A 72089-nucleotide genomic window follows, 5' to 3' on the forward strand; every position below is an offset into this window, starting at 1 on the left:
GCGTTCGGGCCTATGTAAGGGCTGGGTAAGACGCTCTGGCCTCTCCCCCTTACACTCTGAGGAACCATGTGTGGTGGCACGCGCTAGCGCGTTCGGGCCTGTGTAAGAGGCTGGGTAAGACGCTGTGGCCTCTCCCCCTTGCACTCTCTCTCAGCAATCATGTGACAGCATCGGAGAACGAGATTCTGTAGACGCGCGATGAACCAACGCTTTGTATCCTAGTCAGAACGCGTGGCACGCGCTAGCGCGTTCGGGCCTGTGTAAGGGGCTGGGTAAGACGCTGTGCCTCTACCCCTTACACTCTCTAAGCAATCACGTGATGGCGTCGGGGAACGATATTCTGCAGACGCGCGATGAACGCACGTGCTTCCGCGTGGCGTGGCGATGAACCCGTGTGCCGTGCTCCAGCAAGAGTTCGGGACGAGTATTAGCAACAGCAACTACAGTGAATTCATGGTGTGCTCCACTTGCAAGGACGCGTTAACATCGGGCAAGGTGCCCGTGATGAACGGAACTTTAAGTCGACCCATGCGCTGCTTCGCATCCCCACGTGTTCCCTTGAGTGGGAGATGGTGTAATTTTTTTCTTCTGATGAGTTCTATTTATCTCTCTCTCTCTCTCTCTCTCTCTCTCTCTATATATATATATATATATATATATATATATATATATATATATATATATATATACTGGACATGACGAGACAGCAAGAACCCGCCGCGAGTGTCCACATAATTGGCATCGCATAATATATCATACGTGTGAGTGTTTGTTTGGAAAAAATGGTGAACATTTTGGAGTACTATATGTATGCACTACTATGGAGGAGCAGTAAGCCGTCCCGGTAACAAAAAAGATAATAATAAAAAATTGAGTCAAATATATGTCTGCGTTTAGTTTAGAAGAAATGGTCCACGATTTCGAGTACTATGTACTCCACTATGGGAGAGTGGTAGCTCTCCTCCCTTGGTGAATGTACCGAAGAACTCCTGAAGGTAGGGTGTCCATCCCAAACCCGGAGAAAAAAGGAGTGATACTGGCAGTGAGATCGGGGTCTGGAGCGAAACTAGACATAATTATGTTACAGAAAACTTGCAGTTACTCTGGTTTCCTACGTACATTAGTACTAAAAAATTCGCCCACACTTGAAATAACACCAGTGCGCATGCAAAGACCACAAATAACTTGTTTACCGCCCATTTCTGTAAACTAAGTAATCCTGATAGTCCCCACGGGCTGCGGAGAATCGATATTATGCAAAGCAATCTGCGGGGAGCTGCCATTGTCGCATCGTTGGTATCTGAGTTAAGCGTCAACGACGAGGTGGACCGAAGTTTTCGTGTAAATTGAGCATGGTCTGCTGCAACGTAAGAATAAATGTAATCTAATAATAATATTTGCTGGGCTTTAACATTCCAAACCCACGATCGAGGCAGAGGAGGAATGCATTTGTTGTTTCTGTTGTTCCCGCTCGCTCGGTATATATTTATCGGTATGAGCGAAAATAAAATCAGTTGAAAGTAGCGCTTGTCCTTGTCTGTTTTCGTTCTTCGTCCCTGTCTAGTGCGCTTACCACTCTTCATGAAACCCACGATATGATTATGAGGAACGTCCTAGTGGAGGACTCCGGAAATTTCGGTAAAATGCGGCCGCCGCGGCCGGGATTCGATCCCGCGGCCTTCGGGTCAGCAGTCGAGCACCGTACCCACTAGACCAGCGTGGCGAGTTAGATGTACGCTCGGCCCACAGCCGTCGCTCTCCCAACCAGAGAAGATTTGCATAGATGCACTATCTAATTGCATTTGCTCATTTCTGGGACGTCGCTAATTACAGAAGAGATGTTATGCTCGAAGTTTGCCGTGTCCCGTGGATAGAAAATTACCATGATCCCGAACCGGGACGCGCTCAATCGCCTGTATAGTTGGTTGACAAGAGAAGCGGAAACGGGCGGCCCCTAATAGCTGGTGTATAGTATAGTATAGTATAGTATAGTATAGTATAGTATAGTATAGTATAGTATAGTATAGTAAGGCGATGTTAAGAGGAAGTGAGGGTGAGGATGTGGGAAAGCAGGAGGGGAGAATGCGTAAGAGAGCGAGCGAGAAAGAAAGAAAGAAAGAAAGAAAGAAAGAAGGAAAGAAAGAAGGAAAGAAAGAAAGAAAGAAAGAAAGAAAGAAAGAAAGAAAGAAAGAAATGAAGAAAGAAAGAATTGAAAGAAATGCAGAAGAGAAAGAAAAAAAAAGATAAAAGGCGAAAGAACGACTGCAGAGAGAGAGAGTAGAAAGACAGAAAAAAGAGAGCACGCCTAGCATGTATACGTATAGTATAGTATAGTATAGTATAGTATATAGTATATAGATATAGTATAGTATAGTATAGTATAGTATAGGTATATCGTAAGTATAGCATAGTATATAGTATAGTATATAGTATAGGATAGTATGGTATGGTAGTAAGAAGAGGGAAACATACAGGTGAGAGTGTAGAAGCAATAGCCAAGCCAGCTAGGTGCCCACGAGCTCTGCTGTGACCCAGTTTGCGTCATTTCGTGCAAGTTGCAATAGGTTTCGGGCAGATAATTTTCGACTTGGTCAAATGTTCGCGTCGCTGGCTTATGGTCGAAAAAACTTGAACTTCCTGGTAATTTCGGCATCATACCGACAGCACTGTCGGGGAAACCCTAATATCTTATGTATAGGGACGATGAACTTCGGTTACTAGTATCCGTAGTATTTACATTGTCAGTGAAAAAAGTACTTATGGTTACAAAGGACACCACCTAGCACGATTCTCTCGCGCACATGAATGACAGGCATGCCACAATTCTGGGGATGGAGCATGTATTCGTTGTTGCTTGTAACCGACTATAGTTGTGTGCGCCGCGCTAGAGTACCAAACACGCAGACGTCATAGTGAGGCCCACAGTCGAGTATATATATATTATATAATATATATATCTATATATATATATATATTATATATATATATTATATATATATATATATTATATATTATATATATAGATATATATATATATAGATATATATATATATATATATATATATATATATATATATATATATGTGGTGTGTGTGTGTGTGGGTGTGTGTGTGTGTGTGGTGTGTGTGTGTGTGTGTGTTGTGTGTGTGTGTGTGTTAATGAGAACTAACACTGCAGATAATCGATAGAACGCAAAGCAATCTGCGGGGGAGCTGCGATCGGCGGCTGACTAACACTCCTAGGTATGAATGCACATACATACCTCATAAGTTAACTAGAGGATGACCGCCGCCGTAGCTCAGTGGTAGAGCATCGGACGCGTTAGTCGAAGTCGCAGGTTCGGTCCCTGCCACGACAAGTTACCTTTTCGTCCACTTACTTCTTCACATTTATATTCTAATTATTACAAATAACGCCCCCCTATACTTCCCTTGGCATTATTGTCTGTTAGTTCTCCTTATTTTTGTCTCTAACAAACAAAAACGAGCCCCTCAAAAGTAATCTACTTTCCTATATATATAGCGGCGGACTATATGGACATGTGCATTTCGGTGAAGCGCATTCAGATACTCGAGTAAGCGGCGAGCCCTGACGTCATCGCGCTCTTGACCACGTCGACGCACCGAACCCGCTCAGTACAATCCCACAGTACGAAGAAACGAAATTGGACGAAATGCACACTAACAGAACACTTAAACGAATTTGACAAGTTTGTCCTTGCGTATGAACGTGCCCAGGTTTTGACAACGATACAGGGAATGCGTACCGAACCTTCACAGGTGCGTTAGGCAGGCGGCCGCATTAAACGTTATTCAAAGGCTAACGCGATCATATGATCGGGGTTCATGCACGGCCTCCGAGATTTGCGCGGCCAAAATCTCATCCCTGGAGGCTGCGTTCGTTGCGTTCTGGCGGTCTAAATCATTATTTATAGTTACCACAAATTACATATCATTTTGATAGGGTGTTTTTCAACGAATGTCTCAAAGCCTCGAAGCACTGACCCTTCACGTGGCTCTGACTGTTGTCGTGAAAATGCGGTACTTCTACAAGTCCTGTTTTTTCAGAGACATCCGTGACCACTAGCTCTGCCCTCTACGCAAGGCAAATATTTTACCAAGGCTCCTTACTACCAGTCCTCAAATTCGGTGCGCTTTTCTTTTTTTTTCCTTTTTGAATCCGGCTTGTTTTGCATCGTTTGCACAATTTTTTTATGAAGTCCACAAATAAGCCTCAGATATAGCCCAATCACTTCAGGCGCACACCGAGGTAGCATTCAGGCTCCCGTCTTCGTTTAAATGCCCACTAACTACTTGTCAGATAATCTTGTGGCACATTATGTAGCATTATATATTATCGCATTATGTAACAAGTATTTGTTAATTTTTGTTGCGTTATTGTCTAATATGAGAAAGCATACTTGTCACAAATTACGATACTTTGACATCCAGCGGCCTGCGTGCCAAATTAACTAGAACCGCAGGCCTCTTGTCATTCTTTATAACCTTTAGCCTCTGTTCCCGCCTCTGTAAGAATTCAGGACAAATAAACTTGAATTGAGTTCAATTCCATATAAATGGAAAAGTAAAACTGTTTGCAGATAAGTGAATTCAACATCGTGAAACTAACTCTCAGGCAAACCGCATCACTCTAAGCGATGCCTTGGAAGTCATTGGCAAGTGCGGTACTAAGTAGCAAATGAACCTCAACGTTACTGAAAGCACTCTTCTTCAAGAATGAGGGACAAAAGTAACAAGTCGGCATATCAAAGTAAGGCACTGCCATCAGTTGCCATCAGTTATACACCATAAGTACCAGCGCCAAAATGGGAATCTGGCGACTTGCGATCCCAACTACGTGAAGTGCGTTATGATATAATCACAACTCCACCCAATACTCAGTTATAAAGTTTTATCATACAAACAAATATTTTATTAATATCTGACCTAAATACCATGGCAAATTATATTATTATCAAAGGAGGTTCCGCAGAACTGTCATGGCCACCTCCTGTTAGTACATGTATACATATATAGAACAAATGATTATTTCATTATTTCATTAATTAATTAATTCATTATTTCATTCATTCAGTCAGTCAGTCAATCATAGAATAACGCGGACACGTGGTCCAAGCAGGGAGGTCAAAAAGCGGTACACACAGTGAATATGCTTGGCAAAGAAAAAAAAACAATAATTCAAGATTAGGAAGTTGATTCAATTATACCATTGCATTCGGTTATAGGTACGAGGAAAAAAAAGAGTACTTAAATGTATTCGTTCTTGCACAGTAAGGTGTTAGCGCATCATGTCAACGGTCGCATGTATACTTGTGGTTAACAGGAACTAAGGTAAAAAATCCAGGAGCTCTTCCCTTACGGGGAAAGGGGGGTAAGCGAAGCTTCTGGTGAGGGGAGTGTCGGTGGCTTTTACGGGGACCCGTAGACCACCTCTCACGATATAACTTCGCAATACAGACTAGGCAGGAAATCCTTCCCGGATCCGCACAGAGAACTAACTAGGAGGCAACAGATCGCTCTCCGACTCCTCCATCCTGACTACATCCTTGAAATAGCGCTAAAAGACGTAGACTAAGAAGGCACAAACACACAGGACGAGCGCTGTTTTCGCAACTCTTGCGAACTCTTGCGCAACTCTTGCAAAAACAGCGCTCGTCCTGTGTGTTTGCACCTTCTTAGTCTATGTCTTTTAGCGCTGCTTCAAGGATGCCTTTGTACCAACTAGCCCAACTTTCTATCTTGTTCCTCCAGACTAGATCCTTCCCGTCGCCGGCCACCGTGGCCGTGTGTCCGGACATTACACCTAACTGCTCGACATGCGATCAAATCGCAACCTTTACTCATTTGATGTGACGGTGACCACGCTTACGCGTCTCCAAAAACAATCGTCACGTCAACGAGACGGTCTTTTTCAAGTGCACCGCAAGCCCAAACCTTGCACAACTCCGAGCGGTCCAGGGAGCCTTTGAAGAGATCGGGAACCGTTGGTTCCCGACCCCGTCGTGGGCGACGCCCTCGGCGGTTTCCTAGGAACCATCTTCCCAGGACGCAAATAAAGTTCATTCGTCTGTCTGTGTATAAAGCTTGGCAGGGGCGTTCCTGACGTACTGCTTTTCTTTCTTTCTTTCTTTCTTTCTTTCTTTCTTTCTTTCTTTCTTTCTTTCTTTCTTTCTTTCTTTCTTTCTTTCTTTCTTTCTTTCTTTCTTTCTTTCTTTCTTTCTTTCTTTCTTTCTTTTCTTTCGTTCCTTCCTTCCTTCCTCCTTTCTTTCTTTCCTTCCTTCCTTCCTTCCTTCCTCCTTTCTTTCTTTCCTTTTTCTTTCCTTTCCCCCTTTCTTCCTCTCTTTCTTCGTTCTTTCTTTCGTTTTCTTTTTTTTCTTTTTTCTTCTTTCTTCCTTTCTTTCCTTTTTTGTCTTTTTCTTTCTTCTTTTCTTTCTTCTTTTCTCTTTCTTTCTCTCTTCTTCCTTTTCTTTCTTCCTTTCTTTCCCTTTCTTTTATACAGGGTGCTCCAGCTAACTTGCGCAAGTATACTTTTTAGTTTCGCGCACTTTAAGAAAAGCGGAAAAAAAGTAACTTAATAGGGCAGTTATCTTAGCATAGATGAAGCAATTCGAAGTTGCTTAACAAACGTTACAACTTTCCTAGTTAATATTTTTCGTTATATTTACTATTTTAAGAGTTAGTCAAGCAGTCTTTGTTAATTACCCAGCTTATCGGATTGGCAGTTATACTAGCATGGATAAAATATTCTGATGTTTCAGAACAAGTGCCACAACTTTTGTATTGGAGATGTTTCTCTAGAGTCAATATTTAAAAAGTTCATTCAGCAATCTTTGTTAACTGCTGAGCTTAGTGGATTGGAAAAAATAATCTGACGTACTGTGTACGGCTCAGAACAATACTACAATTATTGGAGACGCGTAGCGCCCATGCTTAATTTTTTAATACTTGGTGCTTTTTAGCTGAAACACCCTGTAGGTGGCGGCTGTCCCCGGAAGGCTGTTTTCGGGCGGAATCGGATTGGCTCTCATGTTCTTTCCAGCGTGCGTAAGCGTCAGCCCCTAGAACGGGCTCATGGAAAGGACCATTACGCTATCATGGAAACACGAGTTAGGTAGCAATTGTGCGTTTATGAAAACATGTTTGCCGATTCAGAGTACTGGGTACTCTACTATGGAAGACCAATCATTTCTGAACGCAATGTTTGTACATACGCACGGAGTTGTAAAGCACGGCAGCTGGATGAATAAAGAAGTCCCGGCCTACTACTAGCTCCAGGAACAGCTGAAGATGCCTCGCTCGATTGCCGCAGCGGCACTACCGGTGGAGTACAATACTAAGTGAAGTTTAATAGTTTCGCGGAGAATACCTAGCCCTTATCTCGTAATTACCCTAACTTTATATGAAAAGAGGAGAATCGCTTAATCTGTGACAGCAGTCCTCTTTAGCACAACTATACCCTTGTTGTTGAGGGTCGCAATGCAAGTTTGTTGGTATTCCATCCCACTTTGTGGTGGCGCGTTCTAAATGGCGGAGACTACAGAAGAGGCGCACTCGACGCTTTGTTGCGTCGATAGTGCTGTGTTGTGACGAGCCTACGTCTTCTGTTGCTCCTACCATTTAGCTTGAGCTACCATCAAATATGGTGTCCTTGTTGCGACTATCTAAACCAACGCCTCCTTTAAAAGGGAAGTGTCCCTAAACTAGTTACGCGATATAACGAAGACATGTTCCCTTTAACCGCAGCGGTGCGCAATTGGTTAGAACATCCGCTCCAATGCGTGGATGCGCTGGGCTGGATTTTCAAATAACGTGCCTCGATGCGTGCGCCCCTCTTAGGGTGTTGCCATTCTTTGAAGGGGGTGATGCCGCAGCGCCGCCATTTTTTTAGCCAGCGTCCCGCGCCTTTCAGCGGCGCCGCCGTAGACCGGTGAGCCGTTACGAGCATAAATATGGCAGCCGCGCCACAGACACCGCAGATGACCTCACCCTGAAGCACCCTATTCAAGGCACCCTACTCCTAGAGCTGCCGGGCACCCAGCGTCGGCGTTGAAGGTCGGCCTGTAGGTGTCGCCGTTGTAGGTGTGGGGGTTGCAATTTGGGTTTCTTGGTGTAGCTAGATTTACTGTATATGCTACCTTTAGGTAGCAGAGTTGCGCATCTGTCTTCCAAACGCCGCGAGCAACCATGCGTTGCGGAGAAGCTGACGCTCGAGCTAACTTTTGCATTTTTTGACGCCGCCACCACAGTGAACTGGACTGACACTAGTCATCGACAGTCAAGTTAATCACCGGTCTTCGACCCGCCAAGCATGTCGATCGGCGACGCGGTAGGCATATCGCCTGTAAAAAGAGAGTGCAGCTTCGCCGCATAGCTGTGGTTGCTAGCCAGACCTATGCGCAACTCTGCTACCTAAAGGTAGCATATACAGTGACTCTAGGTATAGCATGATAAGAACGCTGTGTCGTATCGAATGTGTCTGTCTTTTGCCCTTGTCCTTAGCCTGCGCTACCATTAATTATCGTGTTGTAGGTGTGACCGCAAAGAAACACGGCTCCCACGAGCGCAGAAGTGCGGCCTTCGGAGGTGAGCCGGTCACATGCCTATTTCTATGCGCCGTTTTCCAGTAATTGATGCTCCCGCATCATGGGCTTGTCGGCGATCCGCCGTTGCTGATATGGCATTCTTATGTTCTGTGCAGGTGACTTTGCATTTCGCGTTGTCACATTTCATTGCTGCCGGGATATGAGCGCATGACCGCCGTTGTTGCCTGTAGCAAGTGAAGTGTTGCACTGCTATAGGCACATCTATGAAGGTCCCGTTCTCGGGATGGAGGAAGGAAAATGGTAAGAGGAAGCATTGCGCAATGCGATAGAAAGAAAGAAAGAAAGAAAGAAAGAAAGAAAGAAAGAAAGAGAAGAAAAAGAAGAAAGAAAGAAAAAAAAAGAAAGACGAAAGAAAGAAAGAAAGAAAGAAAGAAAGAAAGAAAGAAAGAAAGAAAGAGATACATTTAAGGCGGAAAGAAAGAGATCGGGCACGACAAGCTTCGCTTGCTCTCATTTTCCCTATTAGGGAAGGGCTACTGAGCATTTATGCGGTGCCCGGCACTCGCATAAAGACCAATAACTCCGGCCAGTGTTATACTGCGTTTTTATAGACCATAACCAGAAGGTCTATGCACGTTATTTGCTAAATGATGAGAATAAGAACCGAGGGGGACATCCTGAACGGGAACGCAGGCATTAGGTTTCACGTTGACGACATGAGAATACTAGCTCATAGATTTCCATGGAGACAGCAAGGAGTCAAGAACTGCAACCTAATATTGCCGCTATCTGAACATATAATTCGTTAAGCGGCAACGTGACAGGGGTAATGTGAATCACGGACTTTACGTCAGAGGAAAGCAAAAGTGGCAAATGATAGCTATCAGGTTAACTTCGCGGACGAGCGAATATTCCCACGTAGTATTATCCCGCCGACTCTAGGAAAGCCTTCCTTTTCAAGTGATGCTAGTTATAACTCGCACTTTTCGGTGGCAGCGTCGTACTCGTAAAACCCGTCGCAAGCCAGCGTAAAATGCGACCCTTGCCCCCATTTTCGCTATAGAGGAAAGGCTCCTAATTTTCCATCTCTTCAGCGGTCGCCAGCCGGCATATCGCTGTCACCGTTGTCAACAGCTATGGAGTCGCCGACGGGAGAGAACAACGTTCATTTCGAGGCATGCGTTCGGGCCAGGTGGCCGCCACAATATTGACGCAATGCAGATTGATCGGCGGAACATTTCATTCCGTATTAATGAAGGCTGACGCCGTGCACGGGGCGTGGCCCGCAGCGGGAGAGTCGTATAACCCCGCGAGTGACCGGTCGACACGTGCGCAATAGGCGTGCAAAACAAACAGTTCGAAGGTCGGCTTTCTCTTGATTCTTTTATTTTGCTAAGTTTTTTTTTTCTTCTTTGTTTCACCTAGCTCATGTCATGCCTGTAACGATCGAAAACTTTGCGGGGGACTCCACGTGCGGGTCGTGCGGCTTCAGAACACTTTTCCGGTTCTCGCGATGTGTGAGGTTAAACACCCTGACTCGATCCGTTGATGAAAGAATTACACTGTTTGTGTTCGCATCAATTCACTGTGATCGCTTCTACAACTATTTTTTTTGTGTAGCGTTAGCTACACTTGCCTAGCCGGAGCCGATTTCACGTGGATCCTCATGAGCCGTGCTGCGCATGCGCGAGGATCAGTGATGTCACGCAGCTGGCTCACCGGAGCCGGCATCTCACGCGCTCTCCGCCACCGCCGCGCGCGACTCGCCGCTGCTGGTCTGCGCTTTCGGAAGGAGTGGCGTCGCAGCCGCGGCAGACACACTGGCCCCGGCGCGCGCGCAGACTCCGCCACTGCCGCGCGTGACTCGCCGCTGCTGGTCTGCGCATTCGAGAAGAGTGACGTCGCAGCCATGGCAGACACACTGGCGCCGGCGCGCGCGCAGCTATTCGCCTTCGCTGCGCAGTCGCCGTCTGACACTGCGCTGGAGCCGCTTGATTGCGCCTCTGACTGGCGTTTGCAGGTGGGTAACGCCATGGAGAAGGAGAGCGCAAATGCTGCTCGACGGCGCAGAAGAGCAGAGAAGCTTATCTCATCGGATCCCAAAGTAGTTGCCTGGCAATTAGCGGTTCAGCGTACGAAGAATGAACAGAAGAAGGGTAATAATCGTAGACAATCTGGAAAGCTAAGAATAATCAGCTGAACCTTTGCTAGCGCTACGTATATCCTGGCATAGCCGAGCTAAGCCACTGCAAATTTTTTCTTTAATGTGGGAGCACGATAGGCGGAGCTGACTCACAAGGCGTGAATCCGTCTGGAGGGGAAAAATCAGTTTCACCGCAAGGGCGAAGCAATGAATGCGATAGCAACCAATTGGAATATTATAGTACGAAGTAAGGCTAGCAGCTAACACTTTTTGGTCCGATCTCGTCTAACTGTACAAAACGCTTGTGTAAGCGGTTTCCTAGGAGCGAAGTGGTTTTCGTGCTGTCCGTTGCTCAACGCGAAGCAAGCGGTGCGAGCCCGGCACGTACAATGGTATACGAGCCGATGCGTCTACCGATATATGTCGAGAGAGCAGACGCGCCAGCGCTCGCGACAGGGCCATCATGATAAAAGTTCGCAGGTGCTGCTCAAACGAAGCAGTCTCCCCCCGCCATAGGCGCCCCTGCGCCCGATGAAAGACGAGCGGCACGTTTTCTCTCTGCTTGAGGAGCCATGCACGGCAGGCCTCTCACGCGAGGCGATGTTATCACTTGCGCCACTCGTGCGACGGAGATGGCCGGCTCGCTTTATCTCCGCTTAAGCCGCGTTCTTCCCCAGCGCCAGCACGCTTTTACTAGCGAGTAGAACATACGATGCGCGGAGCGATGTTATTGATTTGGACTTTATACGGAACATGACGGCGACGGCAGAAAGCCTCCGAGAGTGTCCATATAATTGCTATCGGAATAAAATTTGCAGTGGTTGAACGCTTTACAACCGAATTTGCCGATCGATAGCTTGTTCTGCTTGCTTTGAAAAAGTACGAAACCATTGCTTTGTAGAGAATCAAGTCTATTACATGCCTCAGTTAAGGCAAGGGCGATGATAAGACTACACGCTTCTACTAGACACCGAGACAAGGGATTCAACGTGTCACACTACACGACAGTACTACAAGCCGGTGTGACTGACAAGGATGACGAAGCATCTATGTCGCTCATTGTTGTCACTTCTGAAAGGTACTCGGAATGGCATGGGTACCTCTTTTAATGGGTACCTCTTTTAATGGGTACATCTTTTAATGGGCACCTCTCTTCAGTAATTCTTTAAAAAACACGTTAAGAATAGATTATGCAGTGAAACAACATTCCATTTCGCTATAATCAAATACTGTGTCGGTGGTAGCAACTAAGGGTGAAACGTTTTCCTTTTTCTTAACTACGAATTCCTAACTACGTACTCCTCTACACCATCAGTGGCGACCACCGAACTCCCTTTTGAAAAAGATATCATTTTAGCTCCCTTAACCTGAACGCGATAGTGCGACACAGGCCACGCCTCCATCGGTATAATGAAGGATGAATTAAATGGAGTTCACGCGCGTCCTTGTGACAGGGGCGTTACAGAGCGTCTGCTTTGGCCATTGAAGCCTGACGGGAAACCTGTTGGAACACGCTGGAAACTCATTAAACGACTGTAATGAATAGCGCGTCTAATGAAACGCGAGAGAACAATCCAAGTCACAGGTGCGTGACGCTTGGTCCAGACCCGTCACACACGCCCAGGCACGTTCACACCCGCACAAACACACGCGCGTGTACAAACACGCTGAATGAATTGGCACGAAACGAAAGGGCAAGGGCGACGATAAGGTTGTTAAGCATGCACCCCATATTTTCTAGCAAGCCCCGAGAATCCCAGGATGAAAACAAAATCGCATGTCATATCAGAAAATGAAGGAACACCACGAATCTGGATTGAAGAACTAATAACTTTTGTTTAACTGCGGAGCAGTTTAAGGTACCACCCCGTCTTCGTCTCATATGTCTTGTGTCACGCAGTCTCACGTCCCCGAATTATCGTCACGCAGGTCTCACGTTTGATACACATAAGCCGAGCAGGATTCACGTCTGGAACGCCAGTGCTAGCTTTTCCGTGAATGCCAGCGTTGCCGAAGGGCTCATTCGTCTTTCCGTGCCGGCGAAGCGACCGCGAAACGCCAGCGTCGGTAGTTTTACACAATTCTACGGAAGAGGGAAGCGAAAGCAAAACGCTAGGGCCGGGAGTTGGACAAACCGCGCTCGGAGCAGCAAACAGTAAAAAAAAAAAAAAAAAAAAAAAACAGTAGAAAGGAGACCATAGAGAAGAAAATAGATAATCGCAAAACAAATAAGATAATCACAGGAAAAAAAACAGGGATGAAACACAAGAAAAGAACACAAAAGCATAGAAAATAGCAGAGAAATACAAGACAAACACAAGGCAACCACAGGCGAATGAATGCTCCGCAGCAGTTCGTACAGCTTCCGCTTGGGGTGGAACTAGCGTGGTTTTTTTTTTTGGTTTTTTTTTTATTTAAGGGTAGTACTTGCTTGTTGAGTTTTTAAAAACTGCCCTGGCTGCGATTACAGGAAATTGCCAGAGTTGCCTCTAGCGAGAACGCTTCTCACATGCTACCTGTTTTCTTACACGCCGAGTTAATGAAGGAAACCGGATTTAGAGATTAGAAAGTTGAGCCGGTTTGTTCTCATTATTCTCTTTTCGCCGAAGTGGAATGCTTCCTGACACGGGTCTCGCGTTCCGGCGAGAACACAAACGAACTTTTTTTCACAATCGTTATCTTGAAGCAAACCAAAAAGAAACTTTTCCAGAGATCCAATCCCACGATGGCTGTCGACAGTAATCGGATTACTCCTTCAGACGTAACGACACTCGGTAGCATTAGAGACACCCTTAATTACAAACTGTAGGGGTCATTCTGAGAACTTGATTGCTTTCGAATTAGTTGTCCAGCCGAGAAGATCAAATGTTGATATGGGAACCGGTGCTAGCGAATATGTTATTTTATGTTAGTGGAAACGTTAATTCTAAATGTTACGCGAAAGAAAACGGTAATTCCGATGTTATTTACACGAAATTAGAAACAAAGATAATTTTTACCCCTTCCTCTGCTGCCGACTTGTATTTTCTGTTACCGACTTCTCCCCGTTTCCATATAGCTGTAAAAAAAAGGACGAAGAAAACTTGACCTTCGAATGGACACAGTGAAGTCCCGCATTAAGCATTCCGATTATTTTCCCACAGTCCCTCCTTCCATTGCCGACATCTTTTTTTTGTGTGTGTGATTTAATAATCACATACATACCATATGGCAGGCTAGGTCATAGACGGGTATCTTAATACGTAGTCAAGAAATGTGACGCGCACACACCCACACGCATCCACAAACAACATATCAAGTCTACAAGACAGTTTATATATGCACAAAAAAGCACAACTTACCATCGGTGTAAACTAAGACCAGAGCCTTCCGAGGTTGTGGGTTCGACTGCTACCGGCGTCAAGCTGTTTCTTTTTTTACGCCAAGTTGACTTAATTTCCTTTTGCTTCGTAATGACTGCCCTTCAATTAATCCAAGTAATAATCCCTATGACTTCCTTCGATTCATTCTCTGTTGCCTTGATTATGCTTTTCCTTAGAAACATAAAATAGAGATACAACTTAGTTGCGATGTAATAAAGTGAAAACATTTTAAAAGTTTGATGTTGTTCTTTGCAAGACAGTAAACATTTATTCATCGTGTTTCTTAGTGCATACACGTCCTGAATGACGTTCTGCGTTATTATCCCAGGGCACACGTTTACAGCGAGCGAGAGCCATAAATTACCATGAGCTCCCTACCACAGAAATTTCAGGTCGGGCTGCTTGCTGTGTGCTTCTTGGAAATGTTTCCAGAAATTTTGTAAACTGGTTCACCGCTTCTCCCAACTTTAAAATTCATTTACCTCTCCTCTGCAACTTTGGCTGGTGAGGTTGTTTTGTGATCAGTCTTTCGTACGATGCATTAATCACGCTTTCACGACCGATCACTCATTTTGTTTTCGCTCTTCTCCCCGAAAACGTCAGAGTTAATTACGTTTGTATCCGCCCCCAAATTTAGTGCGTTTTTCTAGCGAACCACGTAAACATGTAACGATCCAAAATAAGAATCCTGGATTCATGAATCACTTTGTGGGAAATTGTGTGGTTTGTAATTACTCTGCGCATCTGTTCAAACGGATTACCAATATTCAAAACTGATGTATGTTTTTATTTGGGATTGATGCTTTCTGTACAGATAAATTAACCTCAAACATGAATTCAATACGCGTTTGCTAAAGATCCATAGAAATTCTCATTAGCGCGGAAAATATTCCGTAGGCCTTAAGGAATTTGCTAGCGCCGCTGATTTTAATATGTTGCTCCATTACTAAGTCTAAAGCCTTGGATGCCTCGTCAAACACGAAAATTGACCATCGCTGTCGGCAACCCGAGTGATGCAAAAAATCATAGTCACGTGACGACGTTATCATATGACGTCATCACTATGTCACGCACCACCAAATATTCTGAAGTCATTATGAAGTCAACGTGACGTCACATGATGACGTCAATAACGATATTAAACGATCAGCCCACCTTTGAGCAAGCTCAAAGGTGGGCTGATCACGGAGGCAGTGTAAAACCACGTTAGGTGCAGAAAGCTATCGTAGGGGGTGGGGGAGGATGAACACATCGACTGAGAATAAAAAGGAAAAGGTTTATTTCGCCTTCGATTTGCCTTAGGCGAATGCATTAGGGACCTTGTGAGTTTTTCCTCCGCTGTAACGCGGTAGAGCCAGTTGAAAATTGTGCGCCGTCTTCGCTTGTCGTTCGTATCGTTTTTAACCTGGGCCGTGCTTCGATAAGCAAAATTTATGCATTTTATATAAAAAATTGTACCTCTGTGTAACAGGTATTACGTATTCTTCGCCATCTTGTGACAGAGACGAGAAGAACAGCCAAACACATCGATTCCTTTCGGATATATCCGCTCAGTCATGTGCCTAACTGAGCATGCTAGCCTCAAGGCAACCGCCAACCGCACTCACCTACCATTCACGCAGGCGTGCAAGGCAAAAAAAGAAGCATCGATATATGTCGCTGTCGTGCGCAGGTTCACAAACATTCGCGAAAGTGCTTCTCCAGGGCCATCGCATCACAGGCGCCGAATGCACGTACATAGCGGCAGAGTGCATACACCGTAAAGGCGCACTACGACGCCGCTGCAATTTTGGTGGAAGAAAGGCGCCTCTGATTCTGACAGGAGCCAGAGTGGCTGCCAGGAAGAGTGAGAACCGAAAAAGGAACGGTGCCGGAGAACTCGGTTCGTTACCCAGAGTGCGATGTTTCCTTGAGATCGAACGGCGTCGCGACGATGTCTGACTCTCTAGAGACAGCGCTAGCATGCAAGGCCAGCTTTGGCCTGAAAATTATAGTGCGGTGTTACATTAGGCGGGAAGATTGGTGCAAAGTGGCATGTGACATTAGGAGGCCAGATCGATACGAAGTAATCCATCGCATCAGGAGGACAGACCCATATGCAGTTGGATGCTATATTAACAGGACAGACGTATTAGGAGGACAGGCCTATTTAACAAATTCTCAAGATTGGATTCACCCACAGAACTTATGAAAACTAACCATATTGAACCACTCAAGATAAAAATACAAAAAAAGAGAGTGGAATTTCTTAAACTGCTTTACACGAATAATTCACCACTAGACTCATCTCTATATCTATCACCCCTATTAACCAGACCCACACGCCACCATAGACAAGATGCATTAACACCTTACTTCGCGAGAACGAACATATTTAAGAATTCCTTTTTCCCTCGTACTATAACCGAATGGAATTGTATAATCGAATCAACATCGTAATCCTCATTATTATTGATTTGTTTTATAGCGTTTTGCCGGACATATTGACTCTATTTCTGTAATATTGTGTTGTTTCCTTTGTTCTTTCCAACTTTTTTTCCAAACGTGTTCAGTGTTGTACCATTTTATTGCCCTCCCTGCTTGGACTACGTGTCCGCAGTATTTGATAAATAAATAAATAAATAAATAAATAAATAAATAAATAAATAAATAAATAAATAAATAAATAAGGAGTAAGTTGTCACGTGTGTGAGGGGAGCCAGCTAAGAATTGGGGTATTGAATTACGAGGGCAGACCGCTACGTTGTGGTGTGTGACATTAGGAGGGCAGATCGATACGGAGCGGTCTGTCATATTAGGATGGTAGACCGACATTGAGTTCGATGTTATATTAGGAGGGCTGAGCAATAACTAATAAGGTGTCACATTGCGAGGGAGTACAGAGATAATCGGGGTGTTACACTAAGAGGGCAGACCGATACGGTGAAAAATATTTCGTTAGGAGGCGAGACCGATACGGAGTGGGAGTGTTCCATTAGGAGAGCAGACCGTGTTTTGCAGGTCGATACGAGTTCGGTGAAACCACAAACACACCTTGTGGTTGGAATGAAGCGGCCGTGTTTCGATTATTCACATTTGTGGTTGCACCATGATGTTTCTTTGAAGAATTTCCATCTTTTGGCTACTCACCAGCCGCGGTGGTGTAACGAATCTCGGCAGCGAAAACGGAAAGGGTGCTCGATTTTTTAATACAACTTACATCATTGTCAACGTCTTTGCTTTACTTAAAGTCTGAAGAAAACTTTTAAAGTTTCATTTAAAAAGAAAGCACGCTCTTGCGTTGACATCATTATGAGGAATAGCTCTCTCTCTTAAGGATGTCATTATTAAGGGTCTCTATCTCAGGAGGAACGTTTCGCTTCCTCTGAAAGGTGTGCAAGTAGCATGCTTTTTAGATCAATACTCCACTAAATTTTGTTTCCTGAGCCATTAGGTCATGCTGAACCTGAAGCAGCAGATGCATGGTGGACCTGGTCAACACACGTTTTTGTGAAATATAAAAAAAAACTTAGTGAGGTTTCCTGCCAATCATTCCATAAAAGGTTTCGTACTAAAGGAACTCGTCATCCCAATTTATTCAGGAAGAAAACTGTCCAGAAGTGTGTGCAAGCGTCAGGATCCCTAGCCAACGACAGGTTGGTGCTCATTCAAGATACACTCAAGAAGATGCATACGGGGCACTAAGCATGTAGACTAAGAACGAAGTAAAGATGGTAGAGGAGGCAAATGGTATACTAGAGTGAAGCACAAAACGGACCCTAATGTGCGGTGCCACACAATAGCCTTAATATTTTTAGGGGCGAAGCTCCTTAAGGCGGCACCCGTACGTCCCTCGTAGTCGTCGTAGTCGTAGTCCGTAACAAGTCTTACGCTTTGACCTCCAAGGTGGTGCCGGTGGGAGATTTTTCCTGTTCGTTCTTGAACAATAAAAAATTCGCAGCGTGCGCGTTAACTAAAAGCCGAATTCTTCTGTCTCTCATTCCCCATTAGCAGCCATTTACATGTTCCAGTAGGAAACGTTAGTAGAAGTAGAAGTGTAAGTGTTAGCTAAAAGCCGACTTCTTCTGTCTCTCATTCCCATTAGCAGCCATTGTTTACCTCCAAGGTTGTGCCTGGTGAGATTTCTCCTGTGCGTGATTAAACAATAAAAATTTTGTTCAAAACGCCGTTGATTGATGAAATAAACCAACGAAAGACGCCAGATGCTTTCTAAAAGCAAAACGAAAGAACGCCAGATGTTTCTAAAGCAAAACGAAAAGACGCCAGCTGCTTAACGAAAGACGCCAGATGTTTTCTAAAGCAATGGTTTTCTAAACAATGAAAATTCACAGCGTACATGTAAAATTAAAGTGAGCTGCAAGTCGTCATAACTCATCGAACCTTTAGTATAAACGCGTCCGATCTCACGTCGGTGATGATGTACTGGGCAGAATTCACGGAAGATTCACGGTTTACAGATGAACCTCCGCAGCTTCGCCCACTCATCATCATTCACTCCGTGGATATTTTTTAAGAAATGAGAAAGTTGCGATTATATTTAATGTCAACGGGGATGTTACAAATAGTAATCCCAGCACTATAACGTCGTCTTTATGCTTGAATTCGGTGTTAAATCAACCCCAGTCACTCCCTGCAGATGGTTACAGATGGGTACAGATAGGTACAGATGGCGAAGCTCAAGTGTGCGGCCCCTACGTTTATCGGTGGTTCAATGCCGAAGCTTAAATAAAGTATTTGTGTTTCTTACGGAGGAAAGGGCGTGATTCACGGTGCAGCAAATGGCGCGCCTCCCTTACTCTTTCTCTTTTATTCTTTTTGCCCTCGCTCCACCTTCGCACCTGAGCTTCTTCATTTTGGGTGGACCAGAGGTGAGCAGTGGGGCTTGCCCAATTTCTGTGACACGCGCTAGGAGTTATTGCGCACATAGGACGGAAGAATTTCGGTTTCACCAAGCTATATACAGCTGCGCTGTGATGTTTAGCATGCTATAGACCACGTATATTGTCTCGTGGCAGTGACGGTGAAGAAGGAAGCAGTCGGGTTGTTAAAGACGAAATTCTTTATTCGGTGAACTTGTGCCCAGGAAATCAAAAGTACAAGCATGCAATGCACGCTGAACACTGATAGCGGCAATCACAGTCGTCGGCCGTCGGTAATCTCATCATCGGCGGAGCGCGTCGTCTTTTATACATCAGTAATCAAACCTCCCAGCGTTATCGCTGCTGCTCGCGTAAGCTCTCCAATAAACTTGACTAGACGCGTCCTGCGCGTAATCAGAACGACAAAATCCGAAACAATCGCGAAGTTTCCCAAAAATTGCGGCCCGGCCATCGCCGAGCGATGCTAACATTTTTTATTTCCTTTTTTAGGGGCGAAGCTCCTTAGGGTGTGGGTGGTTCCCTCCTCTGTAGTAGTAGTAATAGTATGTATGTATGTAGCCAGCTCTAGTTTAATGAATTGCTCACTAGATGAGCAATTCACTAGATATCATACGTAATTTACAAGACATCGTAGTGTTCGTTGATTTAATCACACTAAAATAAATACTTTGCGGGCGATATACTCTAGTGAGCTTTCAACTTTTCGTCTTAATGTACGTGATAAGGAAATTATTTCTACGAAAAACGCAAAGCACACCTTGAGCAAGATGTTTGGTTTTGGGACGCTTTATGTGCGGTAAACGCCGTGCATTGTTCGCGAAGCCGGAGCACTTGCACGATCGCGTTCCGTTGGCTTTTGTTGGGCATGCTGCCGACCTCGCGTCGCGGAACACGAAGAGGAACGCTACGCGCGTCGTGTCTTCCCTGTAGCCTTGCCGTTATTCCTCACAGGGCGAGCGAGGAACGCGGTCGCTCTTGGCGCGCTTTCTCTTTCGCTCAGGAGCGGACAATTTCCCTGCATTTCACCGATCACAAAGCGGTGATAATGAAGGGATCACGTAAACCAACAGTACAATAAAAGTTTGATGTTTAGTATATACACGGTGTTTCACACTCTTTATATAATGTACTGCGCGAATTTCACGGAAGAGTTTCACGGTTTACCGATAATTTCCTCCGGAGCTTCGCCCCACTCATCATCATTCACCCCGTGGATATGCTGTGATTATTTTTTCGTAGGTGAAACCGGATCACTTCAAAATAAAGAAATAAGGGCAGGTGGCAGTATCACTGAACCAGTGATACTGCCGCGCGCCCGTGACACTGAACTGCCAGTATCACTGGTTCAGTATCACTGCTAGTGATACTGCACCAGTGATACTTCTTGAGAAGGTGAGTGCTTCGGCACCGCAGAAGGTGAATGCTTCGGCAAAACAGACAGAATAAGAAGAAAGTCACGTTGTCCCTAATGCATTTGCTTAAGACGTCTCGAAGGCGGCAGCCATCTTCCTCTTCTGTTTTCTTCTCAGTCGACTCTATTGATCTCTTACCCTCGAAAGCCTTCTGCATCCAACGTCGTTTTCCACTCCATCCGGGATCGACCCACCTTTGACCACGCGACTGTTATGTGATGACGTCATGACGTCACGTCATAGTGACCTCATAATGACGTCACACATTTGCGACCAGTGACGTCGTGATGACGTCATATGGTGACGTCATCCCATGATGACTTTTTGCATCACTCTGTAGTTCACGCCGCCGTCGGTCACTTCTCAGGTTTGGTGAGGCATCTAAGGCTTTCGCCTTGAAAAAATGCGTTCAACCATCCCAACAGTACTTTCAGTAGTCTTCTTAGTGATAAGACATAGCCTCGTTTCGTCCTCTCCGATCTTCTCTCAGCCCGGATGGTTGATTCAGCGGCAACAGCGCGTGACTCTGTCATCGGTTACCGCAATCAGCTGGATCGATAGTCTCGCGGAAATGGGAATCGATGAGGCTGGATTTCAGCTGTGATCGCTTGTACAGTAATTCCCTGTGCGTAACCGAGAGCACGGAGAACTAAAGGGAAAAGGAAGAGATGAGGAGGACGAGCTCCGTAGGGTGCACAGCATCGATGGTCTTTGAGGACCGCCTAATTGGCCAGCGCTCCAAGAAAGGGTTGTTGCAAGTGAGCCGTGAGAAAAGGAGAGTCTTCGCAGATGTCGTTAAACCTAACCTGGCTCCATGGTCAGGATGCGGTGTAACAGAACGGCCGACAATACTCAGAATGAGGAGCAAAGCGGTGTCACGTAGTTGCACCCGAACACTGACTAATTTTAAAAACAAAAACTCACACTGTTCTTCATGCGTTTGCCTAAGACGACTCTAAGGCGACAATCATCTTTTTTTCCTCAGTCGATTATATTGATACACCTCCCCCCGTCCCCACCCCCCTGCCTCCCGAAAGTTTTTTGCATCTCTAGTGGTTCTGCAGTGCCGCCAGATCGAGCAAGTTCTGAGTGCCAAGCTATGGTGTCATGTGTTGACTCAATAATATGACGTCACATTATGTGCCGTGCTAGTGAATCGTTAGGACGGCACAAGTATTGGCGACCTCTGACGTCAATACACCCCATAGGGTGACGTCATCCAATGATGATTATTACTTCTATCAGTCATGTTGACTCCGCCGACGGTCACCTTTCGCGTTTGATGATGCACCTATGTCTTTCGCCTCAACAAAATGTCAAAACTAGCTCAAACTTTTGGAAGTTAAATAACTTCTCGTGTTGGGTCGCATGAACTACCATCAGCGCTGGATGAAGAAAAAAAATATAAGTTAACAGAATTTCCTGCCGACGCGTCTTTTATCGGGGAAGTTCAGGGAAGTTCGAAAATGCAATTCTGCAAGGTTCTTCTCTGTAGCCAAAGTTTTAGTGAAAAGGGAGCGTTCTTATCTCCTTCAATTGAAAGCAGGATTCCAGCTACTTGAGTTTTATCGTGCTCTCGCAGCACCATTTATCCAGCCGTAGGGGAAAAGAAAAAAAAAACATTTATGAAAGCAAAGCGAGGTATAACCAGCGCAGTTCGTGCTAACGCACTATTCTGGGTGTCTCTCTTTTTTGTTTACTTCCCTTTCTATGCACATACTCTGGCCAACATGAGTGTGGGGTTCACCTCGGGGAAGCCATTTTTTATTGCGCAGTGTACGTAACCGTAAAGTCTACCGTTGGGTGAGCCGTTAGCGCTGTGTAGCGTGCTTGAAAGTTATCACGTGCTCCTACGGCTGCTTAAGTATTTCATGTACTTGCGTTTATAGCACTGCTTCCTGACGATTAATCAGTATAATACGTAATCTGTCGCTAAAAGTAATGTGGCTGCAGGAAATCTCCAATGTGGACTATAACTCCCATTTTTAAGGCCGCACGAAGACGCACGGAAGCGCAAGCACCGACAAAAGCTATTTCAAGTGCAAAGTCTATGCTCATTCCCAAGTGGAAACATTGTTCTAACAAGTATTAAGGGAGAGCAGATATTGTTTATCGTTGCTTTTAACGAGACGTCTTTAGAGCCTTCTGAAAAACCTCCCATGCTGCTTGCGGTAACAATATATATATATATATATATATATATATATATTCGTGGAAAAATGTTTGCAAAGACCATTTGCTTGAGACAGACAGTTCCAATTTTTTTGCAAGAAAATCACAGATGGTTCAGCGCCAAGGGTGAGAAATTTAGCGTGGAAGGACCCAGATGTTGAAGTGAAACCTTCCTTTATTTCAGCTCTTCCTGAATGAAAACTAATGAAGCGTCGAGTCAAGATGTAGCAATCTCTCATTACCATGACTGCAGAGCGGTCATGAATGAGTCGGCGCGAGTATGAAAATAGCAGCGAGAAAACCGGATATGTTTAACAGCAAAACAAACGGAATTGACTTCATCTATATTGGCCAATACGAGGATAAAGAAAGTGCAGTCTTTAGACTAAGTTAAAAAACTACGACCTAACGTACCAACCGCACTAAAGAAGAGATAGCGGTCTTACTTGGGCTATGCAACCACGCCAGGTTTAAATGAGTCTTCAGTGACTGTGCCAAACGTGTCTGTCAGTGTGTTTCAGGGTCATTTAATACAACAGTAGAATAATAGAAACAGCCACGTCATATCCGAAAGAATGAAGCAGCTGTGAAGGTTTCTGTCGTTCCTAAAGAAAGAATTCCGTTTGCAAGGAAAAGAAAATATTGGGCCCTTGTAGTTATGCAGTATTCACAGTTTCTTTTTATTTTACCTTACCTTGGAATAAAGGTTACGTGCAGCGGCGCATTCTGAAGTCGCGGCGCAGACACATTATGAAGTCTCTTTGTTTTCCCACGAGAAAGGGAACGAGCGCTATGCTGGTCTAGCAGCTCGCATTTGACGGGTCAAAGCGTCCGCTATCCAGCCAGTTAACGGTCGAACACTTATGAACATTTAAACAAAACTAACTTTATTTAGCAGGAATGGTGGTTACATTTCATTTAAAACGTTCACGAGCACTCAGTTCGTCCCCGTAAAAAATGTCGTCTAAAGACGATAGAAGAGGCGCTGCGTGAGATATGGACGCCATCTGGCAATACGTCGGGAAACATGAGTGCTGTGTTGCGGGCTGGTAGTCCCGGCGCAGCGACAGGCGAAGACCGGCGGTGACCAACGCGACCGGTGGGGACGCCGGCCAGCCCGAACACGCTGTTTGGAGCGATGCGCCGAAGGAGAAGAAATGTCCGCACTCAACGAGTACTCTCCACACACTCTTTTATATTCACGTCGCCTGGGTAAAGCAGAAATGCCAGAGCGGCGCCCCATGGCATTCGTACAGTGCAATACTGAACCGAAACCGAAACACAACATAAGCTTGTGCAGAGGGCACGGAGGAAGACAAGTTTCAGCGAAGTCGAATTTTCAGCGCAGCTTAAGAAATTAGGGTCTTTAAAATTGCGTATCTATGTATTTTCTATTAAAGGAACACACCACCTAATACTTACCTAGTGATGTTGCGCCTCAGACATGCGTAATGTTTGCTTTTTGATCAACAATGTACACAAGTATGAACAGCCGTACCAGTTCAAGATGGGTGGGCGGTAAGCGAGTGGTTCAACTTTGGCCGGGTGGATGAATCGAGTGACGTGCCGACAAACAGGAAGACAGACAGAAAGACAGACCAAAATTTCTGCGTTTAAGTTCCCCAAGAAAGACTATCGTCTTTAAAAAAAGTTGGCCGCGTATCGTCGTGCTTCGCTGCAAATGTCGCCTAAAGACGATAGAAGAGGCGCTGCGTGAGATATGGACGCGATCTGGCAATACGTCGGGAAACATGAGTGCTGTGTTTCGGGCTGGTAGTCCCGGCGCAGCAGCAGCAGGCGAAGACCGGCGGTGACCAACGCGACCGGCGGGGGTGCCAGCCAGCCCGAACACGCGGTTTGGTGCGAAGCGCTGAAGCAGAAGAAACGTCCGCACTCAACTGAACTGAACTGAAGTGAACTTTATTTGGTCCTGAAAAGAACGAGTCAGGGCTTGTCCGCAGGCCGCGTCCACGACGAGACCGGGAGGTTAAACTCGACGGCCAGGTCATGGGCTCTCTGGACAGCCCGACGTTGGTCGTCCTTTTGGGGACTGGTGAGGAGAGTGGTCAACGAGTACTCTCCACACACTCTTTTATTTACACGTCGTCTCAGTAAAAGAGGAATGCCAGAGCGGCGCCCCATGTCATTCGTACAGTGCCATACATAACCGAAACCGAAACACAACAATGAGCTCGTGCAGAGGGCACAGAGGAAGGCAAGTTTCAGCGCAGCTTAAGAAACTAGATTCTTTAGAATTACGTATGTATGCATTTTCTATTAAAGAAACACACCACCTAACACTTACCTAGTGATGTTGCGCCTCAGATATGCGTAATGTTTGCTTTTTGATCGACAATGTCACAAGTATGAACCTAGTCAGCCGTTCAAGATGGCTGGCCCTTGGGCAAGTGGTTCAACTTTGGCTGAGTGGCTGAATCGAGTGACGTGCCGACAAACAGAAAGACAGACCAAAATTTATAAGTGTTTAGTTTATAAACGTCTCATGCGCTTGCGTGTACAGGTTCAATAAACTTTCCTTTGTGACCAAAATTTCTCCGTTTAAGTATCCCAAGAAAGACTGTCGTCTTTAAAAGCAGTGCTGTTGCTCGGGCTGGTGGGGTGAGACTGCCGCAACCTTGCGTTTCTTCTTTCGTCGGCAGTATTTTCTCTCTCTCCGTGAGCCGACAAAGACGACGCCGAAGTGCACGCTGAAGGTCGCACGTGTCGCCCGTTTGGAGTGGGGAGCAAAGGAAGACGGGTTTAACGATCTGAAGGAACCCCCCCAGTCGGGACATATCTGGGGCAAGGACGCTCCCTCGGCGCCACTTCAAAGACAAACATAGCACATGGCCGCTCTCTTCAAAAGGGAACAGAACAGGTGCCTAATTTAGAACCACGAGGATCCAAGAGGCGGGCGAGAAAACTCTCCATACAGCTACGTCATTGGTGAGCACACCGACTGCCGTGTCCTCCAATACGAGATGCGGCGCGGATTCAATTTCGTCAGTGCAGCTGAGAAGTTGGTGCCCCACTACGGATGTGAGATCATCTTCACTGGTCCCCGAGAAGTGCAGGTGTGTCTGTCTCGAAGGTGCGGTTTTCTGTGAGCGTTCCGACGGAAATAAGCAATAAATCGAGCCGCTTCCGTATACGCCCGGAGGAGATTCTGAGGAAGCAACAAATGTTATGTTAACTAGTGAAGGAAGGTAATTCTTGAGGGCTCGTTTCTTTCGCTTGACACAACCTTAATGAAAACCAGCAGATAATAAAGGCAAGGAGTATATAGAGGACATTAAGTGTGCTGTTTCAAGTGTATTGTAACAATCGTGATAGAGATGTGAAGAAAGTAAAGTGGACGAAAAGACAACTTCCCGCTGGCCGGGACCGAACCTGCGGCCTTCGGATTACGCGCTCGATGCTCTTACCAACAGAGCTACAGCGGCGGTCGTCCCTTCGTTCACTTATCGGGCATTTTTGGGCATTTAAACCCTGGGAACGTTAGTCAGCGCCGCTCTTAGACATGACGGCGAGTATGGAACACTCTTTTGTTTTTGCCAGATGGCGTCACGTAGCATGTGAACCTTCAACGAGCGGACAGCTGACCAATAACTAGAGGGCGTTCCTTGTTTTCGCAGGCCTTTTTTTTTTCTTCATGTCAATGTCTTTTAAGGCGTTTCCTATTCACACTCTGTTATTGAGCATGACATGCGGTGTCCGATGCTATATGCCTGCTTTCTGGCTGAACAGCTGCAAAAGCTTCACTATGTACTTTGCTGGGCTGGTCGGTTCATAATCTGAAATATTGGATAACGCGGATTCAACGCAGGACAGACAAATAACAGCGATGCACTTGTCCTGTGCGCTGGTGTCCTTTCTCTGTCCTTTGCTGAATTTGCGATATTCAGTATTTAAGTAACCAAACCGAAAGACCTACACAAAGAATAGCGAGAAAAGTCACACATATTGCCTTTCTTACATTAAATTCCGGTTTCTACTTACCGATTTTCAATTCACTTCTGGTTCCCACTTCCGCTCTCTTGATTCCATGTTCAACGTGTCAAACTCGAAAACACCGAACAGTGCAACGTTGCCTTCTTATTTTTCAATCACAGTCGAATTATTTAGTTGCCTGATATTTTTTTTTCTTTTCTATTCCAGCAGCTTCGCTCATTGGGTGTGCAAATAACGTCTCCCATGACGAACGTAAACAGCGTTAGCAAACATACATATCAGATCATTTGAGTTGGCCATCTTCAGATGCCCTCACACACGCTGTTCTTGGACACCAGCTGTCCCGGGCTTTCGCGACAAATACAGCAAAACCACAAGGATACCAAAAAAAGATAAGATCTGCAGATCTGCGAATGGGATACTAAAAGTAATGTTGTTTCGCGTACAAAGCAACCAGATGACGAAAGATCCTCAAACATCCGCGTGCAGTGAAGCGAAACGCCAACATCGGCGCTAAGCTCGGGAACGATGGACAAGCAGCCGCAATAACGACATTAACAACAACAACAAAAAAAGGACAAACGATTACGATACCACGTCAGCAAACAATCCTAGCATAGCTGGTGGTCGAACACCGAAACAGAGTTCGGGAAATCCTCGAACCCAATACAAATCGGCCGGAGATTGCTCTGGAAACAAGCCGCGCAGGGGAAATAAGTGAACGAGCAACCAAAAAGCACAAAGATGGTGTTGTGAGTGCCACGGCCGCCTGCTGCGATGAGTGGTGTGCCCTTGTAACGGCTCTGCCGAGTTGCTTCTACAGCCGATACTTGCAAAACTGTCCTTGCGACAGCTTTTCCCACTTAGGTTCGGGATTGCTGTTCGTGAGTTTTTTTCTTTTGCTTTTTCGTGCTTGCCACCCATCGTGCCTTTTATTTGTGATGTAGGCAAGAGAATCTATTACCCCGGAGACAGTCTATCGCCTGATAAAGAAAATATTTCATAAACGATTGTGTGTGTGTGCGTGTGCTTAGCAGAATAGGACAGCTCGAGGAGAAGGCGGTAAGAAAAAATGTGCATATATAAGCGATATGTTGGCAAATGCTTAGAATGTTTGCCGTGTGGCGATGCAATCGCGTCCGAAGCCCACAAAGCAGGACAAGTAAAATCGACCAGGTCTTTATCGCATGTGTCCCCTTACCGTGTTGCGTAACCGTACGATATGCCTGGACGCCTCGTTCAAGCGAGGGGGGCGCCCCAATCATCTCAAGGAGGCGCCAATCCAGCCCCTTTACCTTTACTCACTCGGACCTTCCACGTCATTTTTTTTAATGCGCAGGTCTATGGCTACACATGCTTTTTGACGATAATGTCACGCAAGGACCCCCGATGTCCTAGTCAAAGAACTGTTCATTTCGCACTTGTACCCCGGAAAGCCGGGAACCAATGACAGGCTTTTGTGAGAAACACGTCACAGGTTCATTTTCATGTTGGCATCCATTGTGGAGCTCACTTTCTTTCGGACTCGACCAACGAGAGTGGGAGGAAGAGGGAGGAGATTGGGGGAGGAGTGGGCGGTCTGCGGTGAATCTTGGCTCCTCCCTTAACGGAAAACCCTGCGCGCGCGCCTATGCGTAGCCTTACAATAAAACATCGACTAGACTGACCGACACATTATTGCCAGCGCTTGAAATGTATCTAATATTTTCGAGCAAGACTTTGATTTCGGCGAGTTGGCACATGCTTAGCTGGGAAAAACAGCACAAAAAAGGACGAGCACGTAGAAACATAGTACACCGGACGAGCGCTCGTCCAGTGTACTGTGTTCCTGCGTTCTCGTCCTTTTTTGTGCTGTTTTTCCCCGGCTAAGAATCGTATGTACTATACGAACGTTTTAGACTACATAAACTGATGCTTGTAACGCATTCATTGCCAAAATGTCCGCGCAATGGAGGAGTCGACGAAGGAAGTGTACAGTGCTATAACAACCCATCCAGCGAGTAGGACAAGGGGCCCCATTCAACGGGCATTCGCAAACCGAATGCATGGGACCCTGGAGGCAAAAAAGGAGCGTCTTAAATGTCCCATCTTTTAAACGGCATTGGCGTCTGTAGTCGCGTTTGATCGTGTAGCTGCATCTCCCCTGGTGACGACTCCAGTAGAATACACACTCTGTTGCGGACCAGGTTAGAAATCAGACGATGGTAATTGCGACACAAGCAGGTGATGAATGACAGTAAGGGTGTGGAAGTATTGTTGCAATTATTTGGTTCATATATGCTCTAAGTGTACAGTTACGTTCACTGAACAGCCTCAAGGTAGGTGAACACCTTCAAAAACGCATTTAAAAAAAAAGATTTTTGGGATATAAGATTTTCAATCTCCCTATCTATTCAAGAATATTTAGCAAAAAGGATTGCGTAGGTATACGTTGAGCCTTTCGAAAGACATGACCATTTTTCCTAACCGACCTAGACGCATCCAAAAACCGAAACTGAAGGTTTCTGATTCCACAATACCTGCCATTTCGTCAGATATGTCGCTTCGTGTACATATTACATAACGCTAAGTTTTAAAAGTACGTTCTAAAGCTTGTGGGACATGATTTTTCCGATTTATATTAAAATTTCCATTACACGGCTGCGGCACTCTGTTGTGTAAGTAACGCACGTTTTCACTCGGCTATCTGTGCTTTTTCGTACGCCATTATGAGCTCGCTTAAGAAAGGTCAGTTTCAAGTTTCAAGCCTGGCGTGATTTACTCACCGAATTGTCTGAATACAAAAAAAAATAAATTTTATAGCTTTGTTATTCCTTCCAGTTTGGAGCACTTTTTAACTGGGTCAGGTAAAGATCTGGTATTTACGAGCAAGAAGGGGACATATCAAGTAACGTGTTTGGTGTCTCATCGGTTATGCCGTCACTAATCAGTGTTTTTTTTTTTTTCTTTCTTAAATTGTGTTACAAATTGCACGAAATACTCTGATTTTAGCCAAAAAGCCCAAAAGCGATCCAATAACCCATAAGGAATTGTCGTCAGGAAGATATGAGCTGCACTCGGCCAGTGTTTCTCACGTAAAGCTTTTTTTTTTTTGAAGTGCACACCCTTTGCATAATAGCATGAAAATGCACAAATTTCCAGTCATTTCGCGCCTCTTTGGTAACCGCAACCTCTACCAAGAATGATCACTGGTGCGGCTGATGTGCAAACGTTCAAGTGGCCAGCACGCCAGTGAAATAACTCCTGTTTCACGAGTGTTTATCTTTCGTTTAACTCATATTTCTTTTTGTCGTCCCTGCAGGCCCGACGCTTGCATGGAATCGATTTTCGCGCGACGCCCCACCACTTATTCCTTTTTACTCTCTCTCTCTCCACCGGCAGGCGTCATTAGGGCTTGTCACTTCTCCCATCGTGGATGACGTCGCAGAGCTGTCCACCCCTTGCCACCCGCCGACCTCATTAACGCGCCTCTCGGGCTGACAGGCCCACCGTTTTACGAGAGGGACGCGCCGCTTTTTTGCGCCGTTTCGCGAGGCACGTATAGTTTATCTGTGGTGGGGCCATTCCCGCAACTCTCGGCATTGGAACGCCCCGGGCGAAAAGAAATCGCAGCCTCTTCTCCCCAATGTGTGATGCAGTGACAGCGACGGCTCGCTTGTGGTCATGACCGCTTTTAGTGCGAGTGCTCTTTCGAGAGATCAGCTCGCCCTTTCTACAAGTAATGGTGCCGTTAATGTTTTTAAATATTTCCCTGCTAAAAACAAAAGGAGTTCCCGATATTGTCTACAGTGGGATACAACTTAGACACTAAAGGAAAATATTAAGTTTTATTTGTTTGGCCAAAGTGCGTTGGCGGGCTAGTTGGTTTATCATGCTAAGTTTGAACAGCGCGATAGAACGTGGACAGACTAGAACACGCACACACACACACACACACACACACACACACACACACACACACACACACACACACACACACACACACACACACACACACACACACACACACACACACACACACACTGATTCGTTACCTTCATTGGAGTAAATCGGCGCTCTCTGCGCACCAATGAACGAACTTTTCGCGGCGAGAACAGTCACCGAATGTCCCTGGTGCTGCTGCTCAATTTGATTCTCCCGCGCCGTATGGAGGACATGACGTCACCACCTCGGCTGCCGATTTCTGCGAATGAGCCGGTGTCAGAGAGCTCCACGACCGTAACGTGTAGCAATCACTCTGGCTTACTGCACGTTTATTTACTGTCACAATTTATTACACTTCCCTTCTGTAAGCAGCTCAATAATCAAAAGAGGTGACCTGACATCACTTATTTATCTACACACAGAGCATGGCAGGTGGCGCCACCCCAATTTCTCAGTTTCGCTGCTTCTTCGCTTACAAGTGCTCTGTTCTCGCCAGGAATCCTGGCGACATCCTGACAAGCCTGATCTTTCAACCTAGCTCAACTTAATATGTCCTTTTAGTGTCTTTTTAAGAACTCAGGAAAGGCCCCGCCCAGACAGTCGAAGCACGGAAGCCGATCGCCTCCACGACTAAAGAAATAATCCCTCTCATGCCCTCCGTAATGTCTACCGAAAGCGGGGTCACCGGTACGGCTCGTGACGTCACTCTGGAACGCGAGCCCATTGGTGCAGGTTTGTGTGCATTCGCCTTTGAGGAGTAAATGTCTCGGACTTCTAAAGTTGCATCCGACTATAGAGAAATATAATTTATCAGAAGACGGAGACGTCAGCCTGAGCTAATACGCAATGGCCTGCTATCCTGCACAGGGAAAAAGGGAGAGGAGAAAAAATCCACAGCATATCCACAGCATATCCACGGCGTGAATGATGATGAGTGGGGGGAAGCTCCGGAGAGAATCATCGGCAAACCGTGAATACTCCGAGCAAAAGTGAAAGCGCGCAAACAGCGCGCGGATTTTATTACAACTGTCCCCCTAGCGTACGTCGCCGCACTAAATCGAATGATTGCCTTCCACCAATGACACGCGCCATATGTGAATCTTCCGTGAATTCTGCCCAGTACATCATCAGCGACGTGAGATCGGGCGCGTTTATACTAAAGGGTCGTTGAGAGTCATGGCGATTTGCAGCTCACTTTTTTACATGTACGCTGTGAATTTTTATTCGATAGCAATTATATGGACAGTCTCGGCTGATTTTTGCCGTCGTCGTCGCCGTCGCCGCCGTCATGCACCGTATATGTATATGTCTATATATATTATAAAAGCCACAAAGAAAAATAATTCAGAAAAACTTTCCGACGAGCGGAATCGAGCGGGTGACCTCTCGCTCCAGTGAGCGGCGTTAGACGGTTAGGCCACCAACAGTACCGTCTTTCAGCCTGCTAACGGCGAGCTATTTATATACACCATTTCCTTCAGCATGCTTTCTTATTCGCCACATAGATGGCGTGATGTGCGCGCGTTGCGCGCTTTAAAGATCATCGCCCCGCTCCTGCGAACGCCGTTGGTCTTCGCCCTACAGTGCGTGGTCGCCTTCGTGCGCTTATTTCGAGGAAAGAAGGGGGCGGCCGGGGTGGGGGGGGGGGTGGGGGGGGATGGAGCGGGCGGTTGTATGTCTTGTGCTTTCCCCGCGATGTCCGCGCTGAAGCCACAGAGCGTACGAAGGTCACTTCCCAGCGGCCGCGTTTGCGAAAGGAGCGCGATGTTCAAACAGAAATAAGTAACAACTGTGACAGTTCGCGCTCGTCCTGTGTGTACCTGTTCGTTCGTTTCGTGGGTCCTGCTTTATGTTTGAGCAGTGCGCTTTAAGTGTCGAGCTGTGACGCATGATAGTTCGCGCTCGTCCTGTGTGCGTTCTTTTCGTGCGTCCTTTGGGCTCTAACGACGCGTTGGCAACTTCGAGCTGCTTTCCGTTCTTCGCGTTACATTCCAATTTATTGCTATCGCAATCATTACTGCGCCGTTGCGGCGAAACTGTGACTTTTTTTATTGTTTAATAACGCACAGGAGAAATCTCACACAGGCACTAACTTGGAGGTCAAAAATCACACCATCTCCCGCTAAAGGGGACGCTAAAGGGGATGAGGCGATGCGAAGCAGTGTTTCGGCATGTAGAGCCCGCGTTTCAGAGGGGGAGTGGAGAGGGGAGAGAGGCAAAGGGGAGAGGGGTAGTGGAGAAGGGAAGGGGGAAGGGGGAGGAGGTGTGTGGAGAGGGCTTGCGCATGCGCAGTAAGGGTGGTCACGCCGCACACCACCACCGGATTGAACTCCGCTATGAGATGCTTCACATCTAAACACGCCATCTAGCGTGCATTCACCCAACCGCCATATTGCACACATCTCTATGGGACAGCGCCATCTAGTATATCGTCACCCAACTGCAGTTTGCATGCATCTCGATGGGACAGCGCCATCTATTGAATGATACGGGAGACGCGACGGCGGGGGAACGCCGGACGGAGGGACGACCGACCAGGTGATGCTATAAGGAGCTTCGCCCCTAAAAACAAGAGCGATGAAGTATGATTGTGGGAACAGGAAATTTGGGTGTTGGGAAAGACAATAATTTGCACTCTATCGTAATAGTCGTCAAGGTTTAACGTCCAAAAACCACGATATGATTATGAGGGACTCCGTAGTGGTGGGCTCCGGAAATTTCGACCACCTGGGGTTCTTTCACGTGCACCTAAATCTAAGTACACGGAAGAACGGTTGCTTGGGCTAGTTGGTGATTAAACATCGGCATATTTGCACAGCGCAAAAAGAACAAGGGCGGAGACAGTACACAGCACAGGCGCTGACTTCAATTAAACTTTCTTAGCAATAATGCTGGAAATATATACACAAGACAACAACAGAACACATCAACGCAATCGCAAAAGCTATTGCATCACAGCCGGATAAGCAATCTCCTTTTATTGCGATAGCAATTATATGGACAGTCTCGGCTGGATTTTGCCGTCGCCGTCGTCATGCACCGTATATGTATAAGTATGTATATATACATATATATATATATAAGCCCCAAAGACAATAATTCAGAAAAATGCTTCCGAAGCGCGGAATCGAACCAGGGACCTCTTCCTCCGCAGCGAGTGGCGCTAGCCACTACGCCACGAAACGCAGATCCTCCACGTAGGTAACGGCGAGCGTTATATACACACCCTTTACCGCTGGACGGACTCAGAGACGGCTGCGCTTATAAGCGTTTCTTCATTACCAGCGAGATGGCGTTAGGAGCGCGACAGGCGCATTTAAAAGTCGTCGACGAGCTCGCTCGCTTCTTCTTATACTTGCGCAGGGAGAACCCAGCCCTTCCGCCGTCTGCTCGCACGGTTTTCTTGTGCTGAGGGGAAGAGGGATGTTTCACGCTTTCACCGTGATGTCCGCGCTCATGTTACGGAGCGTACGAAAACCACTCGAGCTCAAGGGACGCCGCTAAACGAACAAACAGAAGATGAGCGCGAACTATCAAGTGTCACAGCTCGACACTTGAAGCACGCTAGTTTCCTTCGCTGCTTCGGCCGCCTTTGCAAGAGGAGCGCTGTTCAAACTGAGAGTATCCATTGGCGAGCCTCACTTCATATAGCATTAGTTTCTTGCTATCGCATTCATTGCTTCGGCCTTGCGGCGAAACTGTGACTTTTTCGTGAGGGCAACAGAGGGGATGCTCACAGATAGGTCATCCAGCTGTTGTATTTTATTAACTTCCATGATTTCACATGTCAGCTGCTCACAATGTTTCGCGACAACGGTTCACTTTTCAAAGTCCGGTCTACAACCGCAATTTCTACCGTGAATGCCCAGATGTCCTTGAACAGATGTGTTAACGTGATGATAATGCTCCTTTAAACGCTCGTTCAAGCATCTGCCCGTTTACCCAACGTATTTCTTACCGCAAGTCAACAGGATCAAGTACACAACTCCCACTGTGCACGCTACAAACTGCCTCTTGTGTTTTGTTGTGCAAACGCTCCTTCGTGTGGTTTGAGCATTGACGCCCGTGCTGGTAGTTCTTTCTGGAGCACAGAATACCACTTTAACGTCTACTGTGTCCCCTATCTTTTTTTAAGCTGTGCGAAATCTCAAGCAGCTAAGCGAGCCCCACGCCTCGCTTATTATCGTTGGCGGCACAGCTTGCAGGTGCGTCACCTCCCTGTTTAACGGTCCTAAGCATTTTTTCCGGTACCGACACCAGCACAAGCTCAGGAACCCCCGCACTTGTCAGGCAGGAATCCTGCTCAAGAAAGCTGCATTTTAAAGAGTGGCCGCAAGACTTCCTAAGAACATTGCTGAAGCAAAGATTTGCAATGCCCCTTTTTACGAGCTTTGAATCGGCTGACAGATGCGGTAGAAGCGGCTTGTTTCCTCGGGGCTCATATTTTTAGAATAGGTGATCGCTAGAGATGCTTAATCGCAAATCAAAAACCTTAAAGAGGCGCCCTGCGGTAGCTCATGCGTCAGGAATAGTGGTAACATAGAGTCTTCAAAATGACATAATGCGTTTGATACGGCAGCTTCAAAGTCCCTCTCATCACAATCAAAAAGCAAAAGAAAGTCATCGACAAAACGAAAAATTTTGACAACAGCCGTCTTATCGGGGGGCGGCCAAGTAGTCGGTCATGGTAAGCGAGAAAAATGTCACGAAGAAAAATGCCACCGCCCCCACCCCCCGAAACAAATTTCTGCCTACGCCAATGTATGAAAGGCAAGTTACATTATGCGGGTATTGCACAAGTTCAGTGTAATAATAAACTTAGCCCTTTTGTCTGGCTCACTTCCATACAGATTTCATTAAGGTCGTTTCTCTCTCCCTGTGCATGCTATGTTTGTTTACGCAGCGCGGTATCCGTAATGCTTTAGACTTCGGCTGTGTCTCACTACGTTCTGTGTGGGCGTGTGTGTGTCACAATAATAGGTCGGCAAACTCACTCATGAGTCGACTCACTCACACTCTCTCAGACTACGATGGGGCCGTGAGTCTGAGCCTGAGCGAGTCCGGGTCAGAAATATTTTATCGAGCTTGAGGTCAAGTGAGTACGGTTGATAAATATTTTAGCGAGCTTGAGTCCGAGTGAATCCGGCTGTGGAAAATTTTGATGAGTCTGAGTCCGAGTGAGTCCTAAGCGTAAAATATATTTCTTGGGTGAGTCTGAGTGAGCTCCGCATTTTTTTTTTGTTGTTGTTGTTGTTGACCTATGGTCCCAAGACCCATGCCACAGCACTGTAACGGTGTTCGTTGCACAGCCGATGGAATGGATCGTTGTGGACTTGGCCATCGCCCTTTCTGCAGGGGAACCCCATATCTCGTCCGCAAACGAGGACCCAGCATGTGAACAGGCTATATTAGCGATAAAGTCAATGAACCAGTTCCATGCATACGGCTGCCCCCCTTGATTACGTGTCTACAGATACGGCAGAACGCGATTTCTACGGTATCTGTCATCGAAGTTTGTGCTACATTGCACAAAACAAACAAACAAACAAAAAGAGTCTCTAATGAGTTGAGTCTTTCCTGGAACAGATTAACCCGGCGCGTGAAGGAATGGAGGTCGATGTCCCGCGGCTCCGTTCAGAAATGCGATTAGGCGGGAGAGGCAAGCCGCAAGCGGTAAATTGTGACTAATGCATTACCATCAGGCGAAGGCTTCGAGTCGCTTAGTGTAGTGGTGCGCTTTGACTGCCCACCAAATGGCGTGATTGCGCTGTACGGCCGAGCAGCTCGAAATGTGTGGAAACCCCTTGAAACCAGCATTGCGATAAGTCTCCTTGGCGATGCTAGCAATAATTATGGTGAGAATTTGTTTATCAAGCAAAAAAGAAATTGACCACGTCTTTATGGGTAAAGGCCCGAACACACGTACGCGTTGCAGCGCGTCAACGCGTAACTTTTTGACGCGGTGCCGCGCCCTCTCCCTATGGAAAGGGAGGGCGCGCAGCTTCGCATAGCCGCGCGCCCTCTCTCCCCATATGGAGAGGGCGCGGCGCCGCGTCGAAAAGTCACGCGTTGACGCGCTGCAACGCGTACGTGTGTTCGGGCCTTAAGGTCAAAACTAAGCGATGTACCTGTTGTGTGATGGTAGCATTTGTCTCCATGATCCCGGAAAATGATTCCATTGATTGTAATCGATTGATGTGAATAAGAGACATCGCACTCCCGCCGTGAAGCTTCGCTGAGGCGTCGGCTGGGAAGCGAGCAAACGACCAGTAAGACTCCCCCGTATATATGCCTTAACCTTTTGCTACTTTGATAACACAGCACCCACGTGCTCAAGTAGTAGAGTAGCTCGAGAGTAGCTACTCGCTGCTCGAGAAGATTGTTTCAGAATATGGTATCTAGAACGTCTACATTCGATTATGTCGGTTCAGAGCGTCATATTATGCACACCGAGTATAGTAACCCACTGAATTCCAATAATTTATCGAAGATGCCTTTATGCATTCAATTACGTTTGCTAAAAAAAAGCTCGATTGGTATACTGTAAGGAAACATTTCGAGAAAGCAAGAAGATTAAATATGAAGTAAAATATATCGTTAGGAATGTTCAAGACCAACCTAGTTGAATAATAAGTTGGCTGACTAAGGTAACCTAAGCTGAATAAATAATGAGTTGGTTAGCCTCACTTCCTTTTAAGACTTCTAAAACGTTCCGAACATTCTGAAACTCCTGAAATATTTCCCGGTAAGCAGTCAAAAACACGGTTACCAAAACAAACGAAAGAACAAACAAAAGCGATTAGCTTCTTTGGATCTCCCCAGCTTTCTTGCGAAGTTTAAAGGTTACAAAGTTTCAGATCCGTACGTGCCCGCCCTTCTGGCCCGATTCCAAACTCCGATGGGAATGCAGATGCGCCTTCGCTCGCGCCTTAATTAACGCCTCCGTCGAAGCATCCTTCCATCTGTGAAGATAACGGACGTTGCTTCCGTCTCCGCTTCCTACTTCCGCCCCTCCTCGGGAACCGGAAACAACACCCGCAGCTAAGCACTTCCTCGCCTTCCGTCGAGATGTGTACGATTTCGCCGAGGCGGGAGCACGACGCCCGCTTAATTGCGCGCGATTTGTTTTGTTTTAGCGAGTGGCGCTAAACGCCACCGCTCATCTGCTATCCATGCGTCCTCGTTAGTAATAAAGACGGCTCAACCACCCCCCCCCCCCTTCCCTTCCATGACGGTGCTACCGTGGATGCCATTTGCTTGGCTGTAAAGCAAACAACATGCAAATCAGTCGTTTCCCGTGAGGGATGGAAAAGCCATTAGCGAAAGTTGCCACTGTGTCGCTTATGTTTTGTAATCTGTCAAATAATACGTCAGCCTGTATTAGAGGCTTACCAATGAAAAAAAAAAGCACTGATTGGCTCGCTAAAGCAACACTCTTCTTCTGGCTGTGGTTCCGTTGGCAGGAAATTTCTATTAAAAAAGGACGGTAGTTCGCGATAGTGGTGCCAAGCCTGAAGGAAGAACGCAGCAGGGTGCCCTTCTTTCTTTCTTTCTTTCTTTCTTTCTTTCTTTCTTTCTTTCTTTCTTTCTTTCTTTCTTTCTGGTTTCCTATATCTCGTTTTTGTATCTGTTTCTTTCTATTTCTTTCTTTATCTCTCTATCAATTTCTTTATCTTTCTCTCTCTTTCTTTCTTTCTTTCTTGCTCTCTGTTTTTCTCTCTTTTTTTCGTGTCTGTTTCATTCTATATATCCTTTTCTCTCTTTCTCTGTCTTTCCCTCTGTTGTTTCTCTCTTTCTCTTTCTTTCTATGTTTTGAACTGTCTCTCTATCTCTTCATGTCTTTATTCCCTTTATATCTTTCTATTTTTCTCTTCTTCTTTCTTTCTATCGCTTTCATTCTCTCCCTTGGTTTTTAACATGTTCCTTTTCTTTTGACACTCGCTCCTGCTGTACACTGCAGCGGGGCTTCCCCATTTCTGGGACGCATACCCGCTCGAGGAGTTTTCTGGTGACACCGCACAAACAACGGCGAGCTACGAGTACAACGGACTCGCTGTCAAAATAGCAATGCTTTTAGCTGCATCATTCTAAAACAACCTCTTCAAGGAATCATTGGATACAGGTGCTCCAACAAGGCAATGGAAAATCTGGAGAATGCGTTGGTTTCTCTGCTCACATCGGGTTTAAAATATCGTCACATTCTGTTCTATTTCAATGACCATGATTCTAGCAAAGCTATATGTATGGCTAGGGCATTCCGTTTTTTTAGTGAGAAGAAACGTATTTGCCACAGAAATCGGGCACTTCCCCCTTTGACACCACTGATAAAAAAATGAAGAATCCGTCCTCGGGAAAATGTATGTGGCACGGAATCTGGGCTAACCCAACTGCTCACCGCAGGTCCAATAAAAATGAAGAAGCGAACATACCGAAATGGCTGGCAATAGGGCACGTTGGTTCATTATCAAAAGTGTTGAAACGCGTAAACAGGGCAACGACTAAAGGAAAAGACGACGACACAAACAGTGCTGTGTCATCTCTTCCCTAAGTCGTTGCCCTGTTTGCGCAATTCAACACTTTCGAACACACCATTGAAGGTGCCAACGACGCACGTTGCGCCAAGATGACGCATGCTGCTCAAATGGACGACTTTGAAGTAGCATGCGCTTAAATTCAGAAGGCTGTTTTCCGGAGACACACACTTGGGATTTAGTTGCACGGAGTGTCATAAGCTGTTGTTCCTGATTTCGTGTCACCTCTCTGCCATGCACTGAACAGCTTAGCATTTCATCCGCCTTCACATAGTGCAATGAACGTTTGTCAACATTGCAATAAGAATAATAATAATATTAACTGCTCGGGTTTTACGAACCAAAACCACATGACTATGAGGGACGTCCTAGTGTAGAGCTTCGAAAGTTTCTACCATCTTTAACGTGCACTTAAGTCTAAGTACACAGGGTTATAGCAATTCGCTTCCATCGGAATCCGGCCATCGCGACCTGGATTTGATCCCACGACCTTCAGGCCAGCATTCCAGCACCATAACCACTAGACCACGAAGGTGGGTTTTTTATCCACTTTGTAGAATGTAATTTTTTGTTTTCGCCAACGTAGCTTGGATTCAGAATTCAAGTCGAGATCTGCTCCGCCAAGTGCCCCAGCTTCTCACAAAAAATAATCTGCTCTTCAAAGAACTCATTCAATTAATCTTCACTAATGATGTTGACCGTTAATTGGACCTAAAGTAAACTAATGCTCCGGCATCGTATGTATCCAACACAACTCTTAACTTACGGCAGAACCATCGATTTCATAACAATTTTATTTTTAAAACACCTTTTTTGAGTATTCGGAAAACTGTAAGTGAAAAGATAGCAAATTGGGCGAGGTCCGATAAACTCATGATGGCCAGCGCAAACAAGACTCAGGACTAGAAGAAAGTACACGACACAAGCGGTAGTAAGTACTTTAAAGTGCTTGAAAGTGCTTGAAAGAAAAGCAGAATGTCACTCGCTTCTGGTGTCACACACAAAAAAAAGAGTAATAATCAAGGTACGAACAGACACAAGAAATGCCCCAAGAGAAATACGTTTTCTCGATGGCAGCTGTTGACAATACAGTGTAACGCACACGTGTTACTATGATCAGGCGATTAAGTGCAGCTGTTCCTTCTTTCTCTTTCACTGTATGTATTTCCGAGCTCTGATATTAAACGTTCGTTGGAAGAAAGCACTTGTGCCTGTAGTGTTTCCTTGTCCTTTGTGTAAGAAGTTCGGCGCGATAAAGCTTGTAAGTATGGATTACCGACTAGCCCGAAACAACGCTTTGCCAAGAAAATAAACATACACACAGAAATTCATGCGGCAGCTTGTACCGTTAAAATGAAGCTCGCGAAACAGCAGGCACCGAGTGAATGTATGCAAAGAAACGAAGCGAGTTTGCCCAAATAACAGAGTCGCTTCGGTGGAGCCGGGAAACACGCGAGATATACACATTGGGATCACCGTGCTGGAAAGACTTACGCTCCAGATATTCTAGCATCGCGTTACGGGAACGGAGAAACCAGAAGCTGCATTCATTTCACGCTTGAGCAGACACGAATTTTTTTAGCGGCATTGAAAAATTCTCGCATGAAGTAAAGGCTCTGAGCTTCTGTGAAGAACAGGGACGTTGTTTTTTTTCCTATGGCGATATAGCATATACCAAGTACCTTTTGTGGGAATTGTGCTTTTCACTTGCTTCTGCGCTGCGCAGTCCGGCAGGAGTACACATTTTAATGCGCCCGGCGTGAAAAAGGATGTAGCTAGTTCGGCCACAAATGCAGCTGCGGTAAATTTTTTTGAGAGACTGCAAATGCGCGCAGCTGTTGCAGAGAGTGTATTTTGGCAGTGTTCGTGGCTTCGGCGTTTTCTGTTTCAATTTGCAAATTTTATAATGATGCTTACTTTAGTCACAATTGCTTAAGTTTCTGGTTTTGTATTTTACTTCGAGGAAGAGAGAGGAACTTATAAAAAAATGAAAATAACGTCTTATTCAAGAATTGCATCACAGGATAGGAGTTACAGTGCTATATTTCTGTACAAATATGCGGCATGCATATGCTCGTCGGCAGGGTCCGGCAGGGTCCTTGCAAGTAAAGGCCGTGTTCTATGAAAGCCTCGCTAAAATATTTTTTGATACGGTGTGGGTACACCGGGAATGCCTTGCCCTATTTGCTCTTGAGTTCCAAGAAGGAAATTCCAGATCTGCTTATTTCAAACTTATGTATTTTGTTGTTGAGCGTACAAGAAAATGGGAAAAAATTTATTTCGGATGAACGATGAAAAAAGTGGCGAGATTTTTTTACTAATTAAATTTAATAATTAGGAATTCATTTATTTAACTTAAGTAGCTGCTAACCGCAATTTACTGCACATATGCATATAAATTGATTACAACTTCATTGGAGAACCTTCAATAGTGATGTCACTCATACTGGGCAAAATTAAACCACAGAAAAATCTGCGAGGCCGAAAACTTTCACGTTTGCTGGGACCCGCCGTGCGTCACAAACCCGCCGTGCGTCACCAATGCCCGACATGGAGCGCCATCTCGTTGAGCTTAAGTGAAGTAGTGCTCTCCACGCGAGAAATTCAAGTTGAAGGTAAAAAATATTTGCTCCAGCATTAGCTGTGCCTGCTCGAAGCAATGGCCCAAATCGGTTCAGTGGGACTGAAAGGATATTCGCATCAGGCGCCAATTATAATTCACTGTCTGCATATATGTCCAATTGGCACAACACAATTCCATTGCCGACGATATTACATTCCAAGAAATAAATTCAGTTAATATGTTTTGTGCTAGTTTCGGTAATTAAAAGTAGTTAGCGTGTAAATAAATATGTGATTATTCTGCAGTCAGTCATGTTAGTTTTTTACATAAAAATAATGGAATCGTAGGCTCAAAATGCGTGCACAATTTCTTTTTGGTAGCACTCAATTCGAGCAAGGGGAAAAAGTGCTTTTCACGTTAGTCCTTAAATGCGACACGTCCAACGAACTGTCGAACATCGTAGTGGTTTCCCAATGTTATCGGCTGCAGTCAGACGCAGAACATTGATGTTCAGTTGACCATTAAAAAGGTTCAATTCATGCAGGGCGCAGTGTAACTTGCTCCTTCTTGGCAACTAGTCTAAGTTGCGCCGACATATGTAAACATTAACATAACATTATATATTGCTACGATATTTTGTCCCGAAACCACGATATGGTTATGAGGGCCCCCGCCACGGTAGTCTATTGGATATGGCGCTCGACTGCTGACCCGAAGGTCGCGGGATCGAATCCCGGCCGCGATGGCTGCATTTTCGATGGAGGCGAAAATGTTTGAGGCCTGTGTACTTAGATTTAGGTGCACGTTAAAGAACCCCAGGCGGCAGAAATTTCCGCAGCCCTCCACTACGGCGTCTCTCATAATCATGTCGTGGTTGTGGGACCTTAAACCACAGATATTATTATTATGAGGGACGCCGCAGTGGAATGCTGCGGAAATTCCGACAACCTGGGTTTTTTTTACGTGCACCTAAATGTAAGTACACGGGCATCAAGAGTTTTCGCTTCCATCGAAAATGCGGCCACTGCGGCCGGGACTCGATTCTGCGACCTTCGGGTCAGCAGCCGAACACCATAACTACTATACCACCACGGCGGTACAATGTGGACATTGAGCCTCAAGGGGTTATACTGCAAAATTTCTTCAGCACTATAAAGAATGAATTCAGGCACAGTTTTATGGCTGGCGGTTTCATTTTTTTTTTTTTTTTTGCTTTTTGCTGCTTTTCACTGCTTCAAGTGTAAAATCCCATTCAATGCTGTTTCCTCTGGCTTTTTTACTAAAGCACACGCTACCATATCGAGTAGCGTCCTCAGGTATTTTGGCCACGAAATAGAAGCCCTCCTCTACAATCTTCCGACGCTCCTTTAAGAGCTGTCCTCAGGGCGAGGAATATAGACAGTGGAGCAAACAAGTCAACGATACTTAAGGTTAACAACGCGAAAAGAACACACGGCGGACAGGAAAAAGAAGGGACAAGCGCTAACTTCCGACTGAATTTTTATTGACAAGAATGCTCTTATATATACCCGGGTGAACAGAAAACAAGCGGTAAAAGAAGGTGAAAACATAAGCAAAGAATTAACAACTATGCATCAACTATCACTGAGCCTGCTACGCCGACTCGCGCCTATGCACAACCAGCTAGCCCTGTCAGCCACTTTATTAAGTCAACGATGTCTGATTACTTGAGTTTCTTGCAGTTGTACGTCTCTATACGGCTGAGCTGTCGCTTCTGCGGAGGCTCTGTCAACAAACGTGTTTATCTCGATCCGCCAGCGTGACCCTGAGCGAAGACACTGACTTCGCCCTTTTGTTTACCCGGAACAAAAGAAGCTGCCGCCAACGCGGTCTAAGCGGCCGCGAAAGAGACAACAGAAAGCACGGTACGGACGTCTACGTTTCCCATCTATTTCGGCCTCTTTCTCCTAGCTTGCCACCTCGTTCCGTTGTCATGGCGACGATGTTGACGGTGCAGGTAGGCCAAACCTCAAAGCTCAAAGGCGACGACGTGGTGTGTGCGACGCCTTATTTGAGTGACTAGAAACAATGAATCGGTTCAGATCGATAAACTGTGCTCTGGGAACTCTAATGTCGTTAATTTTGCCGCCATAGGTTTATTATTAGAGGAGAAAATCTAGTTCAAAGTTTCACTTTTAAATGTCGCGCCGAAATCTCCCCCCGTGACGTCACGGGTTTTAAAGTGTATTTATCGTATTTTGGCGCCATTGGCTCAACAAAATTACCAAAAACTTGGTATGTTAAATCTATGGCCCCCTCAGAGGACAACGTATTTCATTTTTACCGATTACGAACTACGTAGTCCCTAGTAGGCGCCGTCAAAACATGTGACGTCACGGCGAATGGTGGAAGCTTCAAGGTGGCGTCGCCACCCACATTTTCCTTTTGCGCGTTTTCTCGCCTACTAAGCGTCTTCTCACAGCAAACGTCGTGTTTTTGGTATCGTGAAAGAGTAGTTTACTAATATGAAAAAAATCGTTTTGCTCTTTAGTGTCCCTTTATTATCAGAAAGCGAAGAATCGGTCTTTTTGCTGGTGCTTTTTCGAGCGAAGCCTTTTATGACTCACATATATCGGTGGCGGTGACATACGCGTAAAAGCCGGCGCCGGCGAGCGTACAGAAATGCGGCCCCCGAAGGTGCACCGGTCATCTGCGTATTGGCACGCGCCGTTTTTCAGTAACTGATGCTCTCTCGATCGTGGGCTTCTCGGCGATCGGTGGTTTCTGATGTGGCAACTTGATCTTTTATCGAGGTGACCTGTCGTTTCGCGTTACATCATTTCATTGCTGCCTGGATATTGTTGCCTGTAGCAACTGAAGTGCTGCGCTGCTAAGCACGTGGATGAATGCGCCATTCTCGGCATGGAGTAAGGAAAATGTTAGGACGGAGCACTGCGCAATGCGATAGAAAGAAAGACAAGAAGAAAGAAGGAAAGAAAGAAAGGAAGAAAGAAAGAAACAAGCAAAGAAAGAAAGAAAGAAAGAAAGAAGGAAAGAAAGAAAGAAAGAAAGAAAGAAAGAAAGAAAGAAAGAAAGAAAGAAAGAAAGAAAGAAAGAAAGAAAGAAAGAAAGAAAGAAAGAAAGAAAGAAAGAAAGAAAGAAAGAAAGAAAGAAAGGGAAGCAGTGCGTAAGGCCACGCAGTCGCAAAGGTTCGCTTTCTCCGATAGGGCAAGGACTCCTGATATTTTTTTCCTTCCCAGTGACCGTAGGAAACCGAGTGCGACTTCCAATACCAGCAACACTGCACAGCTAAAGAAGTAGAACTGAAGGAAGTGAATCCAAAGGAACCAAAGGAACAGCATAACTGAAGGAACAGCCGTAAGCGGCATTAAGAAGTACCGATCTTACAGATCATTTGCAGCCGTGGAAGGGATGAGAACAATGAAAGGCGTAAAGTTCTTCAATGACTTTTTTTTTTTTTTTGCTTTGGCGGTCCATCGAGCAGTGTTCAGCTTCGCTGCGCTAAGTACTCAAGGTAACAGACTTTCTCAGACGGGGAGGTATACAATGGCCGGATGTCAGCTGATACTTTTGTATACACTTCGAGAGAACGCATATAAAATGGCGGCAAATCCTCTTTGTCATTTCGGCAGAAATTTGCAGCTCAGCTTTCACGTGGCACTTACTTTGTGTTTTCAGTTGTCATAACGGAATATGAGTTTTATTGCACATCTTTTTTTTTTTAAACATTAGCGCGTATTGGACACGAAAAGAGATTACATTGCCCCTGACAATTTCAGAAGGTACGATTATTTTCTTTCGGACAGTCAGGATGGTTTTTCTGTTGTCTACATAAGAACGCTTATTTTTTCTATTTTACTATGCGTGGAATGACTACTAAAAGCGATGGGAAGATGTGTTGTCATTTCGAATATTAAAAGAAGCAGTTTTTTTTTATTGGCGCCAGTATGCGCTACGGTATAAGCTAAATAAAGAGGAATAGTTCAGTTTCCTGGATCAAATCCAGGAGCGGTCGATGCACAGGACCGTGCGCAATGCGCGTTGAGTCAGGTGGTTGACCGGAGTGGTAGTAAAGGCCGCGTAGGTGGTGGGTGCGGGCCTTGTGAAGGCCCGAACAGGTCCCCAGTAGGTGATCGAGCCTTGGCTCCGTGGCTGGGCATGTCGTTGGGCATGTCGTTGGGGGAGGCTGTGCACCGGATTCCCATGTAGCGCGGATGGCAGGAGTCAAGGCGGCGCCCACACAAATACTCCTAAGCGCAACCTCCTCTCGGCGATTTAAGCCACCGGGAAGGTCCGATCCACGCGGAGGAATGAGAGCACGCGTGGAGCGCCGGAGTGTTTTCTTGTGCAGGAGCAGGCTGTCCTTTGGGGACAAACGAAGCCGAGGCGCAGCGGGTGTCGAACTTCCGCTTGATGGCAAGTGGCCTAAAGAGTCAAGCTGTTCCTGCGGCGGCGGCGGCTCTAGCCCACTACTATAATCCAACGCTGCCCCAGCCTGTCGCACTCTTACCAGAAATTTCGCCATGGCTCAAGGCACAGGCCTGTGACAACCGCCCGCGCCGTCTTCACTGCGAGTGTCGTGAACATCATAAATGTCGCGCCAACATTTTTGATATTTTAACGAGCCAATTTAGGTGGACTTCACGTTTTTCTCGCCCTGATTTTCAGTCAGTAAAGTTTCTTGGTCAAGTCGGTGATTCATGACGCTGAGAAGAGCGTGAACGTTAAGTTGATTTTGATTGATAACGTAAAGAAGAGCGCAAAAATTCATGGGTCATTGGCCGCCATTATCTTGAAAAACCTGAGTGACCATAACCATGCACTTTAAACAATGACGGGACAGATACGACTGAGTAAAGAAATGGGGCAGACTCTGCGCAGCCCCCCACTCTCCCCTCTTAGGGGATTAGTGCAGCGGCCACCCCGCTGTTCCCCCTCCGCCCCCCCCCCCCCCTCCCTTGAGCGCGCCTATGAACGTAAAGTTGAGTTGATAGTCAGCGCTCGTGTCGGTCCGTGCGTCTCTCCTTCGTCGCGTGCTTTTACCGCTCGCGCTGTCCTCACCATGTTTTCAAGCAATGCTGCTTTTAGAGAGCTCATCTCCACATATCATGTCGCTTTATTATCATTTACGTCTGATAAACGGCGACATATCGCGGCGTCGCCATCGTTCAGAAATGTGGCGGTGTCTCGCTACTCCGCAGACATCGCTCTCTGTCTAGACAAAAAAGAAAAAAAGAAAGACAAAGCAGACGAAATTAATCGGGGACGCCGCCGCAGATATATAACGCTCGTGGAGAGGAAGGAATGTTTTATGTCGTCCGCCGACCCGACTTCTCTTGCTCTTGAAGGTCCACGCCTTTTTTCGGCAATGCCCCGCAGTGCACTGTTGTATTATTGTACCGAAAAAAACGCTAAAATGCTGTGTTCTCGTGAAATTGTGGAAGCCCCACTATACCCATCACTGCCCCAGTAAACATGAAGGAGGCTCCGCGGCCACAAACGTACGTACCACAGAAATCAGGCAAACCCCATTACTCGCCACTGGTCTGCTAAAGTGTCGCGAAACGGAGAATGCGGCAAAAATACGCACGCTCTTGAAATGGCTCCTCAGGATCGTGCACGAAACGCCAAGCCCATGCGGCAAGCCAGACAAGACGACGCATGATCAACACTTCTTGCGCAAAATTTCTTAGACAACGGACGAAACCGACATGGACGGGCGCAACCTTCCAACTGAATTTATTATCGAAATCTGAAATGTATTAAAAATGAAAGAAATGTGAAATGTGACATGTATGTGGCATGTACGTCTGTTTCGTCCGTTGTCTAAGAAATTTTGCGCAAGAAGTGTTGATCATGGAGTACCAACTAGCTCGAACTCACACCTTGTTAAGACAACGCATGCTGCGACAAAAACACGCATGCTCAAATGAAAACTTTAAAGGGCCATACCCTACTTTCAAAAGAAATTTTCTGTGACTCTCTGCACTTTTCATGAAAATTCTGCGTATTTCTGTACCTTTTATTGAAATTCAGTGTCACTTCTGTGCCGTGGGCTGCACATGCCTCGTTGGTCATCAACCTTCACTGAGTGGAATGGTTGCGCGATAAACCCTGTCATAAACAACCTCGCCACACCTTTCAGTTTCACTTGTCAATCATAGCCACGAGATGTAAGGGCGATGATTTTTTTATGATTTGCGCTAAATACGAGAGAAAAGACAACCTTGTGTAGTAGCGATCGTGTACTACGAATCCCGCTTATTCAGATCAGGTATCGTAACGCAGAGGTAGGTGGATTCTAAACGTTCCCGTCAGGTGAAAAGGTTATGTCGGAGCCAACAGATGACCGATAGCTGACCAACGTCTAACGGTAGATCACTGAAAGAATTACTACGCATTTTGAATTAAGAAATTGTGCATGTCATTTCTGCCGAACCTCATCATGCAGTGGGTGGTCCCCGTTCACTGAGTCCTGTCATCCTGCCAAGAGACGCTGTCCTCCCATTTCTTTCTTTTTCTGCCTGCTCTGAAACTAAAGGTCATTATATTTCACAGTATATCAATGAGCAAAGCCACTACCCCTGCAATACGTGGACGGCGTACTGGCCTACCTTGTTTAATCGCCTACTGCCAGCACTTGCTAGCCCTTGGATAATTAAAAGAAAGAAAGAAAGAAAGAAAGAAAGAAAGAAAGAAGAAAGAAAGAAAGAAAGAAGAAAGAAAGAAGAAGAAAGAAAGAAGAAAGAAAGAAAGGAAGAAAGAAAGAAATAATAATAATAATATCTGGGGTTTAACGTCCCAAAACCACGATATGATTATGAGAGACGCCGTAGTGGAGGGCTCCGGAAATTTCGACCACCTGGGGTTCTTTAACGTGCACCTAAATTAAGTACACGGGCCTCAGACATTTTCGCCTCCATCGAAAATGCAGCCGCCGCGGCCGGGATTCGATCCGGCGACTTACGGGTCAGCAGTCGAGCGCCATAACCACTAGACCACCGTGGCGGGGCAAGAAAGAAAGAAAGAAAGAAAGAGAAAAAGAAAGAAAGGGAAGAAGGAAAGCAAGAAAAGAAAAGAAGGAACGAAGAAAGCAAGAAAGAAAGAAAGGAATAAAGAAGGAACGAAAGAGAGAGAGAAAGGAAGAGAAAAAGACAGAAAAAGCTTGACTAATTATGGCTAGTGCTGACAATGACAATCCATTTCAATGCCACTTGGAGGGTCGTGCTCGGCACATTATTGAAGTTTTTAATACCCCTGGCATGAGACCTTCGTCCTTGTTTATTTCTTTTCATGCCTTAATCCCAGTCCCCTGGAGTAGGGTAGCAAACCGGACGCTGGTCTGGTTGACCTTCCTGCATTTCCTTTTCCTCCTCCTTCTGCTTCTGGGATAAATAAAACTGCGAGAACTACGCTATGTTACTAGAGAAAGAGAGAGAGAAAGCTCTTTATTGAAGGACGAGGTCCTGCTGCAGTATATAAAGGCGCGTACATGCCAGTTTTCATAGGGGAAGGGGAGTGAGGACAGAAAGGCCCTAGGAGCAGCGAAACACAAAAAGAAAATGAAAAACAAAGAAAACGCTAAGCGATAATGGTATGTGCAAGTGAGAACGTAATAGCTGTGATGTAAGCCACATTAAAGTTCATCAATTAAGTTAACGTCCTCGAGGAAAATGAACTTAGTCGGAGCATGTGTTCGTTGTGCAAGTCTATCAGCTGGCGCGGATGGCGCTCTCGCGTTAAACGTTCACGGAAGCTGTACCTGTATCCTCTAAGGAGTAGTCGTAAATCACGAGAACCTTTTTTTTTTACTTCCTTCAAAGAAGAACGGCAAGAAACTGTTGATACAACGCCTTGATTAACGACAATGCCGCGCATTGTGCCACACTCGGCCGGCCAAAGAACGCACGTCCAGTGGGCAGACGTGACATTTGAAGATTGCCGGAGGGGGCACTCGACCTCAATACGTGTATTGGGCACTCTCTAATACTGCTACTTTTTTCTGAAGAAGTGGCGAAGTGGCGGCACCATGAGCGTGATTGGGTCAAGGCCTAAGGGAGGGATTGCTGAGGTCACCTTAGCGGAGTGCACGGAGATGTCGACGGGAGGGGAGTAAATCAAGGAGTAAAAAAGGAATCAGTTAAGTTGGAGGCAGGCAGAAGAGGGTCAACGAGGTAGGAATGTGTTGAGCGTACCCATAGGGCGCTTGAGGAGACTACCTACTTTTAAGCCATCTTTTTTTTTTTATTCCTGTTACTACAGCAAAACAGTTTCTGCGTGAAAGGCAAAACAGAAAACACCCGGGCCACTAGACTGACAGAAGTAAAAGCTTTATATCAATAAAAATGCTTGGGCTCCCACAAGGCCCGTAGCCAGGAGGGGGGGGGGCGGCTGCCTCCCCCCCAAAATTTTAGTGAAGTAGGTGTTTTTTACCAAAAATAAATAATGAAAATAGATGTTTGTGTAAAACAGTCAAGGTTTTAAGCAAGTGCCCCCCCCCGAAAAAAATTCCTGGCTGCGGGCCTGGCTCCTCACTGGGGCGTTCATCAAGAAAACCTGCGAACAAGTCTCCCGCGTGGCAAACGAAACGACTTTTTCCTTTAATTAAATATCTAATTTTGTCGACGCAGTGTTCCAGATTTTATTTTTTTTTTTACCTTTCATAATGTTTTATCCCTACCGGACGGGCTTCCGTCAAACCTCTAAGTTCAAAAACTCTTTATAATGCACTTATTATTACAACTTCACTTGAGGGACTGCCTGGATGAATTTTGTGTAATCTTCTTAAGCAACTCTGCGTGGGCTTCGTGACGGCCATTTCTGGGATTTATGTAGACAGAAATAACAGCATTTCTCCTCGCGTAACGAGACGACCGTTCATTCCGTCTTACCTCGAATGTCACACCTAATAATAATAATATCCAGGGTTTAACGACCCAAAAACACGATATGATTATGAGAGACGCCGTAGTGGAGGGCTCCGGAAATTTCGACCACCTGGGGTTCTTTAACGTGCACCTAAATCTAAGTACCGAAAATGCAGCCGCCGCGGCCGGGATTCGATCCCATGACCTTCGGGTCAGCAGTCAAGCGCCATAACCAATAGACCACAGTGGCGGGGTTCGAATGTCGTATATGGAGATTACGTTTTGTGCACCTTTTTTTTTAGAGACCAGGCTATGGCAGATAACGCTTGACAGATTCGTGTCCTGAAGGCAGATGCGCGCATAGTAACATAAAAAAATAAAAAATGCGGCCTAAAACAAAATTTTTCAGCTTGCACTTATAACAGTGGAGCTATTACAGGGCTGGGCCTGACGACAGATGAGTGTCCGCGTCGCATGTCACGCTCCGGTTCCCAGATACACCCACAGATGGCGTAACTGCATCGGTCGCGGACGAAGCCCTATTTTGCACAGTGAAACGGGGAAGAGACGGCTAGAGCGTGAATACGGCCTAAAGTCAATGTAGAAGGGGCTGCCACGCGTCCTTTCCTGTGCATCTCTACTCTACAAATAACGTAATCACAGACGCACACACAAAATCACAAAGCGTCCCAAAAAATCACAGTTGTCGTTCCTTTACATGACCTCTTCCATCTAGCTAAAACTGCTTTTACACCAAGGTTTCCTATTATAGCAGTCTTCAAAAATCTTCCACTAGCGTGTAACATTATTTCTTGTGTAGTTTTTGTTCAATCTGGTTATTATTATTATTATTATTATTATTATTATTATTATTATTATTATTATTATTATTATTATTATTATTATTATTATTATTATTATTATTATTTTTATTATTATTATTATTATTTAATCATCATTATTATTATTTTGCTCCTACGCACTGTCCATTGCAGTGATTCCAAGCCAGCTGTCACTCCGTCAAGTTACTCATTCCAGCAGATTTTTGTGACTGCACCTTTTTTTTCATTGAAATATAAATAAAGCATTGAATTGAATGGAATTGAAAATCACTTGGGAAACACAGGAGACCCGCACCTCCCCTGTTCTGCAGACATCGCACTGGGTGGAACTGTGGTAAGATATTCTTTTTACTGATAAGATTATAAAACCTCTCAAGCAAGATTTTGCAGCGCCGACGCGTAAAGTGCAGTTCGGAGTGAAAGGAAAGAGGGGGGGGGGGTGAAAGCACTCCAGCTGATTAAAATAAACACGGAACCATCGACGCGTGAAAAAGTGTAGATGTTGAAATCAACGTGTTCGCACCGCGAAAAGACGAAATATTAGAGCGTGTAGAGAACAGTGTATGCAAAGAAAAGCTCAAATAGACAAAAATATGTCGCACACTGAAATCCTTGACGTGGATATTTGTGTTTGTTTCCAAGTTCTCGGAAGCACACGGTGCAGAAAATCTGCCAGCTTGGCAAAATCTCGGCCAACCGTGGCTTTAGTGCCTTAAGGATTTCAAGGCACCTATTCAAATAGAGCCTAACTGTAAAACGTGAAAGAAAAAAAAAAGGACCCACGTGTCGTTGGGGAGAATGAAAAAGTGATGACATGCCGGATTACGGTGAATCGAACGGCTAGACTCACAGCCCGTCGAATTAAAGGTTCGAGGTATTCCGTAGGTCAAAGCGATTTGCGGATTCGGCGCCATTCACTGAACAGAACCGTTAACAATAACATGTACAGTAGTCACCGATTCAAACGCGGGATCAACTTTATTTTTTTATAACTACTGGAATGCACGACTGCTCGAGATAACCACTTCTGTCGTGACGAATCTGGCCTCTAACGATAACGTTGGCTCTGATCTACGAATTCGAGTCAAAATTATGTCGATATGACACGAAATGAAGACGGTGGAAACGAAAGTAAGTGCGTTACTGAGCCCTAAATTATTCTGTTTCAATCCGTGAGTGCTGTACCATGGCCTCCGAGATTGCGCGCCGGCGGCGCGCCATATCGGAGGCCATGACTGTACGTGGGTCGCGTCTCGCCAACTCTCATTATATCGCGGTGAAGTAAAAAGAATACTCGCCAAAAAGTAAAGAGTGTAACTAAATCCCACGATATCAAACACGCACTGGCAGACTTCATGCTATCAGGTAGCATGCGAAGGATTATTGGCCAGCTCCAATAGAGTGAGGTAGAATTATAGGTCACTCTAGCTCCAGCTGGTAAATGCATCCCGTGCTACGTGACGCCAGCAGGCAAAACAAAGTGTTCCACACTCGCCGTCACGGCTACAAGCGACGCTGACTAACACTCCCAGGTTTAAATGCACAGATATACTTCATAAAGTGGATCGTGGGACGACCGCTGCCGTAGCTCAATTGGTAGAGCATCGGACGCATTATTCGAAGTTCGCAGGTTCGGTACCTTCCAGGGGCAAGTTGTCTTTTCGTCCACTTTAATTTCTTCACATTTAATCATGATTACTTGAAGTAACGTGCCCTATACATTCCTTGGCTTGATTGTTTGTTGGTTCTCATTAATGTTGTGTCTAACAAAGAAAAAACGAGCCCTTAAAACTTTTGTTAACAACAACAAAAAAAAAGCCGTTCCTTGATCAAGGAACCCGCACGGACCACAAAACGTCTTTTTTTTTTACATTGCCGTTATACTTTTATTATTGGCGAGGGTTCGTTTTATTTCATCATGTTCCTTGCTAGCCAGAACGGGTGATAATAGGGGGGGGGGGCGAGGTCAGCCTTCCCCCCCCCCGCATCCCCAGCTGGCGCCGCCCTTGAACAGTACCGATACTGAGATAGAAAAAGAGAGACAAGATACAGTATGGAATAAATAAAAGCAGCATCCTCTATCACGGGCTCAAGAACTGCGTGCATCGTTCTAAACGCAGCGGTACAAGACCTGGCCGTTAGCCAATCAACGCCACGAGCGAGGGCAAAGATCGCCGCGCCGATATACGAGACGACACGATCTATAATGGCACTGCTGACGCAACCGTACCACCGTACCGTGAAATGTAAACTGGGCTCATTCGTCCGGCACCTTGGTAAACCAAAAAGTGTGGCGCGAGCAAACGACAGGGAAATGAATTCCCTCATCGTGCTCGTTACCGCGTGTGCCCCGAGACCACCGTGACTTAGGAAACGGGAACGAAAATAAGGTTTTAGGGGCGAAGCTCCGTAAAGTGGCACCCGTTCGTCCCCGTCGTAGTGCGTAACCAGTCTTAACGCTAGCACCAGATCTTGACCTCCAAGGTGGTGCCGGCGGAAGATTTCTCCTGTGCGTTGTTGAACAATAAAAAATTCGCAGCGTGCGTGTTAACTAAAAGCCGACTTCTTCTGTCTCTCGTTCCCCATTAGCAGTCATTGGCATGTTCCATCATCGTTTCCAGCCTATTTAAGTCGATTGTAGGACGAAGGGGCCTCTCGCAATGATTTCCAGTTGACGCCATCTTGTGCGAGCCGATTCCATTTTATCGCCCGGACTCTCCTTATTGCGTCACTCCATCTAACTTGCTGCATACCTTGACAGCGTTTGCCATCCCTTCGTAACTTCACTGGAGGGATATTGAGCATGAGCGTTGTCGATGAACCAGAGCTCGTGCAATATGCTGCAATTAGTGGCAAGATACAGGGATAACCAGTACGAAGAATGTCAATAATCACGTAAATACTTGCTCATTTGCGCACCCTATAGACTAAAGCTTTTCTTATGCAAGAGACCATGTGGAATGGACGCCACGATTTTTCTTAATACTGCTTTTACATCGAGCACGTCTGCCCATGATATTCATAAGGGCAATGTATCCCGCATTTCATGCGTAGATCTACTGAATTACGAAATGTTTTCCACTACCGTAGCAAAGAAGAGCACACGAACGGTTTGTGCTAATTGCAAAGAATTGCATACCAGGAATGGGGAGGGAGAGGCCTTTATTTGACAGCTATTCGACAAATGCTTACTGATGGTTATGGGCAGCTGACTTCAATTTTTGCATAAGAACAGTTTTGCGGGATTGATGTAAACCACTAACGTTAACTGCGCATGGCAACGCTTTCGGCTTCGCCATTTCGTCCAGTGGCATGCCATGCGTAACGCCCGCCCCGACTGCGACGCACTGCTGGACAGGCTGATTGCGAAGCCAGCGCTTTCGCAATGCATGGCACGAGCGCCTGTTTGGTATGCATAGTTAATTCTGTGCGGTTCAGGGAACGCTATGAGTCTCGTCAGCCATCTTGAAAAGAAAGCCCGCAGAAAGGGGCTCCTTGACTTTCGATAGAACTTCAGTTGCGAGTATGCTCTTGTCCTTGTACCCTCTTTCTTCGATCTCAGTGTTGCGCAAACAATTCACCACACCATAAACAAATATCGCAAACCGGATGCCAACAGTATGCTGCGCAGTACTGTAAGCCACATAAATCTATCAACGTACACAGATTTTTGAAAATCGAAAGGGGTGGTGCGCGCCAAGATCTGCTGTCGCACACGGTATGCTTCCTTGATTCGGCAGCTGTAATCCTCTGACCTAAGGCGGCGTTGTTGAGGTTATGGTGCTCGGCTGCTGAACCGAAGGTCGACTCCTGGCTGCTGTGGCCGCATTTCGATGGAGGCAGAATGCTGGTTGCCGGTGTGCTTACGTCCATGTGAACGTGAAAGACTCCGAGGCCATCAAAATTTCCTGAGCCCTCTACTACGCCGTCCCTCATAATCATATTGCGGTTTTGGGACGTAAATGTCAACAAACAAACAAACCAACAAAAAGATTATGAAGTCATTATGCGACTTCATCGTGTGACGTCATCATAACACCACTATTATTGGCAATTTGTGATCACATGATGAGTTATCGCTCGCTCTGAGGAGGTCATGTGGTCTCTCTCTGTTGGTGGACGGGCGCCCCAAAGTAAACCTTCTGGAACCTTCTAAACCTTCTAACCTTCTAGAATTCTGGACGGAGTCAAATTTCGCCATTGGTCAGCTCTGATTGACCCTTCAGGTTGGTACGGCCTCTCCGATTGGCTTCAAATGTCGCCATTAGAAAACTTTACAATATGGCGGAATTGTACAGAATCCTGAATACAACACCTGGTGCGTCATTGAGAGCATCGCTGTAAAACGCTATCGTAGAATAAATTACCCCAACTTTCAACAGTCAAAGACTGTTTCTCGAAATAGATCCCCATTTATCACTAAGCGTGCCGGAATTAAGCGTTTTGTCAGGGGAAAAAAACCTGTTGAGGAAGGAGACAGACCATGGGAGGGTATAGATGATGCCAGCCATCTTCTCACGCCTTGATTACTCCGAAAGTACGATAAGCGGAGCGGAACGGCGCTCGCTCTCGTTAAAGAAGACGACGGCCTTTCATCGCCGCTTCTTAAGATGTCGCTTCATTTCAACCGGGGCGAAACAACGCGCGATGCAAATACTGGAACGCACGCAAGAGCGCGCCTATAGGGCCCTCTTCGTTCATCCCTCTTGGTTGTCTTCACTTCTTTCTGTTTTTCCCAAGCATGATGTTATGTTTCCGAATGAGCTGGCAGGGAAGTGTCTTTCCCGTTAATGCTTCCTGCCTCGTTCGCGGAAGCTTGAAGACGTCCTTGATAAAACGAAGTTTCGTCGGAGAAGACATAGGCACACTTTATGGAACAGATTAAAGCTGCAGCGGTTGTTTGGGGGCCCTGCCGGTATGGTCGTGAACGCGAGGTCGTGAGTTTGATTCCCGGTAGTGGTGGGCGAATCCGCCCTTTTCATTTTCCTGTACTACCCTCTGCCATTCTGTTAGGATTTTTGTAGGGGCCGGGAAAACTGGTATTGCCAGGACGATAGCCTCCGGGATCGAGAGGCGTTTCGCAGCTTTTCCGCTAGGAGAAAAGCGCATGCGCAGGGACTACGTGAAAGAGACAGATTCTAACGAAAGCACGGTCGATGAGTTCATTCTACCCATTATTTCCCATTTCCTTGTTCCCCAAGTGTAGGACAGACAATAGAGAGTGTTGCTGTTTCTTTTTTTTTTTTTCATAAATTACTGAAACCCACTTCGGAGGATCGGCCTGAAATCGGTGGAGTTTTATAAAAGTTAGTTTATCGCATTAAAGCTTTACAACAAATTCAAAACATTTTAATTATGAAAATTAGTTTCTTTTGATAATTTACAAACTTGGCAAGAAAATCGTCCCAATCAAATTTTCTAAAATTCCAACACCTGAGCAGACGTCCCTCTGACAACGTCCTACAGACGAGGCTACCAAAGACAGTTCGCTGGAAACGCGAAGCTCCGATACGATTCAATTAAACGATCCTTTTAGAACATATTCTTTTACTTGAAGCATGGGAGCGACGGCACGACAGGAAAGAGTGTCCTATTATAATCCTTGGTTCACCCTTTCGTCTTTCCTTCGTTGTGTCTACCTTCTACTTTCCCTATAGGGAGATACAACCTTCCTCCAGCGTACACCTACCAAAAGCACTAGATAAACCTCGGGAAATACGAGGTCTCAAACGTCGTATGCGCGCCACGGCTACCCTACTTCTACGGGGGATATAAACGGTACGCTCACTTATTCACAGCCGCACGAACGGCAGAGGACGGACATTCCGAACTCGCGCTGCACGGGAGGAGTCGTAAAAGATGGGTGTGCCGTGGTTGAGGCTGGCCATTACGGTGAGTCGTAGGTCTGTAGCTCATCTGAGCAGTCTATTTAACGTGGGTGTGGGCTCGGATTCGACGCCTGTGAATAACGAACGCTATGAAGAGAGCGAGGTCAAGCTGTCACGCGTTGATTCTATATAGAACAACTTGAACGTTGTTCCTATTGAAAATTTGTCCATGATCCATCCCCATAGTCTATTATGATGGAATGCTTTCCTTCGTAATGATGGATATTGTAGTGCGCATGGTGGAGAAGACTTTTTCTTCTCAGCCAATGTGCCGATCCTTCCACGGCCCCTCCGAAAGCTTTCTGCATCTCACCTGGTATTGCTCTGCCTCCAGGATCGGCCCACCTTTGACCAAGCGACGATGTCGTCTGATGACGTCATCTTGTGACGTCACAATTCAATCACGATGACGTCACAAAATTTGGCATCATGTAAAGCAATGACGACGTCATCACGTGATCATGACTTTTTGCATCACTCGTCTTGACGCGGACGACCAGTTTTGGAGTTTCATGCCAGCAGCCGAGAACCTTAACCATTTTACCACCTAGGCGTACTTATTGAGACGTGAGCAAAGAGCTAGCGACGTCTGACTTTCCCCGCAGTTCGTGCCTAATTGAGGTGTTCATTGACACCTTAGTGCAATGTCCTAGTCTTAAGAATTTCTGTTCATTATCCAAATTATTATGAACAGCGCTCGAACGAACTCTTTTTAAACACACTCACTTTCGTGTAACCATTCCTAGCCAAAAATGTGCCTCTGTTTTTTTTTTCCAATGCCAAAATGGATAGCTCTGACGTTACTGAAACTGCCATGTTTGAGTATGATGAGACTTTAAGTTAGTGATGCACGTTAATGTTATCAGCCGATGACATGCAGGTTATTTTCTTATTCATCCACAGAGGCCCATAACGTTCTGCCGCGGCGTCATCACATTGGATCAAATTAATGAACGCGTGTTATGCCGTCTTGACGTCAACATAGCCGCCATTTTGAAGTACCAGTGAGTTAAAAACCTGCGTCCACGACGTCACGTGCAAGCTATCAGTATGGTTCGAAGCATCTAAGAGTCAGACTTCGGCTCGCACAAGCAGATGCAAAGCATACTTAACGAAATTATGATCTTACTCTCTCGGGTTTGAGAGTTCTCTAAATACGTGACTGGTGTTGGTAAAAGTCGCACGGTCCCCCATGCATTTGGCTAAAATGACTTGAAGGCGAAAGCCATCTTCTCCTTTTCCTCTTAGTAGACTGTTTTGATCCGCTCCCTAATACCGTGCGAAAGCTTTCAGCACTCGGCGTGAATTTCCACAGCCTCCGTGATGGGAGGCACTGGAAGCTTTGAGCACCTCACGCGGTTTTGCGGTGCCTCCAAAATCGGCCCACCTTTGACCAAGCGACGATGTCGCGCAATGACGTCATGATGAGGGTGACGTCATCATGACGTCATTGACGGTGAAATGTGAAATTTGATGCCGGTGAAATTTGTCGACGGTGACGTCATCATATGATCGCATGCGACATCACAGCACATGAGGGTGACGTCATCACATGACGATGATCACATGACTCGTGTTAACGCAGTTTGATGAGGCATGTAAAGTGTCATGTAAAGCATGTAAGTCCTCATCATGTAAGGCCTCATCAAAAGAGGAGCTGGCCTTTACAACGTTACTCAACAAATTGCTATCGGCCTGCGCAACTAGTGCTTACAACTTCCGAGCTCCCCATTTTATAATACCACGTCAGTACGATTGAAACCACGAAGCGTGCCCATGGTTGAAAGACTGGGCTGACGAAAGTATTACGAAAAGGAACAGGCTGCCGTGGGACGTTACTAAGTGGCTGACGCAAGCACTGGCTTCAGCCGAAATGCCTCATTGTTTTGAAATAGCGCTGGGTATGTAAGAGCTTACTTGGCGCTTAAAGCACATCGCGAAGTAAAGCGGGGGCACAAAGTGAAGCTTTTCGTAAATATGACGCTAAGCCCACTGAACGTACGCTTGATACAGTCGTAAGTAGCTTACGTTATGAAATGAGAGTCACTCGCTTCGCCCAGGTAAAAATATTCATACAGAAATGTCAAAGCATCAAAGACAAGATGCCCACGTCTGAGCAATGCCGCATCATGGTTGAAGCCAAGTCATGCCCTATCATGGCTCCAAGCAGTTGGCTGACGCAAAGCAAACGATATGGCAAACGATACTAAAGTAATTCAATACAAAACCGATGACTTAATGAAGCGTAAACTAAATACAGTGGTATGTAATCGAAGGCCTGAAAGAAGTATGTTCGGATTTATAGTTTAGATTAAACTAATACACCGGTGGTGTCACTGTTGTTGCCAGCTGAACTAAAAGCCGACAATTGTCTGTTGTGCTTGTAGCAGAATATTTGTAGGCTCACAAGTAGTAAGCTGACGCAAAGCAGCTGTAATTGGAAGTGGCTGGGAGAGGGCATTTGAGCTGAGGGCCTAGATTAGGCTGACGGTGATAGATAGTAACATTGACAGTGATGATTACGATGACGCTCATGATGTGGGCGAAGGGTCTGCTGGCACGACGCTGAAGTCTTCGTGCCTGTCGTTCAAACGCGAAGTATTTCACTGCAGAGCAAAAGAAAAAACGAGGGCTCTGCGACCAGAGACAGCCTGTCTTCCGAGTTGTGACGAAGCGCAGTACCCCATTGCTTCGACGGTCTGAGATGAGCTGGTGTGTTGAACTGAGGCGTGGGCGATAATCGAATCAGTGGCTCGTTTGCCAAGATTGGACACGTGCATTCGTTCTTATATTGACGGCTCTATTCGTTTTGTGGTGTTTCTTGTGTCGTTACGCTGAGGTTCACAAGTTTGCTATAGAGCGCGTTCCGCATACATAATAAGGGCGTAGGCTATTGAAAGCAAGTTCGCAGCAAACATCTGGTGTCCGGCCACAAAAAGAAATTTAGACGGCCTTCATCTTCCATTTGAGTGTTCTAAAGGGACACTAAAGAGAAACAATGAATCGGTTTAGATTAATAAATTGTACTTTCAGAACGAGAATGTCGTCAATTTCACCATTATGGGTGTATTAATAAAGGAGAAAATGAAGTTGAAAGTTTCATTTTGAAATTTTGCGCCATAATCTCCACGCATGACGTCACGGATTTCAAAGTGTACTCATTGTATTTTGGCGCCATTGGCTCAAAATTTCTTCAAAGTTGGTATGCTAACTCTATGACCGCCTCAGAGGACAGTGTACTTCATTTTTACCGTTTAGGAACTACGTAGGCCCTAGTAGGCGCCGTCAAACTATGTGACGTCACGGCGAATGGTGCGGAAACTCCAACGTGGCGTCGCCACCCACATTTTCTTTTTGCACGATTTCTCGCTTACTAAGCGTCTTCTCGAAGCAAGCGTGGTCATGAAAAAGTAGCTTACTAATACGAGAAAAATCGTTTTGCTCTTTAGTGTCCATTTAATGGCGCCAGCCGCTAGCGTTTCGTGAACATTTCGTTCACTTGGGTATAATTTAGAGTGAAAGAAGACTGTTCTGAAGTGGGCATGTGCTATATTGGCGGCACATACCTTGGTGCCACCTCGATGGCAAAAGAAACCAGTCTAATCTCTCAATGAACTCATTAAAATAATTTAAGCGCACTCGACGAGTTCAGCGGCGCTTCCATCTGCGTAGCCTACGCAGTCAACTCAAGCAGCGCGCTGTCGTGCTGGCGAACCGGATCGCAGAGGACATGTAGAAAGATCTGTTCCGTCAGGTGCCGCGGTGATCCCAGCTAGTCACAAGAAAGCAGTCTTCGCTTTCAACGAACTCATTCAATTAGATATCATTAATTATTCTGACAATTATTCGGCCTTTCTATTGGCTAAACTTATGCTGCGATGTCCATGAGGAAACTATACAACCCTTAACTTCAACGCCTTTGCCTTCTTTTGATGCGTTTTTGCTTTGTAATTGGAGTTTCTTAACATTGCAGCCAAGGCCCCAAACCCACAATCTTGGGTTCAGATCCTGCCAGCGGAAAGGTTGCTTTCCCGTACACTTTAATTCTTTCAAATTATGCCATAATTATTGCACCACAGTTGAAGACATAAATGATGTCCCCCATGCGTTCCTTGTCTTGCTTCTCTGTTGCATTCGTTTGGTTGTGTACGCCAGAAAAAGAAACATAGGGTACAAGCCGAACTGCAATCACAAGTGATTCCCGTATTACGCTTCCTATCAAAAGGGGGCGACATGTAACGAATGAACGAATGAAACGAGGTTGCATGTTGTGCGCGAATCGCTGCATGCAGCGGAAGGTCCGGGAAATGTCTTCCTCCTTGTCCCGTGTGGCTTGTCCCGCGAGCCTCTAACCAGAGTGGTGGCTTCAGGAACCGGCTAATTACATCTTCGAGAGAACCAGAAAACAAAACAGGAGCATTGAGATATGCGGCGAGTCTCTTTCCTTATGCGGCTCAGAGTGAGGAGGATACGGGGAAAGGGGTAAGTGGGTGAGGGGAGACCGGGGGGGGGGGGGGGGGGAGTGCTGTACCGGTGCCGCACTCCGATCCTCTGTCGCAACGTCAAGGGCAGCCTGGTGTTGCTTTCTTTCTTTCCTTCTTTGATTGTTTCTTTCTTTCTTTCCTTCTTTCTTTCTTCCTTCCTTTCTTTCTTTCTTTCTTTCTTTCTTTCTCTCTTTACTCAATAATTTATTTATTTAGTTTCCCCTCCCCTTAAGTGGCGCGGCTGTGGTGTCCTCGCCTGAGACAGTTAGTGCTCCACCACTCCCCCCCACCCCCCATTTCTTCCGTTCTTTCCTTTACAGGAATCTGTGTTGAACAAACATTCGTCCTTGTTTTTGGCCCCGGAGCTGAGCGCGAAGAAGCAATTACTGCAGAGAAGACGAAGAGGACGGGAAGAAGGCTTGCTTAAGGATGCTGGACGAGCGATTTCCGAGGCCAAGGATTTGTTGTGCGCAGCTTAGGAGGATTAATTGAAGGGCATTGCCGAAACTCCCGTGGTCAGCGTCAGAGACAAAGCAGGGAAAAAAAGGCATAAGATGCTGCAACGTCACGCGAAAAACAGGGGGGTAAGCAAGGCTGCCGTTTGGCTAATTGCGGGAGGTTCGAAACGAGGCTAACAAAGAAAATGTGCTTACTCGGCCCGTTTTTGCACGGGCTTTGGCCATACAGAGAAACTTATTATTTGCATTCTATACGGCCATCTTTTTTTTTTTCGAAATTAATCGACACTTTGCAATGTAGTTACTGCGCCTGCGCGAGCAAGTACGTTTTCCAAAAGAACAGCCTCGACCGCAGGCAAGCAGTACAACGCTTTTTCATTCAACACTCCCAGGAATTTCCCCTGTTTCGTTTATTCCTTCCTCTCTGCACACTAGGGAGCTTACAGTGATGCGGGAGATTCACGCAATAATTTAAAAACAAAAACAAAATAGGCCTATATAGTGTTCGCGCACATTCGCAGGAAAGCCAGCTTACAGATGTCTCGAAAAGGTACACGCTAGGGGGCGCTCACTACTTTGCAAAGTGTCAAGTTGTCGTGCTTCGCCGCTGAAGGCGAGCATGGGAGGTCTTTTCTGCTAAAAGATATTAAGCGAGTACCATAAATTCAATTCGTGCGTAATGTGTTCACCCATGAATAGTGTATGTATGCGTGCTCAAAATACACTATTCATGGGTAAACACATTACGCACGAATTGAATTTATGTCGAATTGAATTTATGTCGAGCGCGCATACATACACTGAATCTTAACGGCACACAAGAGCTAAGGGGCAAGAGATGCATGCATAATCAATATTACGGATTCTGTCTCGTCTGCGCTCTTCCGATATGCTTGTTACCGGGAACATTGCAGATCGTGCAAACAGTGCTACGAGCTGCGCTGGCGCCAGTCCAGTGCCTTGTCGATCTGAGCATGCAACTTCTATTCCTCGTGAATGTATTTGTGAAAACGCTTTCCGGGCACATTTAGTGCCAGTGGCTGTGTAGAGAACCTTGCTGGTTGTTATCGCAACGAGACAGACAGTGGCGGGAAAACAGGAAAAAAACCACGCAGTTCTCTTGCAGGGAATGATAGCATATCCATAAAATCTCGACGCAAGCACGTTTTTATTGAAACGTGGAATACGCTACGTGAGCAGCCCGTCGCCAGAACTGCAGCCTTCATATTTGTACCCAGTTCTATACTCGCAAATATATGTACCGCTACGTTGTGTCTGGCCTAAATTGTTGGACTTCGATTAGGAACACGTGAAATCAGCAGTATGCACGCTGTCTACTACGTCAGGATGCGCATGCCAAAGAAATGTTATCCGCAGCTTTAACTGACATAACGTCGCGAAGGCTGATTAACAGCTGAGCTGGTGGCATCAGTTTTAGCTTGGTCATTGCTTGGCTATCTGTTTTCTTTCTTTTACCTACATCTTTCAGTCGCTTTCGGTATGCATCTACTACGCTTGCCTATTCTTACTTTTCTTAGCTACAACTACCTGTTGCTTTAACTACCTCTCTTCTTTGCTTAGCTATGTCCCTTTTCTGTTTGTCTCTTCACTCACTTTGAAGTGAAGCCACTATGTCCGCTGTTTAATAAGCCTTCGCGACATTGTCACTTGATGTTTTACATACCTTTTTTTTTTTTAGATTATGTGCACGCGGGCTACCTACCTTTCGTTGGTATTCGGCTCGAATGCGAGGCGATGCGAAGCGAACATTTAAGAGCGAATACGAAGCTTGGGCAAGCCGCACGCATTTCTAACGCTTTCCGCGTCTGAAGAAGGACAGGTAATGCCGCCTGACGTCGGAGCCGAAGTCGCGGCCGGAACCTCAGGAATGCTTGCAAAAATTCGCTGGCTTGGAGCAGAAGCGCATTTGGTGCGCCTGCTCTCTAACCCTCCCCACACTAGCTGCTTCGCTCCTCCCATAGCTTCACCTTTGCTCTACCCTCCTCTCTACCCAGGTTCACCCTTTCCACGTCACTACCTTTTCTTTGCCAGGCTCAGCTCGCTACACTAGGCTTCCCTCTCACCCACTTAGCTTCATCCATGCTCTCTCTCTCTCTCTCGTCAGGCTTCGCTCTCTCAGCTGGGCTAGAAAGTGCGAACGACAATCCCCAGGTTGGGGTGGCTAGCCACCCCAACCTGGGGACCTTAACGAGGTAGCCACCCTAACCTGGGGATTCTAGCCAACCTACCCAAGTTTTACCTCGGCTTTAAATGCTACGCCGTTAAAACAACCATAAAGATCCCGTTTCGTCAATCAGTTTCTCTGTAAGCTTTTTGCCGTTGAACATGCGTTGTCACCCCCGCGTAGGTTTGCTTTTCCATAAAAGCACATTATGGGACAAGAGACACTAATCGATACTGTGAGCGATACTCTGCGCACCTTGATTCCCGCCGTTCTTAATCGCTTCTATGACGACGATTATTCGCTGACGATGATGATGTGAATCATCATCGTCAGCCTGACAACGCCCACTGCAGGTAAAAGGCCTGTCCCATGTTCCTTCATTAAACCCGGTCACGTGCTGCCTGCGGCCACGTTATCCCCGCAAACTTCTTGCTTTCATACGTCCACCTTGCCTTCTGTCTCCTTCTGGGAGTGCTTCCACTATGTTACTCTTAATGACCACCGATTATATTTCGCTGTTCAGTTGCTGTCTGAAAATACAACCAGCGCAGTTTAGCACATTTCCAAGGCCTTCGCAAGTGCTACGGAAAACTGATAGGGCCCCTATACATTCGCCTAAGATGACTCGTAGGCGAAAGCCGCATTCTTTTTTTTTCTCAGTCAATGTATCGATACCCCCCCCCCTTCCCCCCTCTCCCGCATTGTACTGCTCCTAACGTGGCTTTGCACTGCCTCCATGATCGTAGGCAATGCACGCTTTGTGCACGCCACCTGGTTTTGCGCTGCCCGCGTGATGGGCCCACCTTTGACGAAGTCATCATGCGCCGTCATGTTAACATAACGTGACGTCACACATGCTCTACATTTGACGAAGCGATAATGCCATGCGTTGACGTCAGAGTGACGACATGATGACTCATGATGACATCACAAGTTCTGCCGATCTGTGACATCATGATGACGTTTTTGGTGGCACTATGAAGTTATATATGGTATCACTCGTGTTGACGCCGACGCCAACGTTCAATTTTCGTGTTTATTGAGGCATCTAAGGCCCTCGCCTTAAAAGCTGTGTGGGCAAATGCTCGATATTGCAGAGTTCCCAAGCAAGGCTGTGCGGCAGCTGTGCTTGCCTGCGCTTGGGTTTCCATCCACCATTAATCACATTTGCTTCGCGGACACCACAATTACGGTGAGTCGATTGATGCAGCAGACTCCGCCTTCGGACAGCATTTTTTTTTTTCGTAGTTCAGGGAGCGCTTGTCGTCATAGCGGTTGTCGCCCCCTCATCAATGTTCAAAACTTTGCGGTTTTCCCATACCCGAGGCAGTTTCTCGTTATCTCGCGATTGGCGAGAACTCTCGGGAACGTCGTTAAAAAGGAAATGAGGTGGCTCTTGAGATTTCGTTGATGCAGGGGAGATTTATTTTTTTGGCGCTTTTCCAAAGTGAGGCGCGCTTGATTACATGTGAAGATGACGGAATCGCTAAGGAGAGTACAATATCTAGCTTTCTTTGGTCGAAGCAAACGCTACACTGCGTGGATTATCGGTTTAAAAGTTGCAAAATATATACAAAAGCGCGCATTCTTAATATACAAAGAATAAACGACGGCTGAGAACAGCTGTTGACAGCACAGGGACGACAGCAGATGACAACACGTGCAAGCTATCGTGCTGTCAAGCTGTCATCATGTCGCGTTCCCTGCGAGTCATCTGCATTGTCGTCACCACCGGTTCACCTGCTGTTTCTTTCGTGGCTTCAAGGTTTCTGATCTCGTAGAAAATGCGCATTTTATTCTTCAGCAAAAGGGAGAGTTGTGCTAGTTGGTTTGCGTTCATATTGAAACAGCGCAAATAACGTACGACACAGAAAGACTTGACAACACGAACGCTGACTGACAACTGATTGCTTTATTCAAGCGAAACAGAAAACGAGAGGGAAGAAGAATGAACAAAACATGCGTACGCAACATATGCACATGACATGACTACGCTTGAAACTTCATTATGTCTTCTCCAAGTACGTCAAGTCGCAATCAAGTAACGTAATCGATGGTGCACTGACACACGTGTCACCGTTTTTGCAGTTAAGGCTTCAGCTATTTCTCTTATGCGAGAATCCGTGTGTCGGTGGTCGCGCGGCAGAATTCTGGGGTGCAGCCACAGGCGGCACAGTGGGCAGACAAATGGGAGAGCGGCGCACCCTTTAAAGAGCTATGGTGCTCACGCAGGCGAATGTTGGGGTAGCGCCCCGTTTGCCCCACATAATCCTTACCGCATGAAAACGAATTATCTTCTTGTCAATGAACAATTTCTCTAATCGTTTTCCTTCTAGGTCAGCGTGAATGAGGAAAAAAAATAGCTCTCGTGCGCGCATCTTGTCAGACTAGAAGCATTACGTAACAGCGCTATGAACGGAACAGAAAGACGAAGCGTTTCGTATATCTCAGTCTGTTCAAGTTCCTTGTGCTGCCGCCAGTTTTTATAGTACGCATAAACCAGCCTTACTTAGCACTTTATTGCAGTTACTGTCAGAGAGTTCAGACCCTGGAGGCAGAGAGAAAGATGAAGGAATGACAGAGAGGTTACCCAAAGAAAATGTCCGGTTTGCCACCATGTACTTGTGAGGGATGTAAAATATTGAAAGAGAAGAGTCTGCGACGGCACCACAAGGTGACCACAACAGCACCGTTTGAGTTCGTCCCATCAAAATTATCTGAGAACAGTCACTCCTTGTCCTTCAGTCCGGTTTCTGGAAGGAACCGCAACGTTGAAAAATAGGCGTGAATGTATTGCTGTTCCTGGTGTCGATTCATTTCGCAAAACCTCAAATGACGTGCGCACGCTTTGTTCCTTGTATGTCTTTTTTTTTTTTGTGCCTGACTGCCATGACATTGGCATTTTGAGTAACGGATTTGTTTCGCCGCCACTCCGTCATCGATTAAGGTCCATTCTAAAAATACGATAAAACGCGTAACACATTTATAACGAAGTTCTCTGACACGCTTTCCATTTGTGCGCCTCCTTCCAAAAGGAAAGGAAGTGCGACCCGCAATGGAAACGGCATTGATTCTTCATTGTTACTTGCGGGACATCGAACGAAGCGCATAAACGACCATTACAGCATCATGTTAACCGTTAGACTGCATTGACATACTTACCGGTCTGGCTAAAAGCTCCTACCTGGTGTGTTATGTTACTTCGTTAGATATGCGTGGATTAGAGGGAAGTATAATGAAACACACAGTGTCGATCTTGCGGCAAATGCGAGAGTAATGCATTAGCGCAACGTAAGGGAAAGGGGGGAGGGGCAGGGTCGAGTAACGGTAGCATATAAGCGTGACCTGCCCTTGTGGTGCAGGCGTCAGGCTTTGAAGCATTATGCACGAGATGCGACCGATAGCAGAACGCCAGCATTGTCAAAACGCGTCAAGCGTCTGAAAGCTCCTGTCTACACGCAGGATATTCTTAAATGTGCTTTAATTTCGCCCGACGAGGCATGCTACCGTGACGTAGGAATTAGAGCATCGGGTTTCGATATTACAGCACCCGGGTTGCGATTCAGAACATTGCCGGATCCCGCCATCTTGCCGAACTCCGCCATTGGTCAACTCTGATTGGTCCAGATGGCTGCTACGGCACCTCCGATTGGCTTAAAATGGTGCCATTACAAAATTTTACAATATGGCGGAACTCAGGGGTGTCCAGAATAGCATCGCAGAGTTCCAATTCAGCTGTTTGAAAATATTTAGATTTATTTTCCCTGCATGAAAAATTCATTTTAGCCTGCTCCGTTGGTTATAGAGAGTTAACTAAGTGCTGTTCTTACTAAATTCGTTCTTATGTTACTCTGAGTATTCTACCGGCACTTTGTCGTTAAGTTTCCTGAACAACTAAGATCTGTGAAGCGCACACACAGATAAATTATGATTATTATCTAACATATCTGACTCGGTAACACTCAGTACGTGCGATTTAAGCTGAAAAAATTCTTTTCTCTAGTATTCAGACTCGAGGAAAGACTTTTTATTTGCCTATTTTTGAGTCTGACGTATTAAATCTTTGTTTTCACCGCTTCAGTGATACCCTGAAGCCATGTATTTAAGGCAACGAAGTGGTGTGATGTGCGACCAGTTTTGCGCAATATTTCGCTTTTGTATTTGTCCGTATCATTCTCACAGTTCTAAGTACAGAAGGATCTGGCAGAATGTAATTAGATTTTGTACATTGACGATGAATGGTCAGTAATATTTGTGTTACTGGATGCCGAAGTATTGCTGAGTAATGATACGACAAAGAAACAATTTCTAGCAGCCTAAAATGTGACACATTGTGCAGTAATTTAATACTAGATAACATCCTTAAGGCATGAAAATTGCTAGACTCCTACTGCTCACTCTAAAGAAAAACGGAGTATAGAGGCATCTCTGGAAATGTAATCTTGCTTTACGGCAGCTTTGATTGAAATTTCACATTCTTGTGCGATGGGCTGCGCGCTCCGCGAAATGAGTGCTTGAATATCTGTGGTTACGGAAAATTGCTTATTGATTGCCGTTTCAACGGTGTTCCTTTGATGTCTTCACCGCTATCTCAACTTCATTATATTTCACTATAAAAGTTTTCTGAACTTCTAAAGAAATTTAATAAAGGAAATTAAATATTTCCTGAGAAGCAAGTTATAAATCAAGATATATATATATATATATATATATATATATATATATATATATATTGAAAGTGTCATGGCCCTTCTACAAGGAGATCAGTTTCGGTTCATAACTTCATATCTTCAATCATGCTGTAGGAAAAGTAATAATTGAAGGCTTATGTGAAGTAAGGGATGTCACGGAAATTGAGTGAGAAAATGGCAGGTGCAGGAGCTGAAATCCAATAAAATATTGCACATAGAAGCAGCAGGCGCAATGTAATCCGCTTTTGGCGGCCTCTTATTTTGTTTTGGAGAAGATATTCAGTATTGGAGACCACAAGAAGAAGATTAGAGGAAATTGCATCGAGTCTGGCAGATTTCTGCGGATTTCAATTTAATACAGAACGGAGAGTTTAGAAGGAGGTAGGTATAAGACAAAGAATTCCGCGCCGCACCCCTTCACCGGTATTTCTCAACAATACCGCAGTAGTAATGAGTTTTTTTTTTCACTTTGAGTCACCAAATCAAAAGCAGCTACGTTGACTGATATTTTCGATAACGCTGTCTACCCAGCGCTTCAATTTCAAAAGGCACACTTGCGGAACAGTATAAAACAATTCCAAACTCGACCCCTGTTAATTATAGAGAATGTAATCTTCCAGTCAGCAAATAACTTCCAGTCAGTTATGAAACATCTAATAGTGAGATAGTATCAAGGCTTCTCAGCCTGCGGAGTGCAGTGATACACAAAAGTACAACAACAAATTATGCCCCATTGATTACCCTGAAGATAGCCTGAGCTATCTGCAGACCCCTCTGTCTTAGGCACGAAGCTAACGCTTTCTCTGAAGTATTGCAGGAATAACTCATTTACATTCTCATCTCAATATAAAGTCAATAGAAACGCGACGTTTCTATAAAGAATTTTTTAAGCGAAGAACTGTGATTACTGACTAATTATATAAACTTGGGGTACATTTATTTACAGCACCTTACATAACACAGTTTCAATTATTTCGGAAGGATATCTACTAAAACAATTGATCATAATGGGTACCATTATTTAATTAAGAGAAGAAAAAAACTGCTGCCCATGGAAATCCTCAAGTCGTCATTTAGCGAGTTACCCACAACGAACGGCATTACCCGCGCATTATTATTACAGCAAAGTGAGCCAGCGCCATAGTCACAACAGAGGGCGTCCCTGACTGCCTGCCTTGTAAAGGGAATCGATAGATACGCATGTTCAGTACTTGAATTGACGCAATGCCTCGTGGATATACGCGTCGACACTCGCGGGCTTGATGGATGGGCGTAACAAGTAAAATTTCAAGGGGAAAAAGACGAAAGGAGAACGAAGGAAGCCATAAAAAAACATGCCGGAAGAACGCTGCCTCGGTTATATCTTGATACTTGGTAAAAACCAGAAAGAGAAACGTGCAGTACGCGTGGTATCTTTTTTTTTTCGTCACGAATCTGAGGCTGGCAGAAAATTCTGTTGAAAGTGCGAAAAAATTCATTATAAGGTGAATATTGCCAGTACACGATATTTGCCATAGGGTGCAGTGAACTATTTTAGCACAGAAAATATCACGCAGTAAACTTGCAAAAACACGGCATCAACAAACGGCACAACGCTCAATCAGCCTCAAAGCCTCGGCTGTCTTACTCTTTGTGATCTTCGTAAAGAAAAATTGCTCATTTCTGTTCTCCTATCTGCGGTGAGGCCTGCCGAAATAGCGGTAACATTAAACATGCAAAATTGTTTCTACGACCAATGACCATGCGAGAAGCTGTGCTTGATTTGTGTGCTGCTCGAACTTCACAGGTAGGATTGAACGGTCCTGTGCGAGCTATATTTTACCTCACGCTCGTGCAGTTGGGAATAGCATTAGTCGAGGACGACCACAATCATTCATGACAACTGAAAGTCATACCCGTTCCATTAAAATGAAAGCATTTACATCATGAAATTTGTCACAAACGCCGCTCTGGCGTAAAAGAGATCCAGAACAAATGCCTTCTCTTCGGGCCGAAATCGAGTCTATGTGGCACCTTTAACGTTATGAGCCTTTTAGAGTAACGGCGGAGGTAGGGGCTATAAATGGCTAGCAAGTGCAACACCTGAATAATATGAGGCACAAGAAAGTCAGTATTCCTGAACGCAGTTAAAGGACATAAAAAATGACTAAATGGGAATCGGAAATCTAGAGAAGACACCACGCCGCTCGATACCAGACGTGACGAGAAAGCAATGAGTTTTACTAATGCATGCCGCGAAGGCTGCGCTATTTCTATCTCGTTGCCTTGACACCAGAGCCGCCAATCGGCTTCCAGCGTTGTTAATATTTCAGTGTGACACAAAACAGATACAGCGCCGATTACTGGCGCACTCAGGATGGCGCGGCTCCAAAACATTACTTACCGAGATGTTCCAATGCGTCTAGTTTTGTTTTAACATTTTCGTTTAATAGAACTGCGATCGCAAAAATATATTATTGCCGAAGTTTGCGAGGTTGGAAGCCTGTAGCAAAACGTATTACTCAGAATTATATGGGCGGGTAGCATGTAATGCTTTCGTTGCCGATGTTCTCCGTTGGGCATGAATACATCGCAGCTGTCATATCTTTACAATGCTGGTCTGACTGCGTGTACTGTGTATATAAACATGTACGGAAACTACGTTCTGCCTGGTCTGCCTTCCAACAGGAGCACGCGGGTGTTCGCTTAGAATGTTTTGAGCGACAGTTCGAGCTCTTCTTTCCAAGAAATAAATAGTTCATTGCTAATGCGCCAACATAAGCATGTTCGTAGTAACGGGTTAGGTCAACTCATGTACAGTCATGAGCAGTACTAAAGGGAACACCAAGTTTTCGTTTAAAGGGACACTAAAGGCAAATAATAAGTCGACGTTGATTGTTGAAATAGCGGCCCAGAAACCTCGTAGTGCTACCTTTATGCCAAGGAAGTGCTTATTTTGAAATAAAATCACGTTTTAGTGGTCCGCATCGCGTTAGCGCACTTCAAATCACCCGCCTGAAATCTGACTTTCATACGTCACTGCTGCCGTGCCTAACGTTGCAAGCCATTACTGCGCGGCCGCCGACACTAGTAGCAGCAGAGAGAAAGCAGCGGGACCCAAAGCAACAACAACGGTCATCGAAGCCATCGAAGCTTGCCGCAATCGCCACAATAGATGTGGAGAGAGAACTTGACAACGAGTCATTGACTCG

Source organism: Rhipicephalus sanguineus, chromosome 8 (assembly GCF_013339695.2).
Source record: "Rhipicephalus sanguineus isolate Rsan-2018 chromosome 8, BIME_Rsan_1.4, whole genome shotgun sequence".
Classification (NCBI taxonomy): Eukaryota; Metazoa; Arthropoda; class Arachnida; order Ixodida; family Ixodidae; genus Rhipicephalus; species Rhipicephalus sanguineus.